Below are 71,923 nucleotides of genomic sequence, written 5' to 3' on the forward strand. Positions count from 1 at the left end.
GAGGAGGACTTGTTCATACCGTAGTTGGTTGTTGCTGTTGTGTACACCCTGAAGTACCTCCTATTTGAGGGTTTGCTCACGTGACTACGCGAAGTGCTCGAGGGATGTTAGAAAAATAGTCGCGCTTTTGAACAGTGACTATTCGATTCGAGCGCGGCATCAAATAGCGCAATATTCTAATTGTTCTTGGAAAGATTACGGACGCGTGGTATGTAGAGGAGTCTACATTGTCAGCCGCTGCGGTCGCCTAGTGGTTACTGTGTTCGGCTGCTGACCCGAAGGACTCTGGTTCGGTCCCGGTCGCGGCGGTCTTATTTCGATGGAGGCGAAATGCTAGAGGCCAATGTATTGTGCGATGTCAGTGCACGTTAAAGAGCACCAGGTGGCGTAAAGTTTCCGGAACCCTCCACTACGGCGTCGCTCACAGCCTGCAGCAGCTTTGCAACGTTAAAACCCATAAACTGACTAAAAAACGTCTGCAATTAGTGAAACGATTTCTCTTGAAAATCTTCATGGGTGAATTGGGTAATCTGCTGTGTTCGCCTAGGGCTGGGTTTGCTCACGTTTGTGTGCGTTATATATGCGTGGTTTAACCAATAAACTTTACTTGATAGTCTACGCTGTATTGCGTCCGTTTCTTTGCATTTCGTCTGTGTCTGTCGCTCTCTAGCTACTATCGACCGAGTAGTTTACTTGTACGCCTCGAATCTTTAAAGAAAGGAATCTCTGCACCTGCACTGCGGTCCTGAACAGCTGTGCAATGGCGGTCCCGTCGATGCTTCCTTTGTTTTCTGCGTGTCTCGTTCAAACATCGGAATACTGATACTTCCTGTTTGTATGCTCCCTGCTTGACGGCAACGCGTGAAAGCGGATTAACGACGTCCATCGGGAAGGTGATCCACTGGTCGTGTAACCACGGCGCCGCGCACCTCGCGACGAACGGTGCCCGGCGTGTACTTCGACATCTACAAAGTTGCACTTTGCGAAGAGGCACCATCTCTGCCACTTTTCCACTTCGCCTCCCTACACGCCACCTGTTGCTTCACTTTCTCGAAAACCTCTCAAATCACAAGGGATCACTACAGATAGTTGCGTGAAAAGCTTCGTGGCCATCTTTCTGCTGTCTGGGATCTGCACCCCGCCTCAGGTGAGAGTTCACTTTTTCGTCCTCAGAGACACACGAACTCAGAACTGCAAGGTTTGTAGGATTCTTTCATGGCAACCGATATTGTTAAGAACGCGCTTCGGCTTATCCTAGGCTAGTGAAAGGAGGACTGGCGTATTCAGTGCGTGTTTTCAGAGCTTTTCGAAAACGTGGAATCGCATTGCACCCATTTTGGCATAGTTTTCATGAGAACGTTATAAGACTTAAAGATGCTGGTTTGCCATATGTCATCATGTCGAGAATGTACTTCGAAAAGCAGGTTATCTAACGCACCGAAAAGCAACTAATTGGGATAAACCGCTTGCGCATTGCTGGTTGTATGGATGAGAACTAACAGACAGTAATGCCAAGTAAAGTATATGGGGTGTTATTTGTAATAATTAGGATGTTAAGGTGAAGAAACTAAAGTGGACGAAAAGATAACTTGCCTCCGGCAGGAACCGAACCTGCGATCTTCGAATAACGCGTCCGATGCTCTACCACTGAGATACGACGGCGGTCATCCTTTCTTCCACTTTTATGGAGTATATATGTGCATTTAAGCCTAGGAGTGTTAGTCGGCGCCGATCGCAGTCATGGCGGCAAGTGTGGAACACTCTTTTTTCTGCCTGTTGGCGTCACGCAGCATGTGATCTTTTTACGAGCGGGCAGCAGACCAATAATCCCTCGCATACTACCTGAAGGCATGAAGTCTGCCAGAACGACACCCTCGCTAAACACATATAGGTTTCAATGCACATATATATACTCCATAAAAGTGGACGGGAGGACGACCGCCGCCGTAGCTCGGTGGTAGAGCATCGGACGCGTTATTATAAGGTCGCAGGTTCGGTTCCTGCCGGCGGCAAGTTATCTTTACGGCCACTTTAGTTTGTTCACATTTATATCCTAATTACTACAAATGACATCCCCTATACTTTCCTTGGCATTACTGTCTGTTAGTTCTAATTAATACTGTGTCTAGCAAAGAAAAACGAGCCCTTAAATGTCATCTTCTTTCCTTGATGATATGGAGGCAGGATAAAAGAACAATGTCCTACGCTGGCAGTGACGTTTCCGATCGGTTGTCGAATCAAATGACGTTGACGGTGACTTATGTTTGCACTCAAGTAAGTGGAAAGCGAAAAAATGACCTATAAACCGCGTCCATGCGACTCGGTACTCCGGGAATCAGATTTTCTCTAGAGTTACCAGCTGAAAGTTATTCGTAAACACTCATCAAGGAAGGTGGCGTGTTAGCCGCGTAGACACTGACCGCTTGGAAACAATGACGATAATTTTTCGATTACTATAACACTAATGAAGTGCAGACTTCGATGAATGGGCGAAAATTCTTTACGGTGAACAGGCAACAAGAATCTCAAGCCCAGAGAACGCGCTTGTGAGTGCTTGAGTCTCTGAGAGAGGCGAGATGCTTACAAGCTTTGTCCCCGCACAGCTTTTCACGTACCGCTTTAAAGCAGTACCCAGGGTGTGAGACATAATTAAAGTTCGAACGTCAGGATTGAGGTGTACGAGAAGTGTCGCCTTAGCTAGCGCAAGTTTTCACTTTGGAGAACGATTCAGTAGCACGCAGAGCACGTTGCAAAGTGAAGTGGTTGATCAGCCGTTGTGTTCTTCTGCCGGTAACAACATTCTTTAATTAGATTTCAGAACGCAACGTTGGAATTTTTGTGAAAAAGTACCATGCATTGGATCAATGTTTAAAAGTGCCTGACGGGCAAGATCATTTCGCAAGCCCACTACGGCGTATCTCGCTGTATACAATTTGCGTAGGATCTTAAACCTTAAGTTAGGGATCAATCGTAACTATTTCTTTTCATGCTTTCTTGCAGCACAATGGCAATGTGGGTCGGACTAACGTTACATTTCACTGTGTGCTCTCTGGTGGCCGGAAGAGCTCAAGAGGCGGCTAATGTCGATCACACAACTTGCGGAGATGTGCGAGGGATCATTCGTTCGACAACGACTGGTCCAGTGCTAGCCTTCTTGGGAATACCTTTCGCCGAACCACCAGTCGGTGAACGACGCTTTCAGAAGCCGACGCCAAAGAAGCCCTGGAAAGGGGTGATGAACGCTACTTTGCTGCCACCTATGTGTCCCCAAGTTCCCGTTAGAGTAAACAGCCACTTCGGAGTAACAGCAGCGGATCCCTTTTCCGAGGACTGTCTCTTTCTGAACGTCTTCAAACCGGTTCGAAATGATGGTCCTACTCTGAAGCCAGTCGTCGTGTATGTTCCGGGAGGAGCTTTTACCTTCGGAGGAATTTATCTCAAGATATTCGACGCGTCAGAACTTGCCGTGCGAGGAGACCTTGTCGTTTTCACCATCGCTTACCGACTGGGACCGTTCGGGTTCCTATATCTGGACGCCAAAGAGGCACCTGGAAACATGGGTCTCTACGACCAGCAACTTGCGATGCAATGGGTCAGAGAAAACGCCCGTTCTTTCGGCGGTGACCCTGACGTCATCACCGCAATGGGTCAAAGTGCGGGAGCCATGTCGTTGGGCATTCACATCTTGTCACCCAGTAGCGCCGGTCTCTTTCAACGGGCCTACATGCAGAGTGGCAGCCCGTTCGTCAGTGCTTTCTTAAGCAGCCCAGCACGGGCGAGAAAGAAAGCGGACATGCTCGCAGACTACCTCGACTGCAGAGAGAAGAATAATCGAGAGCTCTCCGTGACGGAGGTCATTACCTGCTTGCAATCCAAGGATGTCGATGACATTGTGAAAGCGGCGCGAATTTTCAACGCAGACGGTTTGAGCGGATTCTTCCCGGTTTTAGGTGACGACTTCGTGCCGGGAACGCCCGGCAGCGCCCTTGCGCTTGTTCCACCCAGTGTACGCGACGTCCTGGTGAGCGTTTGCGCTGCCGAGGGAGACTTCCTTATCGAGCATATCCTCAAAAACGTCAACAATATCGACGACATTGAACTCGTTTCGAAAAGATACATGACACTGCTTATGAAGCTACTGCTAGGGAATTTCATGAGCGCCGACACCGAACCTATCATCGAGCGCTACTTCTTCCCTGTTGCTGCAGACAGTGGTGTCCAAGTAGCTCGAGCTGGCTCTGACATTCTAAGTGACTTTTATTTTGGCTGCCCCGCGCGTAGCATCGCCCGAGGGCTCGCAGTTGCAAATACGTCGGTGTACTTTCTTGTGTACGACGAGCAACTGTCCTTCCTTGACTGGCCCGAGTGGGTTCGCTCGACTCACGGGGACGACCTTGCGTTCAGCCTGGGCTCGGCCCTCGTCCTAGACGGTCATCCTTCCGAAGGAGATGTCAAGGCAACTGAAAACATGATAAACGTCGTTACGACGTTTAGTCGCACAGGGTAAGATTCCTGCAATGTTCTGCTACATCCCAACTATAACGCGTAACGGGAAGAGCATTTGCCTTTATTTTGCACTTCATGTGCCCCCGCACTGGTACGTATCTGTGACTAAAGAAAACGAACTAGGGTTCTTTGCGAATACTCGTCTCTATCGCTCTATTTAGGGCACCTTCAATTCACAAAGGAATAGGTGTTGCATTCTTGGTTGCTCATTAAGCGTTGAAATGTAAAGTCCCGTTATGGCAGTGGCTTCATTTTCATGACTAAAAGCAGCACCCTGCACCGGCCCCGGCAGTGAAGCTATATTGACGGCTGCTTGCTCGTAAAGAGAGTGTCCGTAACAACATCTACTAGGCTTAATGATCAACGTCTTCCTGAAACAGCACGTCTATCTCATACTGCACTAACGAATATTGTACTACCCTTTTATATTCTATTCTTGCGAAACGTCATTTCACATACCTGAGGCAACTTTGAAAGCTCGTTGCTCAACAATCTTTTCCTCAGAAGAGAACATTGAAAAATGGCCGTGAGAGCAAACTACTAATAGATCGTAATTGGTTTTAATTCTGATATGGCTGACCGAGGCATTCGATACACTTGTCATGTGATGACCCACCCGGAATCATCAGATGCCACCTTGCCAAGTTTTACAACGCAATCTGCCTTTGTGCCAGTTTACGCAACGTCACATTCCTAATTTTAATACCGTGCATGTGTTGCTATTTGCAGCGTACCAAATGTCTTGGATGGTACGGAATGGCCAAGATTCAATGAAGAGGGACAATATCTGCACATACGGAACGGAAGTAGTGTACAGAAAAAACATTTCCTCGAATCTACATGCAACTTTTGGCACAGCATTGTGCCTGATAAATAAAAAGCAATCCACTATATGGGTTCTCTGTTTTTTTTGTTTTTTTTTGTTTTTCTATGCTACGAACGTGCGACCAGTCTTAATTAAACAGCCGTGCTACCCTAGTAAGTGCAAGAGAATTTTGGTAGTAATCTTATCTTATGTGCCGGCCATTAGCACTACCGAGTTACGCCATTAAGATACCTTGTTCTAACCAGGCCACTTTGTTTGGGATTTATTGAAGAGGCAATTTTCAAACAACGCAGTGCACTTCAGCTTTCGCGCATCATTTACGTGTTCTTCGGGCACGTGAGAGAAATCAAGATGTCCAAGGTCTACCTCGATCCATCCAGTACGGCTTGTCTTTTGTTGGCGCTATCTTTCTTTCGGACGATGAACTGCATCATCGTGATATTTCGTTCTTAGCGAGCTCGTTCTTAGCGAACTTTGAGTAAGACTTAGGGGTATTAAAATGTACCAGTCCATTCAGATTACAAAAATGTAATCTCTGTTCTTAGGATCATCCACTATTTTTAATTCTTAAAGCACAAGATTGCGGGTTCATACTAACTGATTAATAATAATAAGTCAAAATGTTTTCTGTGTGCGTGTGTGTGCGTGCGTGCGCTTTCTCCTCCTGTGGGTAAAATAACTAAAAGGAAAATAGGGTCTCGCTCGCAAAACCAGGAGGTATAACGGCCTTATGCCGATTAAAAAAAAATTGGCCGCGTATCTGCGTGCTTCGCTGCAAATGTCGTGTAAAGACGATAGAAGAGGCGCTGTGTGAGATATGGACGCCATCTGGCAATACGTCGGGAAACATGAGTGCTGTGTTGCGTGCTGGTAGTCCCGGCGCAGCAGCAGGCGAAGACCGGCGGTGACCAACGCGACCGGCGGGGACGCCAGCCAGCCCGAAAACGCGGTTTGGCGCGAAGCGCTGAAGCAGAGAAACGTCCGCACTCAACGAGTACTCTCCACACACTCTTTTATTTACACGTCGCCTGGGTAAAACAGGAACGCCAGAGCGGCGCCCACAACCGGCAGCCTGAAGGCCGCCCACAACGCTGCTTTTTCATTTTTTAAATATTTTTTTTCACCTTGTTGGCCTTCTCAAAACTAAAGTTTTTCAACACCAACCCATGGCATTCGTACAGTGCCATACAAAACCGAAACCGAAACACAACAATGAGCTCGTGCGAAGGGCACGGAGGAAGGCAAATGTCAGCGCAGTCGCATTTTCAGCTTTGTTGAAACAGCGCTCACTAGACGACGACGAAGTAAAAGAAGGCACAGGACAGGCGCTGCCTGTCCTGTGCCTTCTTTTACTTCGTCGTCGTATAGTGAGCGCTGTTTCAACAAAGATGAACGCATACCAACTCGCTCAAGCTTCCATTCTTATGCATTTTCAGCGCAGCTTAAGAAACTAGGGTCCTTAAAATTACGTATGTATGCATTTTCTATTAAAGGAACACGCCACCTAATACTTACCTAGTGATGTTGCACCTCAGATATGCATCATATTTACTTTTTGATCGACAACGTTCACAAGTATGAACAGCCGCACCAGTTCAAGACGGCTGGCCCTTGGGCAAGTGGTTCAACTTTGGCCGAGTGGCTGAATCGAGGGACGTGCCGACAAACAGAAAGACAGACAGAAAGACAGACCAAAATTTCTGCGTTTAAGTTCCCCAAGAAAGACTATCGTCTTTAAAATGAATAGGGTGTGAAGAAGAAGACGCGCCGCCGGTCAGCAGTATCGCGAACGCTCGCCGCGCGCGGCTGGTCGCTGGCATCTTTCTGGATGGTGCTCTGCCCCGACTCGCTGTGTTTGTTCGAAGCGTCACCACAGGAACGCATCGCCAATAAACCTCGTCTCAATTGGTGGAGGGTGCCAATTGAGACGAGGTTTATTGGCGATGCGTTCCTGTGGTGACGCTTCGAACAAACACAGCGAGTCGGGGCAGAGCACCATCCAGAAAGATGCCAGCGACCAGCCGCGCGCGGCGAGCGTTCGCGATACTGCTGACCGGCGGCGCGTCTTCTTCTTCACAAGGGGAAATATCTCAAAAGAATTTTACAGCGGAGTTGTTAAGCTTTTCGTTATGCCGTGAGGAGCCGACAGAAAACCATCATCACGAACCGGCACGCGTCCACTTCGTCCTCTTCTTCGTCTTCTGCTTCGCTACCAGGACACACCCGCCGATTTGTCCAGCGTGGAATGCAATAACTTTGATGGGCGACAGAACGAGCACAGAGAGAGAGAGATAAAGATAGAAGTAGAAAGAAGTGGAAGAAAAACAGACAAAGGTAGAAAGACAAGTAATGATAGGTATTGCCAAGATTTTGATAAGTTTCTCTTATTTACGAAGTCCCATCAAACACAACCGGCTCTTCCGATCCGGAAGGGTCCCACCTCATCACATATTTACATTAGGACATGCGCAGTGTCGTTCGCACCTGTTTCAGGGAGCACTATAAGAGTGGGTGGTGGAATCCGGGGCTAGCTAGGGTGATCACCAGCTCCCCTGTCACCCAGCCTTGCGCTAATTAGCGCAAACTGTGTACATTTCTAATAAGGTCAACTTGGATAATTGGTTGAACATCTTGAATTGGGAAACAGCGCGGTAAAAACGAAGACGACGTGTATTCCTCGTTCCTCTGCTTCGTTTTCGTTTTTACCACGCTGTTTCCTGATTCAAGCTGCGTACATTTCTTAAAGAAAAAATTTCCTGAAAACAAAAAGAAACATCGGAGGGAAAAATCTAATGAGTGCCCACCGAGCAGATTTGAAGGAGTTGTGTGCAACTTCGGCTGTTCAACACACACTAAAGTGAAAACACCGGTCTCCTTACCTTATGTAGGACTGTCTTATGTGCAGCAAACTGCATACGATAGCTTATAATAACGTAGAGCTGAGCGAGCTGGACATGCATACGATAGATTCATTATATATATACGTTTTCCCCACTGCACGTTTTGTGACCGCTACGGCCTCCTAATGCGATTTACAGGACCTTTGCAGACAACAGTCGCCACCCTGAAACGCTCGAACCTTGACGTCGGTAGCGTTGTAGCGTCATTATAACGAAGAATCATGCGGGTCTTGCCTACTCAGCACTTATTCATTTTCAGATTACCTGTTGCCGGAAATTGCAAAAGCATGGCTGAAAATAACAACGCAAGCGTGCAATGTATCTCTAGTGCTTGTGCTTTTTCATCAGTTGTTCAGGTCTTGCATGGCGCATGATCGTAACAGAAGCGTTTTAATGTTACCACCGGTATTGGGCAATCACGGAAGAGCTGTCTCGCTCATGACCTGATTGTTGATTCAGTGGGACAGGCCGTCGATGACGCTTGCTAAACTTTGCAGCACATTAACAAGAAAGACCGAACTGCTTTAGTATCGATGATACTTTGAGGGTACAATAAATAAATAGTACCTGCGCTCGTTGGGCTAAGCAACCTGGCCGTCACTTTTTTTTTTTTTATCACGTGCAGATGATTTGGTTTGTAGTTTTTTCGCTCGTACCGAGACACGCGAGCTCACTTGCATGGCTATGCTATAGCTATACTAAACCTCAACGAGATTACCTGTTCAGAATTTTTCTTGGAATAGTGGAAGAGAGGAAATTCTCGCCAGCTGGCACGATTCCACGCTGTCCTGTATCTTCAAGGGGAGGTCAATCAGGACGTAGAGAAAAGACTGCAATGCCTGGAAGGGACTTATAAAATTGCGGCACGGTGCCCATGAAATTCAGGACTCCCACCTCAGGCTATATTGCGTTTACGGATGCTGGCAAGACGCGAAGGAAGCTATTAGCACGCATGACGAGGGCAAAGCTGAAGCACGAGACCCACGAGACATGGGGCTTTGTTTGTCCTCGTCTTGTGCGCTTAAAGCTGCACTCACTTATACACTTTTAAAGAAGGAAAAGACGCGGGTATCTCTTCACTCCTATTATATTGATTCTTTCTGTCTTTTTTTTTTAAGTTCCTTCCTTAACGGCGTCGAAATGACGCCTACCCTGAAGGTCCGAGTGATCGTTGGCGCGTGCAGATGCGAGGTCGAATGAGCTACGCGACGAACGTGCGTTGCATGCATCTCGATACCAATCACGTTGTGCACTTGCATAGAGGCGCCGTCGATATACCATGCTCTCCTACGTCACCTTCGTCCTCGTCAGCTGTGGCGTCACTTTCTTCTCGGCTGCGCGCGCAAAAGACTCTCACACCGAGAGAGTAACGCGTAGGGCGTCGTGGAGAGCGGCTGTCTTCTTTCCGCACCGCACAGTCTTCAACCGCGGTTGACGTGTCCACCAGGGTGTGAGACAGTTGCCGCGGTCATCCTGTTGGCATATACGCTTCCTCCTTCTCCTCATCCTCCTGCTCCACAGTCTGGGCTTTCCACCTACAGACACAGAGGTAAGTAACAACTCTTTTGTACTCAAACACACACGTGTTAAGCTGGTCATCATATCGATAACGAAGAATGAGACTCATCGAAGGGTACAATTCTGTAGTATGCAGACATTGAAGCACACAAAGACTGTTAGCATCTCTTCTCCTTCTTTTTTTTTTTACTTCATGTGATTATGTTAAGGCATGCTGAGCGTGTAAGACAGAGTAAAGCAACACATAAAAGTAAAGCTTCTCAAGAAAACACGTGCACTCGGCTTTGTGTGTGTTCGTGCTCTTTGGTGTGGTGCTGCGCGCGTTTCAATGTTTTGTGCGATTTGCTTTCTTTCTTTCTTTCTTTCTTTCTTTCTTTCTTTCTTTCTTTCTTTCTTTCTTTCTTTCTTTCTTTCTTTCTTTCTTTCTTTCTTTCTTTCTCTCTTTCTTTCTTTGCTTGTTTGTGTGGGTTCTTTTTTCTGCGGTTGGTCGGTCGGTCAATGTCAACCTCTGGCATTGAACCCGCGACCTGGAACGCAGCTGCACAACCCCGTACTCAATGAACTAGCAGCTGCTACCAAATAGCCATGTTTGTGCCACATACGTGGACCAGGACGGGATGGCAAGAATGGCTGTAGTCAGATTACCAGTGAGCGCCCAGAAACGAATATCTTGTTCGCTAAATGCTAACTCTTCATTTCACGATGACGTGGTTCTTTATTCTTATTCTTCCTAGAAAAAAAAGAGAAAGAATATGTTATATTGTCATACGTTGATGATAAATATAGAGTTCATCAAAATAAACTTTTCTCGGTTCAACCAGATCGCACGCGTACATTCACTGATTCCTACGGCTATGTCTGTGCTGAAAGGTGTCATTCGTCATCTTATGCAATTCTTGTTGTTTTATGTTCGTTCGTTTGACAAGTCTTCGCATTCACCGCTTCGCATTCACCGCGGTATTGTTTCTGCCGGAAACAATACCGCCAGTTTCATTTCCGGAGGAAGTGACTGCATTTCAATATAGGTGCGCCAGGCTTTATTAGCGCGTCCGTGTAGGGTAGCAAACCTGGTACAACCTGGTTAACCTCCCTGCCTTTCCTTCGCTTTTATCTCTCTCTCTCTCTCTCTCTCTTAAGTAACCTAGGCAGTCAACTTTATTCCGAGTTTACACTAACACATCCCACGCATCTTCAGTTACTTTTACAGTGTTAGACGCTTGTAAAATAAGCCAATAACAATAATTATTTGTTTTACTTGCAGTTCATCAACAATGTTGGCTGGCTTAGCGTTACTTATCGCTGCCCTCTGTCTGGTGGTCGGAAGCGCCGAAGACACTAAAAATGTGATTCACACAACTTCCGGGGATGCTAGGGGCATCATTCGTTCGACAACGACTGGTCCAGTGCTAACCTTCTTGGGAATACCGTTCGCCGAGCCACCAATCGGAGAACGTCGCTTCAAGAAACCAACTCCCAAGCAGCCCTGGCAAGGCGTGCTCAACGCCACCTCGCTACCACCAATGTGTCCGCAGATTCCCGCTCGAATTAACAGCTTTTTCGCAGTAACAGAAGCGGATCCCGTCTCTGAAGACTGCCTCTTTCTCAACATCTTCAAGCCTGTTCGAAGTAGCGATTCAACTTCGAGGCCCATAGTCGTGTACATTCACGGAGGAGCGTTTACATTTGGAGGAATTGCGATGAAGATGTTCGATGCGTCCGAACTGGCAGTGCGAGGAGACCTTGTCGTCGTCACTATAGCGTACAGACTGGGACCTCTTGGGTTTCTGTACATTCCGGGCACCGAAGATGCGCCTGGCAACATGGGTTTGTACGACCAGCAACTTGCTATGCAATGGGTCAAGGACAACGCTCGTTCCTTAGGCGGCGACCCTAACGCTATAACGGCAATGGGTCAGAGCGCCGGAGCCATCTCGATCGGTTTCCATCTCTCGTCGCCAAGCAGCGCCGGTGTCTTCCAGCGTGCCTTCATGCAAAGTGGCAGCCCGTTCATCAGGGCTTTCGTAAGTAGCCTGGCGCAGGCGAAAGCCAGGGCAAACATGCTCACCGACTACCTCGACTGCAAGAAACGGGACTCACGCGAGCTTTCCGGTACTGAGGTGGTCACGTGCTTGCGATCCAAGAACGTCAGCGATATACTGGAAGCCGCGGAGAGTTTCAATACCGCCGGACTCGACGGATTCTTTCCGGTCTTGGGTGTCGCCTTCGTGCCGGAAAAGCCCGGCAAAGCGCTTGCGCTGTCCCCACCGATCGCACGTGACATCCTGGTGAGTGTTTGCGCAGCGGAGGGGGACTTCTTCATCGAGCATCTGCTCACGAACGTCAACAATATCGACAACATTGACATTGTCACCAAACGCCACTTGGCAGTAATTATGAAAGTACTACTGGGTGCGATTGCGATCTTCGACACCGAGCCTATCCTGAAGCGCTACTTCGACCCGGTTACCGCAAAGAAAGGCGTCGATGTTGTTCGCGCTGCCTCCGATCTCTTCGGTGACTTCCTTTTCGGCTGCCCCGCGCTAAGCGTTGCCCGCGAACTTTCAGCTGCGAATGTGTCGGTGCACGTTCTTCGTTACTCCGAGCAGCTCTCCTTCCTCGACTGGCCCGAGTGGATTCGACCGACGCACAGCGACGACATTGTGTTCAGCTTGGGCTCAGCTCTCAGCCTACCCGGTCGACCTTCGGCCGCGGACGTCAAGGCAACCGAGAACATGATAAACGTCGTCTCGACTTTCAGCCGCACGGGGTAAGGATTAATTGAGCCACTTACCAGCTGGCTATTACAGGAAGTCATATGTAAAAGTGATAGCGTTAGATTGCGCAACGTATTATGTATAAACTGACACGACGGAAAAGGATGTCCTTCCAGGGAAAAACTGCTAAGGCGGGGTGTTTATTGCGAACGCCGTATCGTAACTCGTTTGGGAAGCTTTAGATTAAACTGTGTTTTCTTGAGTTAGTCGTTCTTCAGGTAACTCATTGGCGGCACTTGTTAGACGCAACAAGTACATTTCCAGGTTTCTGTATCAGTTCTACAACTATCTTGCCCGTGGCTGTTATTGAAACGGAAAGCGAAAACAAGCTGCTCTTAGACTTTGCAGCCTTCGGCATTCTAACTATCGCTGTGACACTTTGTTTATTAACAGTCTATGTAGACATTTAGCCCGGTAGGCTCTATCATATCGTGCCGGATTCCACGTTTAAAAATGTTTCAACGCGATAAAAGCAGGAACTGCACGTAAAGCAGTGTGTAAAAACAGCCGCTTCCTTCTTACACGTCATGGTTGCACGTACACGGCTGATGAGGTGATAGAATTAAGGGCAAGAATGTGGTCCCTTAATTGGCATAGTTCTCGAAGCTCAAGTTCACATCCTGAACGTTTTCTAAACCACTCAGTATGTTTGAGTGCATTATTTTCTCCTTTATGTTAATCGTTATTTTGCTGTACTGTCGTAAAAAAGCACAAATGCGTAGTGTCTACTAATGAAGGAAAGAAGATGGCTTTTAAGGGCTCGTTTTTCTTTGTTAGACACAATATTAATGAGACCTAACAGACAATAATGCCAATGAAAGTATAGGGGGTGTTATTAGTAATTAGAATATAAATGTGAAGAAAGTAAAGTGGACGAAAAGATAACTTGCCGCCAGCAGGGACCGAACCTGCGACCTTCGAATAACGCGTCCGATGCTCTATCACTGAGCTACGGCGGCGGTCATCCTCCCGTCCACTTTTTCGGGTATATAAGTGCATTTAAACCTAGGAGTGTTAGTCAGCGCCGATCGCAGCCGTGGCAGCGAGTGTGGAACACTCTCTTTCTGCCTTTTGGCGTCACGTACCACGTGATCTTTTTACGAGCTGGCAGCTGACCAATAATCCCTCACATACTACCTGAAGGCATCAAGTCTGCCAGAACGAGACCCTTGCTATGAATGAAGGAAAAATGTGTGCCTTAGTGTCTACTAAGGCACACATTTAATACCAAGTTCTACACGCACTAAACTTCTCAGTTTTCAGTCTACTGCACCTTTATTTTTCTCTATTCACGTTAGCTTTCTTTCATGTCCTGATATTTTTGTACAACCAAAGAGACTTTTTTTCCCCCCTTATTTTATTACAGCACGTTTATCTCGAGCGACCTGTGTAGCCGCTATAGTCAAATGTGAAGTTATCTCTTGGCCAAATTCAAAGCGTTATCGCAGTTTTAACGCCTCTGGCGTTGGCGTTTGGTGAATCTTACAGTGTTCCGAAAGTCATCGACGGCACTACGTGGCGAAGATTTGATGAAGATGGACACTACCTGCACATAAGAAATGGAAGCAATGTCCAGGAGAGGCACTTCCTCAATTCCACGTGCGATGTATGGCACAAACTTTTACCTGATCAATAAAAAGAAACCGCTTGTCGTTGTTTGATTTCATAAACAAACTTAGCGACTAGGCTTTCAACGCGAGAATTGTTAGCAAAATGGCGGAAGTCGCAATCATTCAACTGAGATTGAACGTAGGCAGTACTGAGGTTATATAAGCGGATAACCAACATTGCTAACCATGCAGCCTGTGTGGTTTAGACACTTAAAACCCGAGAAACGTAAATATCACTTCTTCAAAATACGAATTCGTCGTTTTTTTTTTTTATCATGTAATCGTGCCTACGCTCAGAAATAAAGGAATAAGAAGCCCACTTTGACAGGTATGTTTAAACTAGTACCCATCTTCGTAGTCTCCAGCTTACCAGTCTCTGTTCTCGTTGTCGCGTTGAATTTTTGTACCCTTAATCACTCACCACGATTTCCTCTACTTAGCAACTACATCACACCCGCCACACCTACATCAACCAGACATCATCATGTACTGAATGTGTCTCCTTCTCATCCCCACACTAATGCGTTTAAATACAGTATTTCTGCCTACTCCGCTGAACTGGCGAATGTTTTACCCGGTTATGTACGATCTTTGTCAGTTGCTGAATTCCTACTGTGTAATGCTAACCACTGATATTCATATTCACTGCATCTTCCTTTGTTTTGCAATTTTTTTAATATTTGCTACTCCCCACTGCTGCGATATCGCTTCAACGCGGCAGTGTGTTGATATAAAAATAAAATAGAAATAAGTACTGACGCCGCGGTAAGGACTTTCGAGAGGTTTTTGAAGTTAAAGGAACACTGAAGAGAAAAACGATTTTTCTCATGTTTGTAAATTACTCTTTCACAATTCCAGTATCGCCGAGCTCGCCGCGAGGAGACTCTTGGTGAGCGAGAAAACGCGCAGAAAGATGTGGGTGGCCACACCACCTTGAAATTCTCGCACCGAACGTCGTGACGTCATAGATTTTGACGGCATCTACAAGGTCCTACGTAGTTCTTAATCAGTAAAAAATGAAGTACATTGTCATCTGAGGGGGCCATAGACTTAACATATCAAGTTTCAGGAAATTTCGTTGAGTCAATGTGGACAAAATACGAAAATGACACTTTGGCATCCGTGACGTCACATGCGGCGATTACGGCGCGAAGATTAAAAGTAAGATTTTGATCTTATAGGGCGGTCATAGAGGAGAAATTCTATGAAGTTGAAATTATTGACATCTGAGTTCTCAGAGTACAATTTATCAATTTAAGCCGATTCATTGTTTTAATTTAGTGTCCCTTTAACTCTTGGCGTCGTGCATCCAGACCCACAGAATGCAGCCTTTAAAGCTGTCCCGAAGTAGTCTAACAGTCTGGATCAAAACAAACAGCTTATTTTATTTTTAGATCAATTAATGAGCCAAAAAGAAAGTCTGTTACCTATGTATGTCTCGTTCACATACAGTTGTTCAACAAGAAAAACGTTCCTTTACGGCCGGGGCTTTTTTTATGTTAAAAAACCATGTGCGCGGTTGGCAAAACCTTATCTGTAGCCATGCAGTACCACGACTTTTATATTCCGCTGCGTAGCTTTGGGACCGTACAACCCTTAAAGCGATTAATATTTTCAAACTTTCCAATTTGTAAGTGTGTTAATGAAGCCGAGGCCGAATTCGCGAATTCTGCTCGTAATCTCTTTTGGCCATCGGCAGACTGCCTTCATTAAAACTCGCAGGGTCCTTTATGCGTTCACCTGAGACGACCCCAAGGCGAAGTTCGTTCGTTGTGGCTATTGTATTAGCATGAGGGACTATGGTATTAGCTTCTTTATTATAATCGTTATCATCGAAATATGAGAGGACACGAGAGTGGCAGCACACTTGATGCTGTGACTGCTGCTGTTGCTGCTGACGATGATGATTAATCACGCTCAGCCCTTTATGCGTTGTGACTTTTAAATGCGAAGCATTTCTTAGCATACCTTCGGCACTTTGAGCGTTTCTATCTGTCTATCTATCTATCTATCTATCTATCTATCTATCTATCTATCTATCTATCTGTCTGTCTGTTTGTCTGTCTTGTCTGTCTACCAGCCGCCTACGTCTGGGGGCTCTCATGATCGCCTCCTTAACTTGGTGTAGACCGAAAGTGGCATGGGATGGTAAGAGGATTTGACGAAATATGACTGTCGGGTCATGACATGAATAATGTGGAAATCCTGTCGGGTACGTCGTCTAACCCTTTCCAACAGACACGTGTGGCACATACCCGTTTACGACGGGCCGCGGTGTACGGGTATGCGCCACAGGTGATTGACAGTTTATATCTACCCAGGAACAGCAAGAACAGACACTAGTAATTTAAATGTGAGAGCATTAAGAAAAACCGACATCGGTAGCTTTGACCCGACGATTGGAAAGAATAAAAATGTGGATCCCAGCAGGAATCGAACCCAAGCATTCTACGTGGTAATCAGGTATTTTACAATGGAGCCACGCCAGGTCTATAAACTCGTTTGGAAAAACAGCCTATGCAGGCGTAATGTCGGTTAAACGTCAATTGTGATTGTGGCGCTGGCCATCTAATTTTACAAGAAAGCAATAAACACTACATATGTACTCCTACGGTACAGGCGCCATATCAGATTAACGCCTGTGGTTCCAGTGTTGGCTCCGCTTTTATAAAGCAGTCTAATAAACATTACATTTGTATTCCTATGATTCACCAAGCTATGTTGAAGCACTGCTCGACCCCGGATGAATACATTAACGAAAGTTACGTATGATATTCACATGATTGCACCACAAAGTGCATTTAGTTTCGATAATACTGACGTGTACACTAACGTGCGGGCTGGCGTTACGTCGCACCATAATTTACCCTTTAAACACCAGTGTTGTCGACATGCCTGGTAAGCCCACGATGTGCACACAGCTACTACACTTGCAAAAACAAGTCGATCCGCCCCGTAACGCTTGACCCAAAGTCATAAAATACAGCATAGGAGTACTCGCTGACTGCTTCGCGTGCAACCGACTCCCACAACGCGAGGGATCTGCCAAACCACTCACTCGTTGCGCACTTCACGTGGTGGGACGCCTAGTGTGGTTCAAAGCTTCTGCCACGCAGTATTACATCTGTTCACGTGGCATCTTGCCCGATTTGGAGAGTCTTGTTCCAAAGCGGTTTCAAGCACCGGCGTGGCTCTGTTGTAGAATACTTGACTACTAGAATACCCAGGCTCGATTCCGGCGCCACCCCTGGTTTTTGTCCGATTTTTATTAAGCTCGCTAAAGTCAAGTGAATGTATATATATATATATATATATATATATATATATATATATATGTATATATATATATATATATATATATATATATATATATATATATATATGTATATATATACAGCGCGGCGCGTTTTGCAAAGCCAGCGTCTGATGAGACAGTTAAGGCATTCGCACTAGTTGCAGAAGGGTTGAAAGGTGGGCAAGTTGGTATATGTTCACACTAGAATATTGGCAGCGCAAAATAACGGGACACAGAAGGAGACAGAAGTCGCTTGTTTGTGTTTTCCTTCTGTATCGGGTTAGTTTGCGCTGCCAATATTCCAGTATTCGCCCAAGTAACACGTCAGGCATAACGGTTTAGTTTGGCTCGCATCTTCTTTTACTCGATTAGAACGCACTTTCTCTTGCGAATAACGTGTCTGTTATTTTGGAGAACACAGGTCCTGGAATTTTGTAACAACCCAAAAAGACACTGCACATAGCATATCCATCGAGCTCGTAACACCAGCCTCGAAATGCAGCTCCGGGCCATAAAACGAGCCGTGGAGGCGGCGGCCAGGCACGGCCTGACCGCCATCCCTCCGTAAAAAATGCTCTTTCTTTTTTTAACTTCAACAAAGTTGCTCTCTCTCTCTCTCTCTCTCTCTCTCTCTCTCTCTCTCTCTCTCTCTCTCTCTCTCTCTCTCTCTCTCTCTCTCTTCGTGCGCTTCTCGTTCTCACGGGATTCACCACTTTCGTTGCCTACACCTTGGCTATTGAGACAGACCTTTCACTTTTTCTCTGCATGGAAGTTGAGATGGAGACGAAAACGCTATAGAGGCCCGTGTACTTAGATTTAGCTGCACGTTAAAGAACCCCAGGTGGTAAAAATTTCCGGAGCCCTCCACTACGGCGTCTCTCGTTATCATATCGGTGTTTTGGGACGTTAAACCCCAACAGTTATTATTAACCATTATGAAAGTTCAGAAATTGCTATGGATGTCGCGAGAGGTAGAGAAGTTAACACTGAGAAAACGAAACAAAACGCCTTTATTTTCGCTCCAGCACAGGTGCACACGGCGAAATCTTGGTCATGCCACATTGTTCGAACTCTCCCTGTCCCTCTCAGAGGAGTCCAGACTACAAAAACTAGCGATTGTACAAAGGCAGTGAACTGGAAGTAACGAGTACATCATAGAAAAGTGTGTTGTTTTGCCACTGATATCAATTTTGGCATAGATTGGTAGACGTGGTAATGAATCTCCAAATCGTGTGCGAAAAATTGATGAATGTGTCTTATCAAAACGATTGCATTGATTATTCTCGCGTACGGACGTCCTCCTCCTGATTAAAAAATAAATTTTAAACAAACAGAATCTGAGGTGCGCCATGCATTCCAGGAGTACTTATTGAGTACATGGTGGGCTTCATTCCAACGTTGTGTAAACGTATGGTAACCGTAAGCATTGCTGACATATGAAAAAGTAATTCTGGCTATTGAGAGGAAAAGCGTAACCGAATACGCTTGTTGAACAGCCAACGGCTAAACCAGGGCCCGTATTCTCAAAAGGCGACAATCGCAAAAGTATCACCTTTGGTGCGCGCTGATTGGCTATTGAGCAAACCGGAAAAGTTAGGGCGCCATCTGGTAATTCCGCCGACGTCAATTTTGCGTCATGGTGCTCGACGGTGCTCTCGACATATTTGCAATAAACGAAGGCACCGTTAACCGTCGGTTCGTGGTGAAGTCTAGCATTTCAGTGAAGTAGGCGGTAGCTTCTAGTGTTCAGTCCTCGGTGGATATACGCAGCATTTTTTACGCTGAAGCTTTCATCGAGCATCACCTTGGGGTGTTATCAGCACTCGTTCTTTGCCAACGCGTGTTTTTTCTTGGTTTGAACGTCCCAGGAACATGAACCGTGCGTTGCTCGCGTGGCTTATCGCGAGCCGGCAACATGTTGACATCTTGAGACGATGTCGCTGCGGCGGCACGCTACAGCTGAACTCTCCGAGTACGCCGTGTTAAACTCTCAACGAAAATACGTTTCACGCAAAGTTGCGTTCTTCAGATATTATACTGTGCATTAAATAATTGAACAAAAAAACGTTGAAAGCACTTTCAACACGTCTCATACTTCAAGTAGCCACAGCCAAGCCGTCCAAGCCTGGCCACTGCGTAGAAGCAGCAGCACACGCTCGAAAACGCCGCACTCGGGTTGCTCTGCGCTCGTACGGTGCGCTCACTGTGTTGTGAGACATTCGTACTACCAACGGCCAGTTGCAACAATGACGTCACAGGCAAGTGTTTTTTTTTTACTTATTGAACGCATCAAATTCTACGTCACCAAACGCGATACTATCGCCTTTTGCGATCGTTTGAGAATACGGGCCCAGTTCGCCGAGATTGCAGCGTGATATTATATATGCAAGGCAGGGCCTCACTAGCCAAGTTAGATATAGTGCGTGCTGTTTTTTGAAAGTTTCCTTCTTGAAGAGCACACTAGAAGAAAAATCACACGTGTGGACGGTGAACCGCACACATTGGGACGTTGGATATCATGACTGATCTTGGTGCATATGGCCGTTTTGGTTTTAAATGGTTCAAACTTTCAAGTCACGTAACGTTCTTGCATTGGGCATATTATTTATGTTAAGTCCAACGAAAACACCACATTTGTTCCTGCAACTGCTACCAGAAACTATGAGGACTGCGTTCACTTGGTTCTTCTGATGCCTATTATTCAGCCGTACTTTTGTGCGACAATACAGACTAGTTTGATTTCCGGGTAAAATTTGGCCGATTTGGAAGTCACTTCGATCTGGCGATGTTTGATGTCCGCCGCGGTGGTGCAGCGGTTACCGTGCTCGGCTGCTGACCCGAAGGTCGCGGGTTCGATCCCTGTCCGCGGCGGTCGCATTTCAATGGAGGCGAAATGGTAGAGGCTCGTGTACTGTGCGATGTCAATGCACGTTAAAGAACACCAGATGGTCGAAATTTCCGGAGCCCTCTACTACGCCGTCCCTCATAATTATAGTGTGGTTTTGGGACGTAAAACCTCAACAATTGTTGTTGTTGTTGCTATGTTTGATAAGAGTCAACTTCGATCTTAATGAGAGCTCTTAGTAGGAATAACAAGGTAGACTAAGCAGGAAAAAAAGCCAATTCTTTAGATACTTCAGCCATGGTGAGCTCAAGGCAGCTGTTTAACGTCTGGGTTTACATTAGCCTCATAAAACGCGGTTCCACAAATCTTCAGCTCCTGTTCCGTTTTCATGGACTTGCTTCACGTGGAATAGTAGATTTCTTGTGTGTGGTTATGATTCGGCAAGAGTACTTTACTTTGGAGCGAAAAAGCAGCTCCGCTCTGTTGGTTCGCCAAAACACCTATGTCAGCGGCTATGAAGCCTCCTGGCAGTAATACCCGACCCCCTGAAAGAGAACGTGAAAGATGCGAAGGAATGTATATCTCTAGGTGACGCTATAGGCAAGCTAAACGCGATGGTTCGGTATCAGCACATTTGCTTGTAACGCAGTGAAGAACTTGGCCCGTCGTACGCTGGCCGCTGTATGCCTAAAACTCGCGATTTCTCAAGACGCCACATTTGGTACCTACGGCGTGAAACTTTCGTAATGTAATGAGACAACACAATTTTACCGCACCAACTTGGTTCATCTACTTTTTGTTCCACCGGTAAACGCTATTGCTTACGTCCCTTGTGGATTGAACTCATGGCTATGTGATGTGATGGCAAAACAGTATCAGTTGAATTAATTAAGGGCGGTCAATTAGTACTTCCTTGATTCCATGCCTACGCAAAATCTTTTCGGAGCAGCGGAAATACTGCGCATTTTCTTTGTGAATATAAATAATCAGGTTGCACGAAACGAGACCAATACCACGTCATAGGAGGCTACGGCTATGCACATTTTATAGTCATGCCCTTCTCCGTGACCCCGCACGATGCCTAAGCATTAGATCTTACTTCCTCTGCCGCGTTCTCGCTTATATGACTCGCCTTCACGTGCATTTCTAAGTTGCGTGCAACGACAAAGGCAACAATAACAGCAACAAATAGAGAGCACCTACGGTAGCAAACACGGCACGTTACATAACTTGTGTATATAACAAACGAAAAGTTCAACAACGCTAAAAACAAGCCAACAATTTACAGCTTTTCGAGGCGAGGATGCTAAGTGGGTGGGGGGGGGGGTCGTATGCACCGCTTGGAGCGCACTCAAGCGGCGGCATACTGGAACACAGCCTGACGTAGAAACGCGAGAAACCAGGTCCGTTCAGACGGCGCGGAGCACTTTGCGTCAGCAACGAAGTCCCGCACTCTGACGCCGTCTCGCGAGGCAGAGCTGCCACTGCGCACACGCACACGAGTGTTCAGCCGATGACGATGTCCTGTGACGCCCCGTTGCCTCCGCGAAGCCTCCAGAAGTTCTTCCAGAAGTTGCACTCCTCGAGACGTGGTCCCACCTGGACGCTCGCGTTTCTCGCCGAGATGGACAGGTAATAGGGGCTCTCCTCAGAGAATTGAGGCCACGACGAGATCATCGTCGGCATGTCTGGTCGCCTGGAACAAGAAAGGCAAGCAGACACGACATCCGTGAATGTGATGTATCGTGGTAACAAGCCCCTGTGCGTGGCACCAATGCATACAAGGGTGACATGACATACATGAACGCACCATTCGGTAGCGCGTCATAAGGCCTGGCTATGGCTCTTATACTTTTCTATTGACAGTGCCGTGAACTTTGGAATAGTCCTGATGGCAGTGACGTAGCCCGGGGGAGAGGGGGTGTTGACCCCTCCCCCGAAATTTTCACTTTGTCGCGCACACATACGAACGAACGCAAGAACATAAATAACGTAGATTCGAAGCCCCCCCCCCCCTCCCCCGAAAGAAAACTCTGGCTACGCTACTGCCTGATGAGCAATGTGAAATACCATCGTTCGTGGACTGGCATCATGGCAGTGACATCTATAGGCTAGAACCCTGGCTAGTTAGTACGGTTTCATACTTAATGAACAGCGCGAAAAAACAAGAGACAAAAGGAAGTACACGGGACGAGTGCAGTGTTTACCGGAAGAGAGAGAGAGAGTGCGCGCGCGTGTGTAGTGTGTGTGTGTGTGTGTGTGTGTGTGTGTGTGTGTGTGTGTGTGTGTGTGTGTGTGTGTGTGTGTGTGTGTGTGTGTGTGCGTGTTTGTGTGTTCTATGCTTGATAATGAAGTGCCATATTTCTTCGACGTGCAGCAGTCCTCCTATTAACTCGAAAGTATTACGAGGCTTATTCCACCCCCTGTCCGTGACAGGGTATGATGTCCACATTCTAGACAATAATTTCTGTGCCGATTTTACTGCCATATTTGCTTGCATAGTAGCAGCGCTGATTAATGTTGACTACTGTTGGCTAGTGTCGCCTATAGTGTGGGCCGCTCGCAGGCATAAGAGGAATGCTGTCTTCGTGCAGCCTTCATCCAGTGACTGAAGCGTCAGTGAAGTCTTGTAGATAAGAAAGCAATTTTATTCGACCTACGTATAGCTGAACACCATGTTTTCTTTTTCGATACTTTTTTTTACTCTAAGGTGACTGTGAAGCAAGCACATAGCCCAGGAAAGGTATTCCACTCCTAAATGGTAAAGAAACACTAAAACCATAATATATATACAGTTTATTTCTAGGGGCTTCATGTATTTATCATTTTTGACGCCATCTACCCGAGAAGAAGGAAACCTACAAAGCAGGCCACAGTCGCCGCGAGGATATGCGGGAAGCTCTTGATTGCGCTGACGCCCTTGAGCAAACCTGTATGCCGTTACCGGTGGATGCAAGCGACACGGGGTGGGAGAAATGCGACATCTGGAAATCGCAGCTCTTCCTGCGCTCTCTGGGTGGCGCTTCCATCCAGATAACTTTAGGGTGTCTTGATGCCCGCCAGATGACTTCTAGGCCCTCGGTGAAACGGGGGAAGACAGCGGCCCGCGCCGATGGCATACACGATACACATTTTACTGACATTTCTGACATCCAGTCCTGACGTTACTATTACGAAAGCAGCACTTGTTTGACTAATGCGCAATAATGAATGAACGGCATTAGAAGTAAAAACTGAGCTCGTTGGTATCAGGGGTGCCGCCAGCACCCTCCCCCCTCCCACTGTTCAGAAGCGATACCAGCGTGTCCAGATGCGATATTGTGCGGACGTTTTCCTTATCCTATCATTGATATGGTTGTAACCGACAAAAAAAAAGTTGCGTGGTCATTAAGACTGCGTAACCATAATATTAGAGCATGATTATGAGTGCAAAACAGCGCATCCGACATGAGTGCAGCCGATTATGAGTGTTTTGCACTCATAATCATGTTGTACCAACACGCCCAATCCTACAGTCTTCTAAATATTAGAGCGCTTTATCTGACAACTAGATGAAGGTGTTTTACAGCGAAAGCTGTTATGAGATCATTTCACCGGCCGTTTTTGGCGCCGTAGTTGTCCGCCGCCGCCGCCGGTGTCCGTAACCAGTATCGCTCGAAATAAGAAAAAAAACGAAATAAGAAAAAAATTCCAGGATGGAACGAGGTTCGAGCCTGGGCCCTCTGCGTGTGAGCCCAGTATTCAACCTCTGAGCCATGCCGGTGCTTGAAGCTGCTTCGCAAAAGGTCCTATACAGGGTTCATGTCGGGAAGGAACCACATTAGCATATGCAATATAGCGTGGTAGAAGAGTAACATAAGCACCAAGCGTCGCACAACGCGAATTCTGTAACCAGGCGTCACACAATGCGAATTGCGCAACGAGTAGGTTGTTGAATGCTTCCAACCCATTACAAAAGGCTCTGCCATAATTCTTCATCGTCATCAGTCACAGCATCAACAAAGTGCGCATAATGCCTTACATGCGTTTAGCAGGTACCACGGCTCTCCGTAGAACGACGAAAAATGGCACAGTGCCTGCTGCCCTAGTTCTCAAAAATTAGAATGATTTATAGCGTAGTGATTTCCTCGCAAGTGCACTTGTATTGGTTGCCAAGGAAGCCCATAAGCGCATGATTCATTTCATCGGGGTCTCAGTAAAATTACAATGATTTATAGCGTAGTGAGTTCCTCGCAAGTGCACTTGTATTGGTTACCAAGGAAGCTCATAAGCGCATGATCCATTTCCTCGGGGTCTCAGTAAAATTTCAATGATTTAGAGCGTAGTGGGTTCCTCGCAAGTGCACTTGTATTGGTTGCCAAGGAAGGCCATAAGCGCATGATCCATTTCCTCGGGGTCTCAGTAAAATTACAATGATTTATAGCGTAGTGGGTTCCTCGCAAGTGCACTTGTATTGGTGGCCAAGGAAGTCCATAAGCGCATGATCCATTTCCTCGGGGTCTCAGTAAAATTACAATGATTTATAGCGTAGTGGGTTCCTCGCAAGTGCACTTGTATTGGTGGCCAAGGAAGTCCATAAGCGCATGATCCATTTCCTCGGGGTCTCAGTAAAATTACAATGATTTATAGCGTAGTGGGTTCCTCGCAAGTGCACTTGTATTGGTGGCCAAGGAAGTCCATAAGCGCATGATCCATTTCCTCGGGGTCTCAGTAAAATTACAATGATTTATAGCGTAGTGGGTTCCTCGCAAGTGCACTTGTATTGGTTGCCAAGGAAGCCCATAAGCGCATGATCCATTTCCTCGGGGTCTCAGTAAAATTACAATGATTTATAGCGTAGTGGGTTCCTCGCAAGTGCACTTGTATTGGTTGCCAAGGAAGTCCATAAGCGCATGATCCATTTCCTCGGGGTCTCAGTAAAATTACAATGATTTATAGCGTAGTGGTTTCCTCGCAGGTGCACTTGTATTGGTGGCTAAGGAAGTCCATAAGCGCATGATGCATTTCCTCGGGGTCTCAGTAAAATTACAATGATTTATAGCGTAGTGGGTTCCTCGCAAGTGCACTTGTATTGGTGGCCAAGGAAGTCCATAAGCGCATGATGCATTTCCTCGGGGTCTCAGTAAAGTTCTTCGCCCCCCCCCCCGTCTCTCTCCCACGTCAACGTATGTTATAAAGCATGACGGGAGAGGGAAATAGCGACCGGGCGTCACCCAATGCAAATTACATAACTGGTGGGCCGTTTAAAGCTTCCAACCCATTACAAATGGCTGAGTCATAATTCTTCATCGTCATCAGTCGTCGCGTCAACAAAGTGCACATAATGCCTTACAGACGTGTAGCTGGTGCCTCGCTTCTCCGCTGAATGACGAATAATGGCTTAGTAGGTGCTTCCCGACTTCACAAAAATTGTAATTTATGGCGTAGTGGGTACCTTTCTAGTGTACTTGTATTGTAGCCCCAAGAGAGCTTACAACGGGCTCTAGAAACGCCGCTCTTCCAGCTTTCGCTGTGACTGTGCTGCGGTTTCAGCGCAGGCCTGGCGTTTTTTTATGTCACTGTATTCTGCGTCAGTAATTCCGTGCCCTACGGTGAGACCTGCGATTAGTTGCTTTTGCTGCAATTCACGTATACCAATAAAACGGGCTTCAGACTCTTCGTTGCACGTTTTGTGTCAGCGTTCTATCGGGGCGCTTCAGGAGAATTTCCGCCTCCGTATCATGTCAATAAAATGCCGGAATGAGATTCGCTATCTATAAGTGCGAATAGGATTTCTTTGCCCAGCGCGACGATTTCGAATAGGTGATACGATTGACCGGCGGCGTTCTCCCCCACGTCCCCCCTCCCCTCCTCCACGTCTGCTCACCTATGCTTCTGGCGGTTATGTTTATGATGATCTCATCGATTTATCTCAAAGACTGTCAAATTGATTTTTAGTTGGGTATGTCCAGATAAGATCGAACACGAGGTCCCGGTCACCATTCCCGATTGTGATGAAATTTACTGTAGGCCTAGGCATTACACCCAGAACAATGGTTTCGCAGTTAGTTTTGCGAAAAAAAATTTTGTTCGCCTGAAAAAAAATATACAAATTTTGGCCGCAAGAAACGCTTTTCCGCCAATTTCGCGATTTCTGAATTTTGAGCGCACCTAGGGAAAAAACGGTGCACTTCTTCGTCACAATATTTATTTCCCTTAAAGAACAAATGAAATACAATGTTATTAGTTTATTATTTTTCTTGCTTGTCGAATCACTTTTGAAGAAAAAAATCACAAACTTGGCAAATCACACAAAATACCTGTATTTCAGGTATTTATTGCTGCAAGCAAGTTAAAGTGAGGATAATAAAAATCGGTACATATTAACTTTGATACTTCCGCTCTCGTTTAAAATAATTTTCGTGCTTTTATCGCGCTCCGTTTTACTTGATAATTGGACTGAAACGTAAGTGATTTACCAAAAACGCCGAATTTTGAAAATAATTTTCTCAAAAAGGCTATTTTTAATTTTTTTTTTAAATCCCTCTGATTGAAGTCAAGGACGTCATCTACCATTGTGCAGAAAAAACGTTGCATTATTTTTGTTGCTAACAAGTTATAGTGCGTCAAATGTGACCATGCCAGCCTAGCGGCAGCGTCGTTCGTTATGGGCTGAAACTCGGATATAAGTTGCTAAAAATACTTACGTGTCATAATCACAAATCAGCAGCTCCACACCAACAAATGCGTAGCCCAGTGTCATGGTTCAGCAAGCTTTGTCTTGGGATCAGCCGCTTGACAAACCCGCAGCAGCGGCCGCTCGATGCTGCGGGCACTCACATTACATGAGTGCCGCTTCGACTGCGGATGAGCCCCGCTTGAGCGCCAAACTACGCTCAGAGAACAAATGAGAGAATGAATGCATCACTGTGAAAGTTAAAGGCCGTGAAGTGCCAACGAATGACATAATATGCAACGAAAACTCTGCCGTCAATTTCCCAGTGAGCGCCTTCAATACAGCACGGATGTATTTTTTTCCCCTGCTGTTATGCCCGAAGCCGCATAATATCGTGATAAGCGCTCGACTTGCGTTGAATATTCTATCTGCGGAGGCACAACAATACAGTATTGTAAAAGCGGTTCTTTAATGAAGCAAAGGACACACTTCTTTTCACGGTCGGCTGACACAAGTGTTCTGGCACGAGATGAACAACTGCAATTCGAGTTGCTCAACCATCGGAAGCACGTATGACAGCTTTCTTTAGATGTCAATGGCTTTCTTTTGTGTCATATGTTGCTCATAGAATGAACCTAATTATCTTTAGGCCATCAGAAGAGAGAAAGCAACACATGGGCGCACTACTGGAGGCGCTCACTGGGAAATTGCCGGCAGAGCTTTTGTTGCATACTATGACATTTGTTGGCACTTAACGGCCTTTAACTTTCACAGTGATGCATTCCTTCTCTCGTTCGTCCTCTGAGCGTAGTTTGGCGCGCAAGCGGGCCTCATCCGCATTCGAAGCGGCACTCATGTAATGTGAGTGCCCGCAGCATCGAGCGGCCGCTGCTGCGGGTTTGTCAAGCGGCTGATCCCAAGACAAAGCTTGCTGAACCATGACACCGGGCTGCGCATTTGTTGGTGTGGAGCTGCTGATTTGTGATTATGTCACGTACAAGTATTTTTAGCAACTTATATCCGAGTTTCAGCTCATAACGAACGACGCTGCCGCTAGGCTGGCATGGTCACATTTGACGCTCTATAACTTGCTACCAACCAAAATAATGCAACGTTTTTTTCAGCACAATGGTAGATGACGTCCTTGACTTCAATCAGAGGGATTTAAAAAAAAAATTTAAATGGCCTTTTTGAGAAAATCATTTTCAAAGTTCGGCGTTTTTGGTAAATCACTTACGTTTCAGCCCAATTATCAAGTAAAACGGAGTGCGATAAAAGCACAAAAATTATTTTATACGAGAGCGAAAGTATCAAAGTTAATATGTACCGATTTTTATTATCCTCACTTTAACTTGCTTGCAGCAATAAATTCCTGAAATACAGGCATTTTGTGCGATTTGCCAAGTTTGTGATTATTTTTCTTCGAAAGTGCTTCGACAAGCAAAGAAAATAATAGACTAATAAGATTTTATTTCACTTGTTCTTTAAGGGGAATAAATATTGTGACGAAGGAGTGCATCGTTTTTTCCCTAGGTGCGCTCAAAATTGAGAAATCGCGAAATTGGCGGAAGAGCGTTTCTTGCGGCCAAAATTTGTATATTTTTTTTTCAAGCGAACAAATTTTTTTTCGCAAAACTAACTGCGAAACCATTGTTCTGGGTGTAATGCCTAGGCCTACAGTAAATTTCATCACAATCGGGAATGGTGACCGGGACGTCGTGTTCGATCTTATCTGGACACACCCAGTTACGAGCTGCATAAACCTACGAGACAGATTTAGAATACTTGGTCATGGTGATACTATAGTAACGTCTTCTACGGGGAAATAGCTAGAAAGACCACGAAGGCTAAGTTCATATTAAGTGCATCGCTGTAGACGTCACGCCGGGACTGGCTTTAACGACAAGCCAGAGGGACAGGAAAACGAAAGCGACTATGTCTGCGACCCAAACAGTGCGTGTATGACAAATGATGCACGGCACTCGTAGCAGCTAACTATAGCAGCAGGTCATGCATGACGAGCTTGACGGAGTGGTACTAGCGGCGCCAGTTATAGCTAAACTGGTATAAATGAGCGTACGATATGAAAACTTTTTTTTTTCTGAGTTCGCTTGCTTCTATAGTTCGCTCGCATATGTAGTAAGTATAATGAATTGCATAGAAAGATAATGAAGTCACCTTGCGAACGCCGTGGTAGCTATAAACTGCTAACCCCAGAACGAAATTTTTTAGTCACCCTACAGGGATGACGGCTATTGTTTATTGGTGTTCCTGCGTAGTCTAATGTCCACTCGAACATGCGGATACAAAAAGTGAGAGCAAGTCAGACCATCGGGCACGATGTCGAGTGCTGACACATACGCGCATGCTGAATTCGCAACGCGTACTCAGACGGAAGTGCGGTCCAAGACGAAAGGTGCATGCCTGAGGCCTGGCCTGTCCCGAATACACGCAGGAATAAGTGAACGCAGTTCACATTTTATACGTCTTAATTTGTACAACGGCCCCGCCACGGTGCTCTAGTGGTTATGGCGCTCGACTGCTCACCCGAAGGTCGCGGGATCGAATCCCGGCCGAGGCAGGCTGCATTTTCGATGGAGGCGAAAATGTTTGAGACCCGTGTACTTGGATTTGGGTGCACGTTAAAGAACCCCAAGTGGTCGATATTTCCGGAGCCCTCCACTACGGCGTCCCTCATAATCATATCGTGGTTTTGGGACGTTGAACCCCAGATATTATTAATTTGTACAACGCCCATTTATAAACTGCTTTAAAGTCATTTTATAAACAACTCATTTTATAAACAACGCCCTTTTTATAAACGACTATAAATTTCTCGTTGTAAAGGTGTTGGACACACTCCACCGCTTTGAATTATGCGCAAGTCGCTGCCAAGTGTATGCAACGTTTGTGCGAAAATTGTGCTAGTGTTGCATGGCGCCTGTAACAATTAGCAGAGAAATGTACTTAATTGTTATCTCATTACACGACTCAAGTGCGTAAGTACTAACGGCGAAGCTGTTCAAGCCGGCCGTAACAACCTTGGTGTGCACAATGTGTACTAAAACCTATCATCATGAACCGTCACGCGCTCTCTTCATTCTCTTTACTCTAAAGCTCTTTAAGCTATCATGAACCGCCACGTGCTCTCTTCTTTTTCTTTATAGTGAAGCTCTTTAAGCTATCATGAACCGCCACGTGCTCTCTTCTTTCTCTTAGTGAAGCTATTTAAGCTATCATGAACCGTTACGCGCTCTTTACATTCTCTTTACTGTGAAGCTCTTAAAGCTATCAAGAACCGGCACGTGCTCTCTTCTTTCTCTTTATAGTGAAGCTCATTAAGCTATCATGAACCTTCACGCGCTCTCTTCATTCTCTTTACTGTGAAGCTCTTTAATCTATCATGAGCCTGAACGTGCTCTCTTCATTCTCTTTACTGTGAAGCTCTTAAAGCTATCGTGAACCGTCACGCGCTCTCTTAATTCTCTTTACTGTGAAGCTCTTTAAGCTATCATGAACCGTCACGCTCTCTCTTCATTCTCTTTATAGTGAAGCTCATTAAGCTATCATGAACCATCACGCGCTCTCTTCATTCTCTTTACTGTGAAGCTCTTTAAGCTATCATGAACCGTCACGCGCTCTCTTCATTCTCTTTACTGTGAAGCTCTTTAAGCTATCATGAGCCGGCACGTGCTCTCTTCTTTCTCTTTATAGTGAAGCTCGTTAAACTATCGGTAACTTGTGCTCCGTTGAGCAAAACTCCTGAGGTGGGTATACGTCACAGGAATTGGGCAAGCCCCAATACCGAGTACAGCAGGTGCGAGCGTGAGAACAGAAAACTCTGCTCGGCTGAAGTGGAGCACGTGAAACACGCGAAAGAGCGAGAGATGGAAAGAGAGATAGAGGGGGTTAGAAGAAAGCGATAGAAAGAAAGAGAAAAAAAAAACGGCGAAGCTCGCGCTCAGTCGCGCAAGGCTTGAAGCAGTGAATCTGGACGATTCTGAAGTCTAACGAAACAGCCAATAACCTAGGAGCAACTTAAGAACAACTAGCTAAAGCCCAGCAACGACCTAGAAGCAACCTAGCATCACCTAGCCAACACCTACAAACAACCTAGAGGCGACCTAGAAACAACCTAGCATCACCTAGCTAATGTTTAGCAACCTAGAAACAACCTAGCATTACCTATCTGAAGCCTAGCAACGGCTTAGAAACAACCTAGAAACAACCTAGAAACAACCTAGCATCGCCCAGCTAAAGCCTAACACAAGTACAAGCAACCGGATTAGACACAGACAGACAATGAAATTTATTAAACCGGATTAGACTTCAGAATTTTCCAGCTTCGCTGTTCAAAGCCTTGCGCGATTTAGTGCAAGCTTCACCATATTTTTTGATTGAAATAAAAAAAATTAATGAAGAAGTTGTTGTCGGCACTTCTTGGAAAGGGCCGTTCCATTTGGTTGTCAGGATAAGGAATAAAATATTATTTAACAAAAACAAAAGAATATGTATACATATACAAAGTGCGTTAGTTGCGCCGTACGCACATTGAGACATATCAAGATTTATAATCTTTGGCTTCGGATCGGCAAAACATGACTTTTGATAAGCTTCCACTGAAACACGGCATACAATATTCACTCAGGCTTTCATACGTCCTGAAAATTATGCGACCGCCGTACTTGTTCTTCGCGCATATGCTGCAACTTTCTTTTTCTTTTTTCTTCTTTTTTTTTACGCTGCCAGCCAGGGGAGGGTAGCGCAGCACAATTTATGTACAGAGAAAGCACCATTCACTTTAGCAGCATAAAAGGGACATGACCACCATGTTTCATAGTTCTGTAATGGCGTCTACAATTTTCCTCTCACGATATTCATCCGCTATCGTCTTTTTTTCCGCCTCTGTGCCTCCATGTTTTAATCATGAGCACTTGATGACAAGACTACAGTAGATGAAAGAGAAGTTGCCCGCAGCCACCTCCAGTAGTACTTCATTATCATCAGTAGCATCTACATCTCACACCGTAAGCAAGATCTCCAATGTGGCCCGGTGCAGTCATATTTCGAAACTCGCGACCTTGCTTGTGCAAGCCTACACAATTCAGCGTTAGTGTCATAGCCACTCGAGAACTGTCCGTTCCACGAGCTAGTACACGCAGTGCTTCCGGGCCAATATTCCCAAAAACGACTTACACTAATATTGTTCATAAGAGAAGGTTTAGGCCAATCCAGAGGCTGGACATATTATTAGCGAAGGCCGTTGGGCTAATGGCAAGTGGTAGTTCAGAACAAAAAGCTTTGTTGTGAGGTCGGCTACTAATGCCTTAGGGCACCCATCGCTTGTCGTTAGAGTTGAGTTTTACAGCTTATGACGAACTGCTTATGTAACTATAACTTCGTAGGTTATTTCATATACATCTAACTTATGAACTCATACACAATATGAAACAAGTCAGTAGTATATTCTGTAAGTAAAAAGCGAGCGAAGGATTCACCTGCGTGAACGCTGACAGCGACTGTAAGGAGGCAGCTACATTCACTGTAAATGCTGTTCATTACACCCGTAAACAACACCGCGGACTGTTCGATGTCATCCAGCAAACGCCTCTGACGTCACACAGCAAAGAAAGGGGGGCAGAGGCAGTGTGGAAAGGCGCCTGCGTGCGCAGAGAAAAGACTTCTTAATTACACGGCTGCAACTGACCTCCGGGGAAAAAAAGAGCTTTCTTCTCGGCGTGCTCGCTTACTAAACGATACTTACACGCAACGATCGACAACTTATTAGGCCATGGAACCATTTGAATAAAGGCCGCAGACATCGTTACTTATGACCAAAATCAACTTATAACGCACATTCGAAGTGGTGCTTATGCAGACGCCATTTTTATAATATCGGTCTTCCTTACGCTGTATCTGATATTCCACCTGTAAGGAATATGTCCGAAAACGTCGGTTATCGAGCGTGTGAAACATAGGGAGTGCTCGCATCTACAAATTTTGTAGGTTATGTGGAGTGGTGTGTCATGATCCGATTGACTAACTTTTTCCTTAGTCACAACCGTACGAAGTAGCAGAAAACAAAAGCACTGTTGCGTGTCGCGTGCTCCTCATTCACATAAAACCGAGAGATTGTAAATTCAAGGAAAGTATGGAAAACTAACTGCCCTTCTTTATATTTATTTGTGATCACTTGCAATTGGCGTTCTCCAAGTAGCGTACTTCAGCTCTAATACTGAGGTGTTGCCTCTCTGAACGAAGGCTATTTTATATATCTTAAATTGCTAATGTCCGCGCATCCGTACATTTACCCCCAGTAACGGTATGCGCCGTTTTTCTTTTTTTTTTTTTTCTTGAACGCTCCTTGCCGTATTGGGTATGAGCTACCTTGAAGTTCAAAAGGGGGCCATCTAGATTAGACTCGCTTATCCTCCTCGACGCGCTACCCTTTGCGAAGAAAAGCGAAGCGCATGCTCCGACAGAGACGAAAAAAAAAAAGTCGATAAAGAGGACAGCATGAGTGTTGTGGCTTGCGTGAGTATGCGCGACTAGCGTAGAAATTTACTCACTGATGCGATCATCCATTCGCGTAACAACGAACTTGCACTGACGTCAGCGAAACCGGCTATTAACCGATGCGGGCATATTTTGACCAACTCGACGACGGGCCGCTCTTCTCGCAGCCTAGCGACCTTGCGGTGCATGGCTGAAGTCACGCAGCTAGCCTCAAACGCGAAACCATTTGCTGTTAATCGGAATCGAAGCCAGGGCCGATTACCTTTACCGAGACGTCGGAACGCTAAACTCGCTTACGAAACGGTGCACTACACTACCTGTTTGGCACCAAAGTTTTGTGGGTCAGAAAGAAAAGAAAAAAAGGAACTTCGCATATGGAGACGCTCCGCGGCAGTAAAAGCAACACCACCGGATCGGCAAAAAGCACTCAGTGCGATCACTCAACCGATAAGTATAACTGCCCGACAGTGTATAATGTATCTCCTTTGTAACAAAGCTACCTGGTGAAAAAAAAAAATAAAAAGGGAAACATTAGCTCTGCCTTCACAAGACATACGCGACAAGACTTGGTTCTGAGTTGATATGGTTTAAGTAGAGCGATTTCTGTTCTCACTTTATTATTTGTTGAAAACGAGTTTTGCATTATCGGAACGAATATTTGCTTAATTCTCAACGAAAATAGGCGGCGTTTATGTCTACAAAATTGTGTGCATGTAAATGTAATACTGTTCACGACTGCCGTTTAATGAGAGACAAAATTTCAACCATGATTGTATGCATTAATGCGAATATATATATAAAGGAAAAAGGATGACCTTCGGGGGCTCGTTTTCTTTCTTAGACACAATATTAATGAGAACTAACAGAAAATAATGCCAAGAGAAGTAGAGGGAATGTTATCTGTACTAATTAAGATATAGATGTGAAGAAAGTAAAGTGGATGAAAAGATAACTTGCCGGCGGCAAGTTATCTTTTCGTCCACTTTACTTTCTTCACATCTATATCTCAATTAATTTAGTGCACTGTACTTTACTATTATTACCCGTGCGTGATCTCTACGCCTTTAAATTAGCATTGGCAATCAGGCGCGAAGCAAAGCAAAATCGACATTTTTTGCATGACCTCTTCCAACTACAGCCAAATATTGCATTGCTTAATACACGAAATAAGAAAATGTGGGAAGTAAAAACCCCCTCAACAAACTACTCCAAAGATAAGTTATCCTTGGTTAAAAAACAGCGCGAAGAAGACGCGGACAAGAAAGAACACGGGACTATCGCTGACTGCCAACTGATGGTTTATTGTTAAACCGCGCAACATATACACAGATACAGAAGAAATGGGGAAGGGAAACATAAGAGAGCTTCTAGCGGCGCATGCGTCCAGCGGCACAATGTCGTTTAGTCATAGGTGATTAGTTACGGAGATAGCAACACTCCTTGTCTGTTAGATTAATAGACGGCTCGCTTACACATGCATGTGTAAAAAAGCACGCAACTAACTATGTCCCTTGCAGGTGTGAAGTAGTGTACGAGATCCCGATCTCGTGTGGGGGTGCCTATATCGGGCAGACGGGCCGTTGCCTGAACGACCGTCTGCGCGAACACGCCAACAACCTCAAGGCAAGAAGCGGCAGCAATTTGGCCATTCACTGTGCTAAGTGTGGCTGCCAACCTCGTTTTAAGGAGACCCGTGTGCTGCGCACATACAAGGACCAGACAGCACGTGAAGTCTACGAGGCTTTCGCAATGAAATGTAAAGATGATGCATGTGTAAGCGAGCCGTCTATTAATCTAACAGACAAGGAGTGTTGCTATCTCCGTAACTAATCACCTATGACTAAACGACATTGTGCCGCTGGACGCATGCGCCGCTAGAAGCTCTCTTATGTTTCCCTTCCCCATTTTTTCTGTATCTGTGTATATGTTGCGCGGTTTAACAATAAACCATCAGTTGGCAGTCAGCGCTAGTCCTGTGTTCTTTCTTGTCCGCGTCTTCTTCGCGCTGTTTTTTAACCATGGATTCTTACCAACTGGCTCGCATTCACTCGCTTATAAGTTATCCTACATAGGTCCTAGTTTACTTAACAAATATGTGAAAGCTGGCACAGATCTTCTGCACTGTACACAGACCCAATTGCGCGAAATACACATGTTAAGTCTTTGATTGTTTTTAGGAATTGCATTATTGTTATTAGTATTATTATTTTTTAAATGTGTGCTTTGTTTACTTTGTTGCATCCTATACGACTTCACACTGCTGACTGTTGCCGCTGCTGTTGTGTACAAAAGTATCCGTGGGCCCCTGTCAAGCTGCCCCTTCGGAGAGAGAGAGAGACATAACTTTATTTTTGTCCTTGCTGGGGTCAAGAGAGGCGGGTGCCGGGAGACTAGCCCTACCGGAGCTCCCCTTCCTTAATGTATTGATGAAAAATAAACATTATTATTATTATTATTAGTAGTAGTAGTAGTAGTAGTAGTAGTAGTAGTAGTAGTAGTAGTAGTAGTAGTAGTAGTAGTAATAGTAGTAGTAGTAGTGGCAGTAGTAGTAGAAGTAATAGTAGGAGGAGGAGGAGGAAGAGGAAGGAAGAGACGGGATGACAGGGAGGTTAGCTAGTTCTCGGACCGCCTGGCTACCACGTGCTGGGAAAAGGGGGTAGTGGAAATAAAAGATGATAGAAAAGAGGTGTCGCGGAAATTTCGTGTGGATGCGGCACTTACTCCGTCGGTCACATCTGCCTGGCCACAACATCTCCATGGACCATGTGGGCATACTTGCCCATATTGTACACCTGAAGCGTCCGCGGCTACCATCCAGCACTTATTATAGACATGCATTGGCCTGAACCAGATACGACGGCGCTACCTCAGAACAGTGGGCCTTCAAACAATGAGACCACCGGACTATGATTCGTGGCTCTATGGGCCTCGCCATAGAGCACTGTTAACGTGTATCGCGGAAACAACCTCGATTTATGTATTTAATTGTGTATGCGGTTGGGCAAACTTTCGAAATTAAAAAAAAAGAACAAAAAGAAAGAGACGTTACAAAGGAAAGGAAGGAAGAGCAAAAGAGGGGTGGGGGTTGAGGAGGGTTGGAAAGGAGAATACGACACTGCCTGAAGTCTGTCTGTAAGGCCAGTTGTCCGCGAGGAACGCAACAACGCATTCAAAGCCTTCTGTGCTGAGGGCAGTTTGTAATAGGATGTCCAAATTACGCGCTAACCAGTAATAAAAAAATGTTATTTGAACTGTAATTGCGCTACTATGTCAACCTCTACGCTGTGCTCTGCACTTAGAATTGCGCAGGCATCTAATCCTCCGAGTCCCTGTCATTCGGTTGTTCGTTCCCATTAGACAAAGGTCACTCAAAGCGCGCTGCACTGTTTCTCTTCGGTTTAGCTTTGTTCTCTCGGTTACGCAAGACCTTGCGCTGCTCAGATCAATGGCTTGTTCTAATCCTTTTCTTTATTTCTTTCGCCGCGTTCGCTTTTCAAGGCGCTGAGCCACAGGCGACGCGATTAATGCCCGCATCGCGCGCGAAAACAATGAAACTGCTCCTTCATGTCCATGTGACCTCTGACGCCCGTTGGCGGCTTCACTTCCGGGTGCGGCATCTCGGCAAGCGGCGCCACTACGTCGACGCCTACTCCAGGATATCGTTTACCTCCATGGTTCCTTTCGTCTCTCTTGTAATGCCAGATTTTAAGCTGTGGCGCAATAAACCCATTGCTGATGCTCTCCATCAAGTGGTACGTCAAGTGGCTGTAGTAAATGGTAGCAGCAGCACGTGTAAGAGCAGTAGTTGTAATAATAGTCGCAGTGCTAGTTGCAGTAGTGTTCTGTAGAGTAGTAGTGTAGTTTCAGTAGCGTGTAGTCGCAGTATTCGCATAGTTGTACACTGTATATCCATCGTAGTAGTAGTATTAGTAGCAGTAGTAGTAGTAGTAGTAGTAGTAGTAGTAGCAGTATAGTAGTAGTAGTAGTAGTAGTAGTAGTATAGTAGTAGTAGTAGTAGTAGTAGTAGTAGCAGCAGCAGTAGTAGCAGTAGGATGTGGTGGGAGGAGCATGTAAGACCAGTCTCTAAGATAAATCACTCGAGACACGTGGAACCCTGTGAGCTCTGAAACCCCGTTTCTCGTCAAACTATATCTAGAGTACTTATTCAGACGGCATTCGCGGCTTAGTCAAGGCGTTAAGAGTCTCATCAGAATGTGTCGAACTCTATCGAGCCTTGGGGCAACATGTCAAAATTATTGAAGTCTCTAGAAATCTAGCGATAGTTGCGAATATTTGCGCAAGTTGATTTCCGAGACGCCTACTTGTATGGTCACAGAACTTAAATTTAAAAAACATATATATATGAAGAAAATTATTGTTTTGCGGCAATATGTGGCGGCCGACAAACAGATATAAGCTTTTCTGAGGCAGGTGAAACAGCACGCTGCGGAGCTTTCGCGCGCACGCCTGTTGTTACACGTAATTTTCTTCTGCAACAACTTAAGCACGATTCATTCATCGTGTCATGATTGCACTCAACTACATGCATCATTCGACGCCGTCTCATACCGTCATCCCATTTCAGACCATCACTCTCCCTACGGCTACAGATTCGTTACGCGATCGCTATTGTATGTCATTGCGATTGTCTAGGCTTAGTACGGAGCAGCCAAGTTGTAGTGGGATGAAACGTGAGAGTGCAGAATGGCTAGTTGCCGCGTTTCGCCCGGAGAGCCGTAGGAAGTAGGCTATCTGGCGCGAAAAATAAAGCGATGTCCTTGCTGTCTACGAGGGAGTCACGCGCGGTGAAGTCGGAACGCGGAACGGCGGATTCGTGTTGCCCCTGTTTTGTACATTTACTTCGTCCTTTCCTTCCTTCTCCCAAAGTGTCGCGCGTCAGTGGGCGCTTCCGTCGTTCGAGCGTGCGGACCGGCGCCTGAGTATACGACACTTTACAAAGTTCAGGGCCGGCGCTAAGATGCTAAGATCGACGCTCGAGCATTAAGAGGTTTGTGGCTTTAAATTCTGCCCTACTTAGGCTCTTGCCAACTCGTTCATTGGTCGCTGCAGCGCGCTTGTGCGCATTTCTCGGCCTCGTCGATATCTTCGGCGATACGTCCGGTAGCTCGGAAATGAAAAATGCATTTCTCTCTCGCGTCCGGCGTTTCGACTGTTGCCTCGTTTAAAGCGAGAGGTCAGCAGAATTGCTTGTTCGAGAAACTTTTCGACACTTGCAGGCTTGTCTGGGCGGAAACGGGAGTTAACAGAAAACGAATGCGGGAGAAGAATGAATCCGATCGCCGGGGTCGCGATTTTAGCGCCCCGTTCACGTATTCAAGAGGGAGGGTAGATATCCCCGGAGAGTATTTACAAAGTAGATCGCGATCATCTCGTACAGTCTTTTTCTTTCTATTTCTTATTTTTCCCTCCCTTCACCTTCTGGCAGTTTTCTAGATGCTTCCGAGATACACCCCACGGAAAGGAAAAAAAACCGGCCGATAGGCATCGGGCGCTCATTTCACACTCACCCCGTCCGCGCGAACCTCCCGAGCATCTTCATAATCTTCTCCGACAGCAGCTTCTCCTCGTCGCTCTTGCTCATGTCGTTCATCGAGCCGAGCATGTAGAGCATGTCCTCGCCGTACGTCGGCCCGAACAGCTGCGAGCCAAACGATGACTCTTGCGTCAACATGAAGTAGTAGACGTTGGCGCCGCGCCTGGCCAGGTCCTCGCCGAATTGGTTTCCGGGACAGAGGGTGACGCCGTCCCCGATCGCGCGCCCTCCGGCTTTGAGAGAGTCGCTGGGGCTCTCCTCGGTCTCGTTGAGATAGTAGTTCATGATGGGAGACGCGTTGCGCTTGTACATCATGCCGAAGTAGAGGCCCACCACGTAGCGCACGTCGCCCATCGTGATGTCGTCCGGCGGAGCGCCGTCGAAGTAGCCGCCGTAGTAGACGAGCGCCGCGGCCTCTTCCTCCGTCAGGCCCATGAGCACGTCGGTGCCTTTAAAGCTGCCAGCGTCCGCCATCATCTCCTGCGGACTCTTGGGCAGGAACTCGTCGCCGAACACGGGAAACAGCGAAATTCGGCCGCGGCTGAACTCGTACTCGGAGCTGTGGGCGATTTCGCTGGCATCCTTGCTCTTGAGGCACTGCATCACGCCTCCGGGGTTCCGCCTCAAGTCTTGCTCGCTGTCCAGACAGCCCAGCTTGCGCGTCACCGCCAGCGCGCGGTTGTACGCCATGTCCGGCTTGTTGAGCGGCGTGCTCGAGTACGGATTGCCACCCAGCAGCACGGCGCGCTTGAACAGGACGCGGCTTTTGGGCGACAGCATGTGGTACCCCACGCTCTGGGCACCGGCATCGTGGCCCATCAGGGTGATGCTGTCCGGGTCACCGCCGAAGAACTCTACGTTGTCCCGCACCCAGTTCATGGCAAGCCGCTGGTCAAAAAGACCCAGGTTCGCGGGCAAGTCCTTGCTTCGGCCGTACATGAAGCCCAGCCCGTTGAGGCGATAGTTGAAAGACACGGCAACCACGTCGGCAACGGCAGCCAAATGCGACATGTCCGCGCTAGCCCGTTCGGAACCACCGTGCGTGAAACCGCCACCGTGAATGAACACGACGACGGGGCGACGCGAGCACTTGATGTCCTCGCGGCATGGCTCTGGTGCCCACACGTTGAGGAATAGGCAGTCCTCGTTGAGACTCAAATCGTAGTTGTTCCAGCGGTCGTCGGCGTAGAAGTATGTCTGCGGGCATGAGGGCGGCCTGATCGTGGCGTTGTAGATGCCCGTACCCCAGTCGTAGTGGGGCACGGGCTTCTTGAAGCGCAAGTCGCCCACCGGCGCCATGGCGTAAGGAATGCCATAGAACTCATTCACAGTCTGATCGTTCACAGTCTGCCGCGTGCCGCGTGTGCAGCCTGTCCTGAAGCACACCACTGGCGCGTCGGAGAAGATGTCGTTTTCGGAGGGCACGCTGCGGCCGTGGGCAACGGCGCTGAGCGCCACTACGACGAGGAACAATGATGCATGCATTGCGATGTGACTGCAAAAAATAAGAAAAAGGAAAACCGAATAAGACTGTAGTTTTTCCTTAATTTTTCTTATGCCACAATGATCTCTTACGGACTATTCTCAGCAAGAGAAACCGGCTTCGTATCCGGCACATAGATGATCCAGTTGCAATTCGAAATTTAATTCGGCCTTTTCGTGTAATACACAGCAAGTACGCTTCCCATTCTTGAAATAACAATGCAGTATTTTTTTTTCATTGCACAATAGCATGTTTTAACCATCTGTTCATGTTTTTTACATTAGCCCTCTATGAGGAATTCTTAAACATTGTAGATCGCCTTTTCAACAACCCTATTTGTAGGGATGGATGACATGAAACAGGGCTAGACATTCTCCAATGTGCACGCATCAATTTCGGCAGTAGAGGGTCTCCCTCTAATACTTTCTTCATTTGAAGGTAATAAGCCGTTCGTCACCATAATTCAGCGATTGGAACCATCTCTACGTTAAAAGAGCTAACGATGCAGCAGAAAACCGATCGGCTTCGCCTCTTAGTAAGATAAGTCACCTGGATTGTCGACGGCGTCAATCAAACACTACGGGGCTGCTTCTGTCGAGAAAATTTTGAACAAACGTTTCTACAAATTCAGATGTTTTCACCTAAGATATCTCGTATCCATATAGACGAACTTCTTTTATTAGCAGTTAATGACTCTTTGCGCATGGCCGATAATTAACGGAGCCATTCTTGTGTACGCGAGTAACGGAAAAGGACAACGTGAGGTAGCTTCTAAACTTATAACTTACCGTTTAAAATGATATGAAATCGCAATCACTCGCGGAGCACAGCGAAGTCAATGACTAAAAGGAACAGTCTTCTCCGATGTAGAATTTCAAAAACTGCAAAAGGCGCAGCCTATCCTATGCAGAAAAAAAATTGTTTTTTTCCTTATGTCACGCACTGCCAGCCGACGCCAAAGCACAATAGTAATGCCACATCGGAAAGACAACTAGGAGCAATAAACACAGAGCGCGGTGCACCGTTAGCCACGCGTATAGCCAGCCAATATCTGAGAGATGATGCCCAAGCACAGCTTCGGGCTAAGACACGAATAGACGCAATGAATCCCACAAACGGGCCGAGCACGCCTCGGACACCGCGAGCTAAAGTGAACCGGGCCACCACTGAAGGCGTCTCTCACAAGACTGAGCGAGCACCGGCAGCGGCGGGGACAATGTATAGCGGACGGCACGTGACCCGGCGTATAGCATGTATGCACCCACCTCATCAAGTGGCTATCCTGGGCCGGCGGTCAAGATCAGCATCCTTCACACGCCCTCTCCGCGGAAGCTGTCGGGGAGCGTAGTGATTCCCAGTCCATGCGGGGAGCACTTTTTGACGCACTAGTGTGTTGTGTTGCGGCCTCCCCTCTTCCTTCGGCCGGGCCTTGAATACGGGTGAAAGGGGTACACGGCCGCCTCAGCCGCCGCTTCGCGGAGAAGGTGCAGCCAACTGAGAGAGAAGGTGGTCGAAGGGACACAGGAGGAACCACCGCCGCTCGAGCAGGACACTCTCTCCGCGCGGTTCTCTCTATGCCTCGGGCCGCTTGTTTTGTGCGGCGGCCGTTGATTACGCGTCGTCCGCTGCGCGGTGCGAGAGCGGTTTGCCGTCGAGCGCCGTACGTGGAGAGAGGGTACCTGCGAGCACCGAAAGGACAGACAGCGGAGAGGGCCTGGCTTACGTCAAGAAGAACCTAGCGAGCAGAGAGGAGAGAAAGATTAAGTGAAAGGTAGGGAGATTAACCAGAAGATAAATACCCGGTTTGCTACCCTTCACTGAGGAGGAGGTAAGGGGGGAGAGAAAGATAAGAAGCTGATGTTCCACAATCTAGGCAGAGGCAGCCTATGACCATATCGTATGGGACTCTAGCATGGTGCCGCCACCGGCGGTTTAATGCGTGATCCTTCCCTCGAGTAGGAGGCCGTGTAGACGAGCTCAGGCCAAGTCGTCCAGACCAGGGTCGTGAGGTGGGCCACCCAGGTCGCCGTCAACCGTAGGCCATCTAGCACAAAATCATCCGCAGGTGCTTTTTGACGAAATAAAGTTTTATCCATCCATTCGCACCGTCCCAACTGTTCCATTCATTGCCGCCGCTACTTGGGTTCCCGCAAGGAGGTTTAAAAAAAACCTCCTTGGGTTCCCGGCGCGGTTCGCGTACCTGCGTTTGTTGCCTACCCTCTTCCCACCGAACTGAGAGGCTATTAAGCGTGTTAGCTTGTTCGAAGCAGTCTGGATGGCCGCTCGCAGTATCCGCTTTTCCTCGTGACCAGCGCATAATCGAAATTTGCGCTGCTGGCAGCCGAGAGCAGGCACGGACGCGTGCTGTACGCGTGCGGCTCGTGTAAACTGCGGAGTCACAATCGTCTCTGTTCCACTCGCCCGCATAGCTGCATCCATAGGTCGGCGAAAAATGTGGAGCTCACTCAGACTCACTCATGAAATATATTTTGCCCTTAGAGCTCACCCGGACTCAGACTCAGCAAAATTTTCCTCAACTGGACTCACTCAGACTCAGACTCACTGAAATGTTTCACAATCGGGCTCACTCGGACTCAAACTCACCAAAATATTACTCACCCGGACTCAGACTCACGGCTCGATCTGACTCTGAGTGAGTCTGAGTGAGTCGACTCATGAGTGAATTTGCCGACCTATGGCTGCATCACACTTGTATAACGTGACGGTTACACCGCTGTCTACGTTTGTGTGTCCTCACATCCAAGTCAATTAGGGAGCGGCGAAGTTGCGTCTGTCACTGAGTTGCGTTAGCTGTTGCGGTCCGAGGGTCGTGCGCCTAGACCGTTAACAAGAAGGCGAAACAACTTTACGAGAGATGGCCGGCTTTTCTTCAGAGGTTGTAATGTAAGAGGTTGTAGCCGGCTTTTCTTCAGAGGCTTTCCTCTGAGGTTGTAATCGGGACTTTCTGTTGTTGCATATAGAGTCGCGTAGCTTTTGGTTTGCGTCTGGTGTGTGGTCATTGTTTGCGTGACAGTGCGTGTGGCGAACCATTAAGCAAATTACATCGACCTTTGCTTATAATAAGCCATCGGCAAGTAAGGTTCCAGTATTTGGAAAAAAACAAAAACAAAATTCTGTATAATACACACTGGACATCCCGCGACGCGGTTGAAAGCACAGGTTCAGTGTTCGACTAGATGGCTGCACAATGCAGGAAACATGAGTGTTGTTTATTCGCGTAACCAAAGTTACATGGTCTATTTGGAGCATGGAAAGGTTAAAACGTCGGCGGCACCTCAGTGATCTTTCTTTCTTTTCTCCTTGCAGTGTATCAACCTGGCCCAGCTCTGGTTAGCTTCCCTGCCTTTCTTTTATCCCCATTCTTCTCATTTCATTGTCTTTTTTTTTAACTTCCTGCATTCGGCAAACACAGCACGCATGCGTCGCTTTTTTTTCCATACGTTTTAAGGACAAGTATTCTAGAACCATGACCTCACGGTCACGGAGTCATGTAAGCATACTGCCGAAACTTTCGATGTTCAGGGGTCTCAGCTGCTGATCGTAGACGTGATTGCCATCTCCGTTTGTGACAAAAGCTGATTGCCCTTCCCTCTTTCCACTTTCTCTACCTGTCACCATATAGGCGTGCGCATAGGAGAGAGGCGGGGTGAAGGGGTGGGGGGGTACCCCTGATTCCTCGTCCTTGCAGTGCGTTCTGACCGCAAGGGCCTCAATCAGAGGGAGTCGGGATAAGTCGGGAGGAGGAGGGGCGCCTTGTAACGAAACTTTCCTCCCCCTAACGAAGAATCCTACGCACGCCCACGCCTGTCAATTCACAACCCTTAATTCCTTCCTTTGCTTCGGGCAACTAACTCGACAGGAAACTGCTTGACCGGCTTATCTTCTTTCTCTCTCTTTCCTTCTCTCTCTTTTATCTACAATTTTTCTTTCTTTGTTTGAATACCTGGTTTAAGGTCGTAAATCTGATTTATAACAATACGCTTCCATATACGATTTGAAAGCAGCTACTTGGACGCTCTCACGTCGAAAGCCCGTTTCAAACTTTCTATTCTACTCTTCGTCTTCCCGTTTTGAGATGTAGTATAATAAATAATTTCGGAAAGAAATTAGTTATGCTGATAGAGAACAAGATGGACATCGTGGCGATTTCGGACGGTAATGAGTTTTACTCGGATATCGATAGTACAAGCAATACATCCCAGATATTTTTTTTTTTCGTGCCACCTTTCGAAAGTGTCTTCATGAACGCATAGTCATGACCTCGTTCTAAGTAGCAGACCACCATAAGCAGCGAGCCACAGCAGCAGATTCTGTTGATTCGCAAACGACTTTTGCGGCAGTTTTTACTGCCGTCCGTTCACTAACAGCGTGGAAGCTTCCCCACGATAGTAAGGAATTACATGTTCTGCTACGCGGGCTCGTTTGTATGTAATACTACGTCCAATGGCTCGAGCCGAATAATCAGCAAAGTCGTTTGCAACGCAAACTCGGTCAACGGTGGCGATTGACTGTGGCGCAGGAGTGAAGCGCTGGGCGCTCGCCGCCGAGTTTCGTGTCGGGCGAGGCATTAGGAACGTACGGGCGCGGGCGCCCGAACAACAGCGCCGTTCTTTGACCCCACGCGACCTTTACAGCGGTGCGACGCGGGCTCGGCGACGCTTCTTTGACAATGAGATTCGGCTTGGCTCTAACCGTGTACCTTCGAGCACTAATGGCTCCAGCTGTGCGGCGGTCCGCGGCGTGCACCCGTTTCAATCGCAATGGCATACCTCTTAAGCACGCCGCTGCAAGCCGCTGCTGCCGCTGCCTCGGCCGACCGTGTATTGGTTGCGTGCTCTGGTACCGTTAGCGTCAGCTGCTCCAGAAGCGCGCGAGAGCGAGGCGCCCTCCCGCTGGCGTTGTCGGTGCGAACGCCTAACAATAACGCCCTGCGAGGCACGGGCAGTTCTCGGTGCAGCCGCTGAGCTTGACCCTAATGGGAAGCGGCGAACGGCTGGAAAAACGTACGCTGTCTTACGTAAATGCGAGTAAACCTGGCACCTGCGTCATTCTCACTTCGGTGCGAGTCGCCGAACGCATTCGGAAAACGTTGGTCGGTAGATGATTAGCAGAAGTCTTCATCTGCTCAAACGTGCCTTTGTGCATTGTGCTAAGAAGTGTTTTCTGTCGCGCCCCGTAATTATAGTGGCAGTAATGCGAAACTGGAGCGAGGTCCATAGAGAAAGGTGCGATGCACGGAAAGACAAGTTTAACATTTCTTTCTCTGCTTAAGGAGGACATGGACACATGCACGGTGCTATGTACATAGGCAAACGTGTCATGCCTTCAACGCCTGTAATTTCTTCTTACGCTGAGTGGCTCGTGAAGCCGCGTTTTTCTTTTCTTTTTTTTTTCTTGAAGGTTCAAGTTCATTGATGAACGCAACTCTCTATGCGGTGATCCATATTGCTTCATTGATGCTTATTGCTTCATTGATGCACGAACTTGTTTAGCAACATGAGTTATTGCAAAAAGATATTAAGAAAGAAAAGGGGGAGGGGAGTGAGTCGACGACGCTTGTCGATTGTGGCGATCGTGCCAATCCTAACATAGAGTTACATTTTTTCTAGGAGGCATATCACCTGGTTTTGCACTGCCTCCGTCATCGGCCCACCTTTGACCAAGCTACGATGTCATGTGACGACGGCATCATGTGACATTACGTCACGTTACGTCACGTCAAAATTTTTGTCGCCATGATGACGCCACAAAATTTGGCGATCTGTGACGTCATGATGACATCATCACGTGATGAGTTTTTGCATCACTTGTGTTGTCCCCGACGCGGCGGGACGCCGACTGTCAATTTTAGCGTTTGATGAGGCACCTAAGGCTTACAGGTGCTATCCTACTACAGGTGCTATCCTACTGCGCGAGCAGGCATAAAACTAATCTTAGGCCTTGTCATTGGCATCTCACGCATTCTGGGCGTAAATCTTAGTTTGGAGAGGGGGGGCGGTCGCCCCCACCCCCCTAATCACGCGAAGGGGGGCGCCAGTTCTGCCCCATGCATTTACTCATTCGGATCTTTCGCGCTCTTTTTTAATGCGCAGGTTTATGGCTACCCATGTTATTTGACGACATAATGGCAACCGAGGACCCCTGACGTTGCGTTCAGAGAACTGTCAACTTCCCTCCTCTACCGCAGCCGGGGACCAAAGGAGGTCGTTGTGACAAGCACATCATCGCTTCATTCTCATTTTTGCGTCCATGGCGGGAGCTCGTTTTCTTCGGACACGACCAACAACGGGGGGGGGGGGCACTGCGGCGAGACTTGCCGCCCCCCTCCCCCTCCCTAATGGAGAACCCTTCGCACACCTATGTTGCCAGGGGCAGCCATCCTTTGCCGGTGTCTCTGAGAACGCGCTGAAATAGCCGAGGAAACCTCAACGATGCACAGGTTGCTAATATTATGCTTTCACCGACGCTCGGTCGCCATGGCCTTGTAGTTAGCTGTCCATCATCAAACTTGTCTCAACCACTTGTTGCCAGCTGTTGGCTGCGCTGACAGCTGGCAACGTTGAGAACAAGCGCGTTTGGTCAAAAACGGTGTGCGACAATAAGATATTTCAGGAGCTAAAATTGTGAGCAAAAACAACGCTGAAAAGATGCAGAGAGCCTGATGGGATGTCCTGGGAAAGATGTTAACATAAAGCCCGCAGAAACGCCTACTCCAGAGATGAATGTGTGTTATGAGTGAAAAGGTCGTACAGTTGACCTCGGACCATGTCTCAAGGTGAAAAATGTTCCTAACTAACACTCTCTCGAGCCGTGAGGTCGACCCGCCCGTAAACATCGCTTAACCGAGTTCACTAATGTCAAGGTTCCAGCACTGTCACGCCCCTACAGACGCACACAACACCCACGACAGCGGCGCGTCGGCTCGTCGCTTCTTCTTATGGCGCCCACCGTTCGAGCTGTCACGCCGCCATTGTGCATTCGAAGCCGTGTAAACATTTCCCACTGGAGCAGTTGAGTGCGCGGACAGGACCCAAGGCGCCCGCTCTATGGACTACGCACGATGCCGTCCTCTGAGAAACATTTGAGCTCCTTATGTTTCTAGCGTTTTCCGATTGCCTTTGTGCAACAGCGGGAAGCACAGAAGAGCACAGGCTTGAGCAAGTCGGGTAGGAAATTCACGTTACTAAGAGGTGGCTGAGATAACACGAACTCAAATAAAAAAAAAGAGTGGCGTATGTGTTGTCCTTTTTGTATGTGTACGCACGAGCATGTTAGCAAGCCTATGCTTGAGTAACAAGCCGCAAAAGATTTCAACAACACTGAAGCAGGCTGCTCTCAGTGGTATCAATGCCCCAGAACAGCTATAAATTTATTACGCTGTTTAAAGTGTGCACAGTATAAGCGAACAAATAAACATTTTCCAACGCGTACAAAAAAAAAGCTGTTCCTAACTTCCCATTACACGATATCGGCTTTATCAACATCAAATACACACTGTGTATAGCCTATAAAGATATTTTTTTATCTGTGACGACTGAATACATAATAACGTATTTCGCGAGTCCCTTCTTCCCTTCATACACAACACTGATCATACACAACACAAAGTATGGTGCCTTAAGGGCAATTCTATATCGCAATGTAAAGATGTAGGCCACCTGCTAAACCCTCATCATATGTAGGCTGTTGTTACGCCTAATATTGCAGTTGAAGGTCCAGGCTCCAAATAGTCACAAGATTGGCTTAATACGTCGCGACTGAAGAGGAGGTCCCTCAGTATAGGAGTATGAAACAACATGGATACACACAATTTCTTTTTGTTTGAAATATCGACTTAAGGATAACGTAATCACGAAGCCATTACTACTAGTCATATAGGACACTCGTGTGGGCTGATAATATTTGATAATCTTACATTAACAAAATAAATTCAAGGACATTCATCGCCTAGGGATTAATAAACATTCCGCAAGAAGCAACAGTCGCTAGAAAGCGTTTACATCTTATAACTTTATCAATGATAATAATCGTTGGGGTTTAACGTCCCAAAACCACGATTTGATTATGAGAGACGCCGTAGTGGAGGGCTCCGGAAATTTTGACCATCTGGTGTTCTTAAACGTGCACCTAAATCTAAGTACACGGGCCTCAAGCATTTTCGCCTCCATCGAAAATGCGGCCGCTGCGGCCAGGGTTCGGTCCCGCGACCTTCGGGTCAGCAGTCGAGTACCATAACCTCTAGACCACCGTGGTAGGTGTAGAGCTAACTTCCAGAGCATATAATGCAATGATACAATGCACTGCGTTGGAAAATAACGTGCTGTGCGATATTCCCACATTACGCCTTCGTTGAAACGCTACATAAAAGTGAAATTATGCGCGACATTACACTACACCTGAAATGTTCTTTTAGAAACACTCCGTAACAGAAATGAAGAGAAGATATTGCCTCCAAGTCTGTTCAGGAAGATAAAGAGAATGTTTACCCTAACTACATTTGCGCGTATCTACCGCGTTGGTCAACCTTTTAAGCACGCTGGAAATATTCCCACGAACTGACGAAACTCACCGCAAGCTTTCCATCGCACCAAAGCATTGTCTGTAACAGCCGCTCCTTCGAGTGTTCCGCAACCGGCGGCAACTCTTGATGAGAGAATAATCCTATTCCATGGCGGTTCATCGTCTCTTTTTCTTTTCTTTTTTTTTCTTTTCAATAAAAAATGTGTTCTTCGTGAGGTGACCGAACCCGAATAAGCGAAACTGGTTCAAGTACGACCGCTTCCAGGGTGTTTCTGTTTATCTTCTGCGCCGTCTCGTTGGCAATCATTCAGTGTATGCTCCATCCAAGGCGGCGCGGCGCATTTTCAAGGATCACAGCCAGTATTCTCAGAGCGGAGGGCTATTTACAATGCAATGTTTTAGCAAGCCGGTAGGAAAAGAGGGGTGACTGTTATGCTCACACGACATCATATCGCTGTTCCAAATTTAGACACGCCGTACCGGCATATTGAGGACTGTTTAAGATGTAACATTCTTTTGCTGATGCACCTGTCCCTGCGGTGATTCAAGGACCGGTCTTGGCTCCGGACATTGCTTCGTGCCGCAAATGGATGTTTCTTTTGTTATAATATGTCATAGCGCCTCATCTGGAAAGTTATCGACGATTGGAATTAATTTTAGTGACTGTCGGCGTTCCACAGTTCTGCGTTGTTTTGCTGCGGTCATGCTCTCAAATGTTAAATAGCGAAATGCCACTGGCTGTAATGACCATACCAAGTGCATGAAGTCAGGTAGATCTTTTTAGGGGCGAAGCTCCTTAAGGCGGCACCCGTTCGTCCCTCGTAGTTGTCGTAGTCGTAGTGCGTAACCAGTCGTAACGCTAGTACCAGATCTTGACCTCCAAGGTGGTGCCGGTGGGAGATTTTTCCTGTGCGTTGTTGAACAATAAAAAATTCGCAGCGTGAGCGTTAACTAAAAGTCGAATTCTTCTGTCTCTCATTCCCCATTAGCAGCCATTGGCATGTTCCAGTAGGAAACGTTAGTAGAAGTAGAAGTGTAAGTGTTAGCTAAAAGCCGACTTCCTCTGTCTCTGATTCCCATTAGCAGCCATTGTTTATCTCCAAGGTAGTGCCAGGTGAGATTTCTCCTGTGCGTGATTAAACAATAAAAATTTTGTTCAAAACGCCGTTGATTGATGAAATAAACCAACGAAAGACGCCAGATGTTTTCTAAAAGCAAAACGAAAGAACGCCAGATGTTTCTAAAGCAACACGAAAAGACGCCAGCTGCTTAACGAAAGACGCCAGATGTTTTCTAAAGCAATGGTTTTCTAAACAATGAAAATTCACAGCGTACACGTAAAATTAAAGTGAGCTGCAAGTCGTCATAACTCATCGAACCTTTAGTATAAACGCGCCCGATCTCACGTCGGTGATGATGTACTGGGCAGAATTCACGGAAGATTCACGGTTTACCGATGAACCTCCGCAGCTTCGCCCACTCATCATCATTCACTCCGTGGATATGCTGTGATTTTTTTCCCATGTCCTTTTGGAGCGTTTGTAATCTTCAAACGGTGGTGCGCGAAAAGGACGGTAACACTGGAAATAGAAAACACGTTGTAATGTTATGTAGCGTGTTACGAGAGCAGTAATATGGTACGGTATTGGAGGACTGAAAGTACTGCGTCTCGCGAGATAACTATGTGGTGCATGACATAGTTTATGCCATTTAACACTGCGAACGTCCCGAATGCGTAATGAAGAGAGGTTGTTCGAAGCTTTATGGTTGTCAGAGCTAGGACAAAATATATAAACACGTGGGACTCAATTAGAGTGCTCAATACGACCTGTGCAAAAGAAGCACCGTCGATTGTTGCAAGCAGACCTAGACAGGAAAAATTTGGTGACAATAGCTCCTCCAGACCACTTTTCGTAAAGTTGGTATCCTGTAAAACCCGTCAAAGCACGTCCGGTAACAAAATGGCACTGTTCTCGACGATGCCACTCGTAACTTCTGTGACTTGTGTTGTGGTGGTTGTTGTTGTTGTTGTTGTTGTTGTTGTACCCTCTGCCACATGGCTGTTCTCTGTATCTTCTTCTTCCTCTTCTCCTTCATCATTATCCTCATCCTGAGTGCGCCTACTGCAGGGCAAATTCCCCTCCCATGTTTCTTTAATTAACCCCGTCCTCTGCTTCCTGCGACCTCATTATCCCCTCAAACGTCTTTATCTCATCTGTCCATCTAACTTTCTGTCGCCCCCTGGCACGCATGCCTTCTCTTGGAATTCAGTCTTTTACTCTTGATTACCAGTGGATAACTATCTTGGTTTCTCAATATATGCCCTGCCCATACCCATTTCTGCATCTTGATTTCGACTAAGATGTCATTGACACATCACGAATGGTAGTTTACCAGCATCTCTATAGAGAAAGTTATAGTGTCGTACCGGTAGTTACCTACGGAGGTGAAACGTGAGGGCTTACGAGAAGGATTGAACTTAAATTGAGGACTACGCAGCGAGCCATTTAAATTGAAATTATAGGTGTAAACTTAAGGGACAAAAATAGGCCCGAGTGGTTAAGGGAACAAACGATTGTTTTCTGTGTACGGTCCTAAAATTCACGCAAGACAAAACTTAAGAGGAAAATGAAGGTTGGAAGTGATGAGAAGCTGCTTAAAAGGTAAAGTTACTGGGAGTCAATGTTTCCACAAGAGGACTTGTCGAAGGAAGTAAGGACTCATGACGAGTCTTCTTGTCGAAAGGTTGGCTCGCAGAGACATTCCTGTTCGACTTCTAATCATTATAAACAGGCTAAGCGTTTTTCGAGTCTTTATGTACTATGGATACGCATAGGAGCACGGCGTAAGGTAGGATTTAAAAAAAAGGAAAACAAAAGAACGGCTGAAAGACGAAAGCAAGAATGAGGTGGCACCACGTCGTAGTGTCCTGGCCGCATCGATCAACCGAGTAGAAAAAAACACTACAGTCAAGACCGGCGCTTGATTTTGTTGTGCGCTGTATGCGCGCGCATTTTTTTAAATCTTTTTTGTGCATTTACATTTGTTTAGATAACCGTTCTAGCTTCATGTTCGTTTGCCCTCCTCAATGCATGTCTTTTCGGTTAACATCTCTGTCTTTCCGTATTGCATTTTTCTCTCTACTCGCGAGATATCTTACTCTCTTCCACGCTTTCCACTCTTTTAATTCTTTATTGTATCGTTAGCTTTGCCAGGCGAGGAGTCGCAGATTACATCAATGAAGACGCCAGTATCTTTTATGAGGCTTATCAATAAAAAAAAAAAACTGCTCGCCTGTTTTGTTTCGAGCGCAGTGCGCCTTGACATTAAAATACAAAAAAAACAAGAAACAAGAAAATGGTACATTTAGTAATAAAAGCTTCAGCTACCTTGTTCACCACTTTAAGCAGTGCGTATAATGTCAGGCCAGATAAGATCGGTTCGTAAGATTAGATCTATTAGATTTAGTTGCTACGAGATATTAGTAACAGTTAATTAGTCTTCCCTTATCTTGTAGAATCACAATCATGAGGGATCGCGTGCAATATTACCTTTGCAAATCATGCAGAAAAGTTGCACTATTTCTTTTTTCTTTACCTGTGGCACACAGCGTCATAAACGTCTTAATATATAGGTAACTTCTTTTTTTTTTCCAGCCGAATTTCTTTGACGTCAGCGCGTCCGCTTGTATTAGCGGTGCTAAGGGTTGATTTTGGAACATTTTCAAACTTTCTTTTTTTTTTCTCTCTCTCTTTCTCGATCTATCTCTACCGCGCGTTGGAATGCGTGCTTGGATGCCAAATCGGTGCTCCGCGCTCACGCTCCTTGGAAGGCTTCGCGCTCTGAGGAGGACGATGTCAAGTATCACGTAATGAAAATGTATAGCACTATCTAGGTGACCTAGAGGTAGACGAGAACATCCGTAAAAGGAAGAAAGATGCGTTTGATCTACGGTGTTTTGGGCGAGACGATATTCAGTTTTTTTTTTTTTTTTTTTTGGTGAGGAAATAGCCAGGTGTGCACGTTACATAAAGAGTTTCCGCAAATAAACTCGCGAACTTCGATGATACAGTCGCATCGCTCAAGTAAACGCCAGAGCCGCACAAAACTCCGCAAGAAAAAAAAAAGCTAACAAGAAGGAGTGTAACGCCATTCGTTTATGCGAGTGAATCAAAGAACACAAACGCATAGGAACTTATTTTGTTTTCATCTTTGCATAAGCCTACGCGATGACTTAGCGGCTGCGGCATTTTACTGCAAAGCATGTTCTTCGATATAGTGATCCTATGCAGAATCTTTAGACCAAGACCAGCATTTCTCGTAAACTTTTTTTTTTTCAGCACGGTGCCTGACTTGATTCAGTTGTCGGTTCAAAACAGAGAAGTTATTTGTACCATCGCGCCGGTTTAATGGTGGTGGTGGTGGTAGCAACTTTATTCAGAAATCCGGCAAATTCGTGGCCTGGGCCTATAGGCCGCCGCCGAGGAGGACCGGAGACCCTGTCTCCTCGCCGCCCCACGGGCTTGCTGGATGGCCCACAATTGATCTTGCAGGTTTGAGCTGTTTAATTTCTCCCAGCATTTTTCAAGGCCTTATACCTAGTAATGCATCGTCTTATCCGTGTGTGTGTGTGTGTGTGTGTGTGTGTGTGTGTGTGTGTGTGTGTGTGTGTGTGTGTGTGTGTGTGTGTGTGTGTGTGTGTGTGTGTGTGTGTGTGTGTGTGTGTGTGTGTGTGTGTGTGTGTGTGTGTGTGTGTGTGTGTGTGTGTGTGTGTGTGTGTGTGTGTGTGTGTGTGTGTGTGTGTGTGTGTGTGTGTGTGTGTGTGTGTGTGTGTGTGTGTGTGTGTGTGTGTGTGCGTGTGTGTGTGTGTGTGTGTGTGTGTGTGTGTGTGTGTGTGTGTGTGTGTGTGTGTGTGTGTGTGTGTGTGTGTGTGTGTGTGTGTGTGTGTGTGTGTGTGTGTGTGTGTGTGTGTGTGTGTGTGTGTGTGTGTGTGTGTGTGTGTGTGTGTGTGTGTGTGTGTGGTGTGTGTGTGTGTGTGTGCTGTGTGTGTGTGTGTGTGTGTGTGTGTGTGTGTGTGTGTGTGTGTGTGTGTGTGTGTGCTTTTTTTGCTTGTCCGGGTACGGGGTGTCATGAAGCTTCGTCTACGCGTACGCGGTATGCCCGGGTGTCTTGTGAGCAATGTTCTGCGTACTTTTGGCCTTTTTAATTTGTTTTTACTGTGTTGTCGGCATAATTTCCCAGCATCGCTTTCTGAGAAGACGCGTCTGACACATCCGCAGCCCACGCCCGGAGCGCAAGCGCGTCTTTGCGGCAACCGCCGTGCCTCGGATGTCAAAGGGTTCAATGTCTCGCCGTGTTTGCGCAAGGAGCGGTGGCGCCTCAGGCCCGTCCTTTCCAGGGAACAAAGACCAAATCCCAAGTGCATTCCCCAGTCTGCGCGGGCAGTAACCAAATATTTGAACATGTTAGCCTCTCGCAAAATGGCCAGAGAAAGGATGTGTCTTCCCATTCTTTCTGCTTTCCATCGTTCTTCTTTTTCGTTGCCTTCCTTTCGTTGTTGCACGTTTTGAGGCCCACCTTTAATAGAGTATCTGCGTTAGCTTCTGTGATATTTTACTTGGTTTCGTCGATAGGAACGCTAAGCAACGTGGGGAGGTCTGCAAGCAAACAGCAGTCTCCTCTCACAATCTCGGTCTATCCGTCTATCCGGTCCCACGTGCCGAAGTGAACTGCTCCGTTCTCAGAAGCGGCGGTACATCATTCGGGTCTCGGAACGTTAACACCACACTCAGCACACCTCTCGAACCATCAACACGGAGCGTCTTCGCCGCGGGGCAGTGACTCCTATGGAAAACCGTTTGCATCCCCGGGATTATTTGTCCCGATATCAGTTCTCCAAATGCATCTGTCACTTTTTCCAGGGGACCCCAGTCGCCGGATTCTGGTTTGAAATAGACGAATGCTGTAATTCAGGCTGTTTGGGTTCCTTTGCCGACCCGGATGCGCGGCGTATGATTCTCATACGTGACTGAGAGCACGTCCGCAAACAAGATGAACGAAAACAGAGAAAGCGTCACGTGCCAGCATCCTAATACCCTTGTTATTAAATCGTTTAACGTGTTTTATTACACTCCGGAGCAGCAAGACAACAGTCGTGTCGTTCGATGTCCAACGCGGACACCTTCGCGCAGCGCCGTTAATAGGTGCCCCGCCTTCTCTGGTGTTTAGGCCTGCTACGCGACGCAGCTGCCGCCATGATCACATAGCGCCCGACGCGCCGCAGGCCATTCGACCAAATGGGGTGCTCCGTGTAAGTTGGCCGTCGAGAAGAACGTCCTTAATCCTCCGTGACGTGCAATTACGGGCTGCTGCAACCGCGTTTCAAGCTAATCCTGCGTCATTTATCGTTAGAAGCAAAAACACTCTATAAGCCCCCGTGTTCCGAAGAGAAGCGCTCCAGGGCCCTCGCCCTTCGAAGTGAGACGACGTAGCCTTGACCTTCAACCCTTCGGGCCCAGACAGAGTGATGGCGAACTCGAAAGTGCCAATCAGAACGCACCGAGGGTCGGGCACGAACGACCCCCGCCATAAGCCGACGTGTTCATTGCCACGGCATATATCCCCCCCTTCGGCTCGAACAACAATGGTCGATTAAGAAAAGGCTGAGCACCCGACTCTGCTCCGCGATCTCTCGTCTGTATAGACAATGCCTGTCATCTAAGGGGAAGGTAAGTCATTGCACACCGGTCCGGTAGGCCATCTGCAGTTGTGGGTCTTGACGGCCCACCTGCTTTTGTGTATCTTGTTTCTTGTCGTGAAACTCGTTGACATGCACAGGACCAACCTGTCTAATCCTGAATGGGGGGGGGGGGGGGGGGGGCAAGTTTCGAGCGCGTCTCGAAATACCCGTTTGCGTACGATAAGAGCGGTCCCTGATCGAATGGCTCCATCAACCGAATACTGTGGTTTGATAGCAGGTGGCGTGGTAGTGGCCATTAGGGTCAGCAGGGACTCAGTCGCGGGTAGTTATAGCTTCCGACGCACCGTTTAATGGAGATACGCGCAGGATAGCTATAAACGGTGATTAGACGCCGAATGCGTCATTTGTGTCTCCTTTGTCGCTTCGCTGCTTGAGTCTTTTCGATTTTCAACAAATTTTGTCGAACCAATCACAGCTCCGTTAGCCTTGGAGTCAGGTAACGAGTGTGGTTGTCAGTAGAGGTGGCATGATGGAAGCTTTTATCTGCAACACCGATATTTAATGTGCGCAAGAGCTCGAGGTCTTTACAGTGAGTCAGAGGCGCCATCCTCAATTCGTTTACTTAGCCTTTGGTTGTTCTCTCGAGTCTCTTCACACCGGCTTCGGTATTAATGTCGCTCTACCGACTGCACGCCTGTCCTCGGGTCGCAGATTTCCGCGGCGGTTGCCACGTTTCGACGTGAGTGCACGGTAAGCAAGAATATTTGTGTTAGCTAGGTTTAGGAGCTCGTTAGAGAATATTTTTTGCTCTAACGTAACGCCTATTCGACAACTTCGGCGTCCTTATTAGTCCACTGTGCGCTTTGATCCACAGTGCGCCTTGGAACTGACAGTGACAAACAGGTCATGTTTAATAACGAGAAGATTGAGATTTACATTTACATATCTCGTTTTTCACCCGCACGGCGGTCTAGTAGTTATGGTGCTCGGCTGCTGACCCTAAGGTCGCGGGATCGAATCCCGACCGTGGCGGCCGCATTTCGATGGGGGCGAAATGCTTGAGGCCCTTGTACTTAGAGTTAGGTGCACGCCAAAGAACACCAGATGGACAAAATTTCCGAAGCCCTCCACTACGGCGTCCCTCATAATCATATCGTGGTTTTGGGACGTAAAACCCGACAATTATATTAGTATTACAACTCATTCTTCTCCCACTCCCCACCACCTAGTGATATGTTACAAATCAGGAGTCGAAATGACAAAGCTTTTCAGTGACATACGTATACATTGCCATTTTCTGGAGAGGCTACCCTGCCTCGACCTCCACAGCTTTCGGTCCATACAATGTAACGGCAAACTGGAAAGTAGCAATCAAAACATTCCACGGTTCGGGCACGAACGATGCCGTTGGGATACCGTTTGGCATTTGCTAATGGTGTCTCCGGCTTCAGGATAGGCTAAACTTGACTCTTACAGGCATAATTTTATAGCGCAAGAGCTCTTTTGTGATAACGGGGCTGAACTTTTTGTTTTGATTAATTGCCCGGTTTTTCTCCTTTATAACTTATTTCTTAATCGCGACGTGAAATAAAGAGACGCTCTTAATCCCGTGCTATAGTCTTGATATCTTTTTTTTTTCAGTTACGGAATTCGCGGCGCAGTACTAACAATTACTGGTGAGTTGGGTGAGCTGACAAGATTCACTAGTGAAGACAGAGTGGTCAATAACGCATTGAGGCTATAACTCAGACGCATATCGACACCGCCACGCGTTCACAATCCAGTTCGTCACCAGCACATGTGATTTTTCGTGAGCCGGAGGTGTTTGTCATATAAATGACTACATTTTCACATACTAAACGCCTTGGTGGGGAAAAAAAAGTTCAGGAGCCTTTGGCCTATCGGGAAAATGTTTCCAAGCTAAGCATTGCGTCTGCGTGCCTAACCAGGAGGCGTTGGCTTGACGTACTACTTTTCTTTTCCTTTCTTTCTTTCTTTCTTTCTTTCTTTCTTTCTTTCTTTCTTTCTTTCTTTCTTTCTTTCTTTCTTTCTCATTGCGCAATGCGCCCTCTTCCTCCATGCCGGGAATAGGACCTTCATCCACGGGCTTAACAGCAGACACGTCAGTCGCTGTAGGCAACAACGTCGGTCATGCGTTTATATCCAGGCAACAACGCAACGTGACATGACAAATGACCTCGATAAAAGATCCGATTGCCACATCAGAAACGGCTGATCACCGGCAAGCCCACGATCTTAAGAGCATCAGTTATTGGAAAACGGCGCATACAAATGCGCATGTGAGAGGCGCAACTTCGAAGGTCGCATTTCTGTAACCTCGCCGGCGCCGGGTTTTTCGCGTACGACGCCGCCACCGAAATCTGTGAGTTTGCAAAGTGTGTGAGTGATAACTTCACGCGAGGGCAATCATAGTGGTTATCACGTAGGGTCGGTGAACGCTTATTTATATACGTGGGTCTGTGAAAATTTGTGCAACTGTCGCCCCTCCCCCTCTTGCTTCAGCCCCCTTTCCTTTAAGCCCGGAGCACTTTAGGGGACCGCGCTGTCATATTCTGTCGTATGGTGTCGTCGCTTGGCGTAACGCAGGCAAAACCACGTACAAAAATACAAAAAAGAGGAAGCAAGTGACAAATAGAAAGAGAGAGAAAGGGAAAAAAATAGGAAGAAAAATATAAATAAGGAGAGGAAAAAGGACAGAAATAACTGGAAAGGAGAGAAGGAAAGAAAGAGAGGAGGAAAGAAATAGAAAACCGAAGATAAATAAAGAAGGCTGCCCAGCTCCGCACTTCCTTCAGGCTTGGCATAGTGCAAAGCCGCCTTAATTTCTTTCTTTTTTTTACCCTTTGGGTAGACAGCAGGGTGCAGCCTGGTTAATTTCTAAGCCTATTCCCTATACAAGTTCTCTCTCTCTCTCTCCCACGTCACGTACAAGTTGTTGTTACGTGTTGTTACGCTTTGGCATGTGTTGTGCAGAAGGATGCAGTGCGGCGTTGGATAAAGCAAAAAACAAAGAACAACTCTCGTAATCATGCAAATGACGAACGGCCCCGCATTACCTGGTCGTTCCGGTATCTTCTGTACAACTTAATGAAGGCTTGATCAGTTTCCCTTCGTTCAGTATCTTCTGTATTATTCTGATATGCATATATGTGGAGCTATAAGGGGCCCGTCACTGGGTGATAACTGCACCTTCAAAGCCGTTTCAATGATAGTTTACTAAGGGGACAGACAGCGGCGTCCTTACTAAGCCGAATTTGTTTTACATTACGAAAAGACTAGGTACTTCTGTTAGGTTCAACACATTTCACACTCACTTACTCGAAAGCGATGCGCCGCTGATATTATGCAACAGCTCTGTGTCGTATCGCTGCATCTGTAGCCCTGACAGCCTCGTGCGCATGCGTATACTGCTGTGGAAGGTCCACACCAACTGCCGAAGAATATGTGACGTACCTTACAATACTCGTTCGTTCACGAAAGAAGAAAATCTGTCCTCACTACGTTGCATAATACATAAAAACATCAAGAATGTCCTTTAGTACGATTAGGGATCGCTGACAGGATCCAGGCATATTTTATTAAGCGTGCTTGCCTACGGGAAAACACAAAAAGCCGGTTACGGAACTTCCTATAACATAAGAGGCGGCACCTTGATTTGCGCGTGTCAAACAGGCTGACCTTCATTTGCATTACACGCGAAATTGATCTCGCCTCGCTCAGCGAAAGTTGAGCAGACGTTGATTGCTATCAAAAGGCCGAGAACCGTTATATAATAGGGCGACCTTATGCAGAACTACGTCTCTCCCGAGGACGCGTACAAAGACGGCCTTACACCACTGCGTCCTACAGATGCAGCAGTGTATGCGGACTGAAATATTATTTTTATTCTTTAGTTCAAGACGCTACAGGTTGTCCTCGTCTCACCTCCTGTTTGAACGCCAGCTTTGCTGAACGTCGCCGTTGCAGTCACCTTCATTCCGATAAGCACAGGATTACGAAACGATAAACATCCACGGCGAAAAAAACTTCATTTTAGTTTCACTCGATGGGCGAGTATATAATATATATATATATATATATATATATATATATATATATATATATATATATATATATATATATATATATATATATATATATATATATATATATATATATATATATATATATATATATATATATATATATATATATATGACGTCGACTACTAACGCGCCTGACTGGAAATGGAAGGTCGATCGTGTGCCTTTATCAGCTTTCGCTGGGAGGTTATAAATCCGGTTGGTAATCGCTTGGTTTTCGTTCTCGAAGGCGTTACTGATCGTCTCATGAATAACAGAGGCCAAGTGTACGTGATCATGACACGCGCAAGACACGTTTCCGTGTGAACGGTTTGCTCCGCGAGATATCGATGAGCGAGAATGTAGTTAGGCTTAATCGCCCGGTCATTATCGCTCCGTCCTAAGCCTTGAACTGCACGACCAGCTTCCAACGCGTACGCAATTAAGGCTGAATCCAATTGGCTTATTATATAAGCACTTCTCATACCTGCGCGTGCTTATTCCAAAGCGGAGCTCCCGACCCGGCCTCAACTTTCTCTGTCCTTCTACCCCGGCCAGTCATTTCGCATACTGAACTCTTGCACAGCCGTTTCGCTCCTGTCAGCGTATGATTAATGAGACCGATAAACATCAAGACGTAGGAGTCTTGTAAGAGAAGTGAGTATCAGCGTGGGCATCGAAAGATCACCGGCACGGGTAACGTGCATGACGTAAGGAGAAATGATGACTGGAGTGATAACGAGTACATATGCCGTCAAGGCTTTCGTTAGCAGGCATATTGCACCTTTACATTTATTGGTACAGATTTTTTTTGCTGGGAATAGAAAATATCCTTGTTAGTTTGATGCGTTAACGCTCCGAAAAGACGAATTCGAATATTCACACTACAAGACATTTTCCGTACTTCAATATATAGCTCTCGGAAACAGAGATAGAGAGATAAAAAAGAAAGAAAACAAACAAACAAGCAAGAAAATCACAGTTTCACCGCAAGGGCGAAGCAATGAATGCTATAGCAACAAATTGTAATGTTATACGAAGTATGGCTGGCAGCTAAGTCTTTTGGATACGATTTCGCGTAACTCTACAAAACGCTGGTGTACGAAATACGGCCTCTCCAGGGAGTGAAGCGGTTTTCGTATAGTCTCTACGCGTTGAGGGCACAGAACGTAGAAGAGTATACGAGCCGTTTGCTGATGTCTGCCGAGATAGCGCGCGCGCCAGCGATCGCGACCGCGCCCTTAAAATCAAAGTTCACAGTTGCTGCTCGAGCGACACAGCCCCCACCCCCTCCCCCGGCGTCCATTCATGCTCCTTCAAGACGGGCGGGGCGTTTCCTCTCTGCTTGAGCAGCAATCGACGGCAGTCCTCGCACGCGGGGTGATGTTATCGCATGCGCCCTCCGTGCGACGGAGATGGGCCGCCTCGTTTCATCTCTGCTTAAGCCGGGTCCGTCGCCCCCTCTCGCGCGCTTTTACCCGCAGGCAGAATATGCGATGCGCGGGGAGGGGGGGTGTTATCGATTTGGACTTGATATGTAACATGACGGCGACGGCGGCAGCAAATACCCGTCGAGGGTGTCCATATAATCGTTATCGCAATAAAAGAAATTCAGCGAGGTTAAGCAAGGACATGCCATTCCGGCTGCCCTGTACGTGAGCAGGTGTAAGGAAAGATAGATAACCAAAAGGAAACATACAGAAAATAGTAAAGGTGCATTTATTGTCAACCGACTTTCCTCGTCTTCGCGCCTTACGCAGAACATGCTAAATCAACATCCCTGGTATTCCATCTTAAAATCTCGGTAGCTATGGGGTTATGCTGCTATCATTCGATTCGATGGAGCGTTATGCAGCTAACATTCCATGGTCGCACATTCGATTCCAGGCTCCTGCAGGGACACAATTTGATTGGCTTAAAGGTGCAAGAACATTCGTTGTCGACTGGGGTGTTTACGAAAAACAAACCTGCATGAACTAGTGTATTACCGGTTTCTCTTCTCATACCTCACTTAACGATTGCAGTACTGGGAAGGGTCGTTCTGTGCTGTGAACCATGCAGTGATTGTGTGCCCATGGGCTCTGTTTTTCTATTTCGTACTTATATTTCTTGTCTCACCCCTCAATTTAGGGTAGCCAATCGTATACCTTAACCTCAATCTTAATCGTAACCTCAACCTTAACCTCAATCTTAACCTTACCTTAATCGTATACCTTAACCTCGTTTAACCTGTTCTGGTTAAACTCTATATACCATCCCCGTCTCTCATCTCGCTCTCTATTTAAAGAAACCGATGTGGTCGTAGACTCCTCTGAACTCACCCTGGCGATATCTCTCACTGCCGCTACGTTGCTTTGGTACGTCAGATTCCCATAAATCTTGAAAACCTGTGAAAGCGACGCCTGTAGTCTTCATTGTGTACTGCGTAATCTACAACTTATGGCTAGGACACTAGACCTTTTTCGTATAGTTTCCTGGCTATATTCATAGCACTTTAAGCGGGACCTGATTAAGAGTGTACAATAAAGCAATATCGCACGATGCGCACACAAGAAGGACCGGCAGTCATTCGGAGGCCGCGTATAGTCGAAACTACTTCGTACTTCGCCCCGGTCTCATCATGAGCGCATCAAGGACGCTCCGTAGCGTAAATTGGAGCACACGCGCCGCAGCTGAAGCCTTGGGGGTTTGTCTCCCGCTGATCTCCGTCTTCGATAGATTCGACGAGCGACGGGCAATAGAGTCGAGCACCTCCACCGATAAACCATAAGGGCGTGCTCTTGTTGTGCTTCTTTTCTTTTTATTCCGTACGCGTATCACGATTCGATATCGACGTCACGAAACGCGGCTTCCGCTTCTTCGTCCTCACTGGATAACTTCCGCCCAAGGTTTTTCTTTTGCTACGACACTTACACACTTCGAAATCGAGTATTTTGATATGTTAAAAAAACACTTAATGCGCCTATACCGCCTGCGTAATTAAATGCGCTGCCCTCGAGGACATCTCGCACACTTCAGAAATTTTGGCAGGTTCGAAATATGCCACTGAGTGAGCTCGAAGTAAACACTTTGCAAGTTCCCTTGAGTCGGGTCAACTTTATATGTAATGCGGCCGAATTTCGAGGCTCCATTGAAGGGCCTCTTACAGAAGTGCCGTCTGACCGTGTCTCAGTGCCAGACCTTCCTAATCGCTCATCAGCGTATTTGAGTCCGGTTGTGTACCGCCGTGGCAACCGCTAAAGAATGCAAGTCGCAGCTATGGGAGGTCATTCACTCGATAAAGAATACGTTAATGGACCCATGTTAAAATTAGATTCTACGGGTTCATGTGCCAAAACCACGATATGATTACGAGGTACGCCGTAGAGGGAAAACCTCGGATTAATTTTGACCCACCTGGGTTTCTTTGACGTGCACCGATATCTAAGTGCGCTGGTGTTTCTGCATTTCGCTCACTTGGAAATGCGGCCGCTGTGTACGGAAATCGAACCCGCGTCCTCGATCTCAACAGCGTAGCGCCTTAGCCTTAGCCTAACATTAACGCAAATAGGAAAATTAAGTTCAGAAAGAGAAAGCAACGGTCGCCACAGCCGCGGACGGCAAGCGGTGTTGGACGTGTTACTTATTGCCATTTGTTTAGTATGTCTGACGTGATTGCATGATCGCAGCATAGGCGAAGCTACACCATAATCCCACAAAAGAAACGGATTCACTAAAGAAGGGCCTTGTAGAGCTTTATATGACATCTTTTCTCACGGGAAAGGCATGCGTTACACGCAATAAAATATGATGTGAACGAATCGCATTGTAATCTACATCAGGGGCGTAGGCAGAAATTTTTTTCGGGGGGGAGGGGGGAGGGGGGCACCTCCTTGATCCGACATCAGGTCTTGGCAGATAAGTGACGTCGAGTGTCATTTCGTGCTCTGTATCCCATGGGGGAAAAAATTCGGGGGGGGGGGGGTGACACGGGGCCCGGCGTGCCCCCCCCCCCCCTGGCTACGCCACTGATCTAAAGGCTAGTACAGATGGTGGGAATTTCGGTTTATTGAATGGAAACCTCTCGCTGTATTCACGAAAGAGCTACAAAGACCGACGCACGAGTTTGCGACAAGTTATAGCTATACCGTTGCCACTTCGTTACGATGTGCATCTGCCGCTTAGATTACATCTCACGTACACCTTTTTCATGTCAAATCCCCGTCGCAACTGCTATCTTCCTTCTAAGGCTAGCCATATTTATATTTTGTACTTGCCTCTTAGGATAGCGCTGGTGCCAAGTGACACATCCCGCTTAGTTGATTCTCATTCTGGTAGGGATGCGATGTGGTCCGCTTAAAAGTTTCGTTTTGTCTTATTCAAGCCCAGTATCTATAATTATTGGCTGATACGTGGTCGAAGGCTTTTCCGTACATGGAATGACTTGAACGGTATCCGTATGTCATCAGACGGCTGAGAAACATCCAGCGCCGAGTCATGACGCGAAATATTAAAGCAGAAATGCTAAAGTTGAAATATTAAAGCTGCAGCTGGAAACGACATCGGGTGCGAAACACAAATGGTAACATAAAACACTCGGTTAGTAATACGCCTAGCTTAGGTGCATTTAATGTATTCTGTATAACAAAACACAATGCATCCTTAAAACTGTGTGCCCAAGTTAACTACCAAGGGTCAAATTGAAGCCTCCCAAACGTACATTTCTCTTTCTGTCCGGTCGCTTACTGTTGTAGTTCGAAGTTCGGGCGCTTAGGTGCTCAGTGTTTACAGTGTATTATCGCCAGGCTCTTGCAACAATATTGTTTTATACGTTGTAAAATGCAGCGTTATTTGCAACATTGTTACCTAAGCGACACGGCAGTGAAGATTTAACAGCTTGGTGGCTGCAAGAGAGAGGAAACAATTGATTGTTGGTTTCTGCGGGACGAAAGCTTCCCTGGCGTTTGCTGCCCAATTCCTCAAGTATCACTTAATTCGCGAGGGCTTTCGTACGAAGCTAGGAACTATTTGTAAGAAACGATGGCAGCCATTATTGAGAGATATGCAACGTGTAAAACAGTCAGTGAAAGAGACTTCTTGTAAATTACGGGATGAATTGACAAAGCTCTTGTTTCTGAATGCTGCTCGTCACAGCTGGGCCAACTCTGGTAATGATGCGCCAAGCTTGATGTGCTCCAGATGACGATTGGCTGATCGTTCATTATTACACACTATTACACGCTATTACACACTATTGTGTACTTCCTTTGTGAATGTGCATACAGGGCCTGTATTAATAGACAGCTTCTACGAACGAGAAAAATCATAACATCTTATGAATCAGTCGACGGTCACCTTAGCTGACAGTATACCCGACGTCACAGCTGGCCTGGCAACTGAAAGCGTAAGGCGCTATTTCTTTTACTTCTTCTAGGAGGTGTGGGTGAGGGAGTGAACGTGTAACGGTGTAAAAATGGTGTACAATGGCATTTGTTGCTAGCTGTGATGTCATTTTCATGGTTACCTGAGATGGTAGAGCAACCACCCTGGAGAGGCATTGGTCCCAAGCTCAAATTTCCTGACAAGTACGAATTTTTGACAACTACAAGGCTTTCGTTCTGAGAAATTCGTGTGGATTTCCTTTGCTGCTTCGTGTTGCACCCCATTCAATGTCTTCTTTTTTTTGTCATTTCAAGGTTATTTGAGGAGTCAACACAGTTTTGTACTGTCTTTATTACGTTGATACATGTCTATAGTACGTTAATATATGCCTGTCAAATTATTATACGCGCTATTTGACATAACTAAGCAATACAACCTGGACTGTATTAATGCCACGAAAAAACAGTTTCAATGAAGGACCAACTTTCTCATTGGCCTATCGGAACAAACGGCTTCGGAACATCGATATTTTCGATCCATGCACCTGCAGCAAAATTTTTTAACTCATGGGTCACGAAGGCATGCGTCGTCATCACGTGCTTTATAACTAAGCCTGTCAGTTGCACTTGGAAAGCCCGTATGTTACGGTGTTTTCCAAGCGTGCAATTGCCGTCATGAGCATGACACCTTGTGCGTTTACACCATTGCATGGCTGAGATTCCCACGGGTATTCGAGACATTCGTATTTCGTCGCTTTGATGTCGTCATTGAAAAGCGCAGGTGCAAACGTAGCCGAGTCCACGCAGAAGGCTGCGGATTATGAGGAAATATGACAGGCTTCTGTTTCCAATAATTCACGGAGCTGTGAAAACAGCTTAACAGTACTACGACACTGGCTTAATTTACTGCATTTTTGTTTTCCTGTCTCGTCGAAACGTTGCCGGCGCGTGGCTATACTGCTTGTAGCTATTCCACGAGTCTCTATTTCTTAGCGTGACATCGCTCATAATTCTTGTGCCAGGTGCGCTACCGTGCTGTGATGTTAATTTATGGGTTACCGTTCATAACTTCTTTAGATGACGTGACAATACAAGGACAAAGAATACGACAACTGGCAGGACATGCGCTGTTTGTTCTCGCAACTGATTTCTTTGGTTGAAAGTGAAACGCGTACTGCTTTGCAACCCTCCTTTTGGCCCGTTATTGTTTACTGACACGCGTCCCTACTTCGATCGTTGTCCTTTGGTTTAAAAGTTTTGTTTTTGGCAGTTGCGGACGCACTTTGCCGTTTGGTCCAGTTATGAAAGCACCTCTTCTCTTTTAGGATATCAAGGATTGTTTGTGAAAACAGTAAAACCTCGCCAGCTACTGTCTCGTTAGTTAACCTCTTCCTTGTCGTCATCTTGTCGCGGTACCTAAATGACCCTGTGGGTTACCGCTAACGCTGCGTGGATTAATTCACAGGGCGAGCACGCGGCGTGTTCGTGTTGACAGTTAGAAATTATTTTCTTCTCTTTTATTTTCATTTAGGATTAGCTTTCTTGTCGAATATTTATCTTTCCTTCATTTTTTTTTCTAAAAAACAAACGCTAGATTCAAAAGGGACTTTCTGTGCCTTTTTTGTGTATACCTTTCACGAAAATTCTGTGCCTTTCTGTATCTTTCATCAAAATTTGGTGAGTCACCTCTGTGCCACGCGCAGCTTCGCTGACCCTCATCCTTTCCACAGGCATTGAATGCACAACGCGACGTCGGGGCGCAAAATTCACCGTCCTCTTCTTAAGTTGGACGGTTGAAATGCGCACGAAAGTTATTTAGCATAAATGAGCGTCACCCACGTGTCTTGCATCGAGTTCTTCCTTTTAAATTTACTTCGTCCGCACAAACATTCACAAGCAATGAGTTTGTGTAAAACCTAAAAGTAGTAAGGTTTCCTCGGATAGGTCAGCATAAAGAGGTTCCAAGGCCCGCACACTTCCAACTACTTAAGCTTCCTTTCCAGAAAAGAAAAATCACACACCGGCACGGCATCCTCATTGTACGCGTTATTTACTCAGCAAGAAAGATGTGCCCTTGTGCGGCATTAGAAGTTAGGCAAAATTTTAATATGTCCTTGAATTTTGCATCAACTTTTGCGTCTCTGAATCTATTTACGGCAGTAACCGAAGGCTTTCTTATGCGGAGAAGGTCCCTCGTTCTCTCGTTGAGTCATCCTGGTGGCAATAATAACTTCCTTCAACGTACTCGGTTTGGCACTTACACCAAAGCGCGTTGGCAAATCTCGCACGTTGACGGACGTGTTTATTGTTTCCATGTTGCGATTCCCTTGCCTATATATTACATACTTTGTTATGTACCATGGCGTTTATGCGAGTATCTCTTATTTCCTCTAACAACGTTACTGCGGAAGGAAAATTATAACTAGAGAGCCTTAGTTTTGGCTTGGAAGGTGTCGCACCTACGGTCCCTACAATCAAAAGGAAAGTGGTAATGGGAAACGACGCAATGGGCTTCGCGAGATCCGAAGGCAAGGGCTTCCGCAAGCACAGCTAATCTTATGGAAATCAGGGGCAAACCGCGTCTTTGTTCCGACCTGTTGTTAACATGGAAGCTGATGTTGCTCGTATTCGGCCTTTCTTTCTTTCATAGCTGACTCGCTTGCCAAAAGCTTTATTCTTCCTGAAGAAAATGAATTATTCTTTAATTAAGCAATACCACTTCCTCACATCCTGCAGAATTTTCGTTTGTTCTTTTTTTTTTGTCAGCTACGAGTTGGTTTTTCCTTCACACTTCGTGGAAAGACCTGCGCAGAAACTGACGAGGTCTGCGTCACGTTCGCAGTCTGTGTGCGCCTCACGTTACCACAGAATGAAAAGTATCAACTCAACCCTTTCAGTATCAAAATTGGGGCGGTTCACAAAAGGAAAAACAGAAAAGCGATAACGTGAGGTCGTCGTCATATCGTGAAACAATTCCCATTCACTTAGCAGTCGCTGTCGTTTGAAAGAGCGTCGTTGCGTCATAAAGGAGGGCAGTTTTCGCACAATGACGCAGATGTCGAGCTCTGCCCTAAGTGTGGAGATATAAGTTTAACAATGGCGCCTTCTTTTTCTCCATGAAACTGAGATCCACCGATTTCGGCGCACAAAGACTGGTTCGCACTGTAGCTTAAGCTTAAGTAGTGTAGACAAAACGCTATGTCGCGTCGGGAAAGAGAGGCAAGCGTGTACAGGAATGTCGCACGGTTGCCGCAACTATGCAATCCAGCACGTTGGATACCTGCGCTGCCGCTTCTTAAGCGCTCAAAGAAATGCCCTCGTGAAGTTTCCCCAGCTGATGCGTTCCTTTACACACTCTGTGCTAGGCTTTCGACAGGTTATAAGAGGGTCGCTTGTTCTGTTGAGCTGCGTAAAGCCGTTGCATTCCCTTCCTTAAAGCAACTGTAGACTGTATTAGTCTTTGTACAACGTGTACCCTTCACAATGCAGGTCAGTTCACGTGAATACCCTACATCTAAGCGACATGTCACAAAGCTGTTAGCGGGGAAATTATTCCCAATGCCACGCACGTGCGCGTGTGTAGGTGCACGAAACTGAAAAGATAGATTGTTAATGTTTCAGATGATAACAGTATTTAAGTGCTGCTCACATCGCAACAACCCCCCTTCCACTTAGCGAGAGTTCACGAAGGGAAATGGAAACCAACCTCCAGGCTATGTTTTTACCATACTATATGGGCGATCATACAAACGACATCACAACCGATATATCTTTTTTGCACCGCCTCGGTGCTCTCAAAGTTCAGCGCTATATATTAAAATTAGTCGTACTCCAGTTTTCTAAACTCATAAATCACGCGTTTAATTTTTTTTTTTACTAGCGGGAGCGGCCCGCAGTCATGCCCCTATAAAAGCGGGGTGAAGATTCTTCCGGATCCGAATAAAGTTATCTATCTATCTATCTATCTATCTATCTATCTATCTATCTATCTATCTATCTATCTATCTATCTATCTATCTATCTATCTATCTATCTATCTATCTATCTATCTATCTATCTATCTATCTATCTATCTATCTATCTATCTATCTATCTAGCGGTTCTCGTATGCCAGATACGCTTTCAAATTTTCAATCACATAGCACCTCTAGTCCCAATTTAGGTGCGCTTAATTGCATATTCATTTTTTTTTCGTTTTCCTTATACAACTTACTGAAAGCCAATGCTGTCAATATTTTAATTATTAACGCAGTTTGTACGAGCACAGTGTTCTGCAGGACATGCTTTGTAATTATGGGCAAAGGTAACCTTAGAAACTGATGCTTGTTCAAGAGCAAAAGGCTTAAGGCAAAAAAAAAAAGAAAATACTCAGACGAGAGACTTGCGTAACTGTATAGTATTTTCATCGAGAAATCTCTGACTGCAGCTTTACGACGAAGGTTATCTCAAGATGCACGTGCCACAACGTTAAACGATGATGCGTGGTGACCTGACGTAACCCGCTGCTAGCATTTGAAATTATGATTCTACAAGGCCTGTCGAGCATCGTCGGACGATCAATCAAGCGTTACTTGATGCTTCATCGCTATTTGCAACCCTCCGTGACGCGGCTTGTGCAGAGTTACGTGTATGATTGCTGCCGGTATACGTCTCGTTCTACGCCTATAGCCGCAACGCTTGACGCGTCGTGTATTATTGCGCCAGCAGTATGACCGTCATCTCATTGTAGCGGATCATTGAGTCTATCTGAAGCGCGCGCTGCGAGTGCCCAGTTGCTAATTAAAGCTCATTAGCGGAAATACCAGGCACAAGACCATCAGGGATAAATTAGAAAGCAATTAAGATACGGCAACTGTTTTTTTTTTTAGACACTAATATTTGTGATGAGTATTGAGCCAAGTACATCGAAAGTGTGCACCGTGTTCGTACGAGTACTGTGTTAAAAGTCACCAAGTGCACGACTGTATATATGTGCATGTACTCTTTTTCCTTCTTAATTTTTTATCCTGACAACCAAGTGGAAAGAGGTAGCCGTCTCCAAGAAATAAAAAGAAAAAGAATCATCACGGGAAGGGCGGTGGTGATGACATTCAGAGAAGCCATGGCGCTGAAAACACGGGGACCAAAGAAGAGAACAGGACGTGCACTGTCATCTTCCTTGGTCCCTGTGTTTTCAGCGCTATGGCTTCATTTAATGTACCAAATCAACTAGCCTAAAAGTTTGTTCCCGTGGTGATGAAGTGCCGTTTGCAAGTAAATAAATAAACAAACATAGATAAGAATATTTTCACGGCTGTATTCAAACCCTGGGCCTTTAGTACCAAAGCCTGATGCTTTAGCAACTACGTCACAGCGTAGTCTTCTTCTTCAATGCGATATATGACAATGTACATACACTTACAAATATAACGTATACACATCACTCGCCAGAATGGTTGGCTGCATTTCCTTATGAACTTTCTGTTTTGGTTATGACATCCAATAAACCAAGCAGTTCCTGGTCGACCCCTTGGTGCATTAGTTAGCACATCTCAGAGTTCCATGACGGGCGTAGTGCAACATTAGGGCCGAATAAGATGACCTTTTAACATTTTTGCACGTTCCCTCGTGCAAGTCAAAACTAGCGCGCTGAGATGCTTGTTGCGTTTTCATAACGCCCAAGGTTAACGCCCGTCTCGCGCATACACCATCGAGGTGCGAGGCCTCGCTCCTAAGAGGGATCAACCATAAGAGGATCAACAACAGGGGGATCACAACAAGAGGGATCAATGGCTCCATCACTGGCGGCGCTGTTGATCCATCTTATGATGGACCAACAAGGGAGGGAAGCGAGCATATATACAGTAACCCCACTCTTATAGTCTACAGTTGCTCTCCCCCATCTGTGCCCCCTGACGTAATGCTACACATTTCTCTCAAATTCACCGCTATATCAACACTGAATTACAATGCACTGCCGCTGTGTACAGTACTATATATATACCTATAGAATTCGGGTGCGCTTCTAACCCGGTATAGAGCGTGACGAGTCCGAGATGTTGCGGACGTGACCGCGTCTATACACTTGCATTCCTTCTCTCGGCAAGGTGACTTCGCGTCGTAAATACTTAAGCCTGTCGACGCCTGCGGCATGACGTAGAGCGTGACGTTAAGGTTCATTAACCACACGTGTGTGTGATGATGTTGCTCCGAGATAAATCGCGCCGATGGACGAACGCCCCACCTTTCGGGTGAACGGTTAGCATGCCACGGAAGAAAAGGAGATCGATAGAGATAAGCATCGCTATTTTCTTCGAAAACTGACCCCGCGCACGAGGCGGGTTCAGAGGTTGACTTGTGATTGGCTTATTAAGCGACCCTAGCGGGTGCAGCCCCCGTACACGTGAAGGGTTTTTAAGTTGTGCTAATGTAAGCGCTGCAAGTCACCCCGCCTTCGCATCGCAATAGTCTGGAACCGCGGTGGCAAGACTCGCTCGCAAAATAATCGAGGCATTTATTGTCGTTCAAGTTCTCTTTGACCTTGTGTAACATTGCGCGGCTGAGCCATCTCGCTCCTCCTTTAGTGGACGGCGTCTATTCCTTCTCTTCGTCACGCCACTTTGGAGCGGCACCGCGAACCTTCCATTATTGGAAGAAGACTCTGTTGCTTCTAAATATATCGAGGACCAGCACCGACCTCTTCTTGGAAAAGACACTAATTGCAGTCTTGCGTCCTTAGCAATGGCGAGCAATTTAAATGTTTGAGTTTGTGTGTTTGT

General features: G+C 46.5%; 3 protein-coding genes across 3 annotated transcripts; 2 read left to right on the forward strand and 1 right to left on the reverse strand.

The window, feature by feature from the left end:
• Window positions 1-3,004: 3,004 nt before the first annotated feature.
• On the forward strand, window positions 3,005-4,507 carry LOC119393457 (acetylcholinesterase). Its single transcript, XM_037660484.2, has one exon. The coding sequence runs from the start codon at window positions 3,005-3,007 to the stop codon at window positions 4,505-4,507; it is 1,503 nt and encodes a 500-aa protein (XP_037516412.2).
• Window positions 4,508-11,014: 6,507 nt separating this feature from the next.
• On the forward strand, window positions 11,015-14,467 carry LOC119393459 (acetylcholinesterase). Its single transcript, XM_037660489.2, has 2 exons — window positions 11,015-12,517; window positions 14,013-14,467. Exons 1-2 carry the CDS (start codon window positions 11,022-11,024, stop codon window positions 14,158-14,160), a joined length of 1,644 nt encoding a protein of 547 aa, XP_037516417.1. The 5' UTR covers window positions 11,015-11,021; the 3' UTR covers window positions 14,161-14,467.
• Window positions 14,468-21,616: 7,149 nt separating this feature from the next.
• LOC119393458 (cholinesterase 1) lies at window positions 21,617-41,966 on the reverse strand. The gene is made up of 3 exons (XM_037660485.2): window positions 41,748-41,966; window positions 38,974-40,494; window positions 21,617-21,970 (listed from the first exon to the last, which is right to left on the reverse strand). The coding sequence occupies exons 1-3, from the start codon at window positions 41,750-41,752 to the stop codon at window positions 21,781-21,783; spliced, it is 1,716 nt and encodes a 571-aa protein (XP_037516413.1). The 5' UTR covers window positions 41,753-41,966; the 3' UTR covers window positions 21,617-21,780.
• Window positions 41,967-71,923: the final 29,957 nt, after the last annotated feature.

The sequence above is a fragment of the Rhipicephalus sanguineus genome, chromosome 5 (genome assembly GCF_013339695.2).
Source record: "Rhipicephalus sanguineus isolate Rsan-2018 chromosome 5, BIME_Rsan_1.4, whole genome shotgun sequence".
NCBI lineage: Eukaryota > Metazoa > Arthropoda > Arachnida > Ixodida > Ixodidae > Rhipicephalus > Rhipicephalus sanguineus.

Excerpts from the sequence above, each read along its gene's own strand:
- LOC119393457 (XM_037660484.2), top strand. The coding sequence starts at position 3,005 with ATGGCAATGTGGGTCGGACTAACGTTACATTTCACTGTGTGCTCTCTG.
- LOC119393459 (XM_037660489.2), top strand. The coding sequence starts at position 11,022 with ATGTTGGCTGGCTTAGCGTTACTTATCGCTGCCCTCTGTCTGGTGGTC. Across the intron at positions 12,518-14,012 it reads TCGACTTTCAGCCGCACGGG|TGTTCCGAAAGTCATCGACG; the intron begins GTAAGGATTAAT and ends TGAATCTTACAG.
- LOC119393458 (XM_037660485.2), bottom strand. Across the intron at positions 21,971-38,973 it reads GGGAGGTTCGCGCGGACGGG|GCGACCAGACATGCCGACGA; the intron begins GTGAGTGTGAAA and ends TTCTTGTTCCAG.